At 43.3% G+C, this 72,089-nt stretch overlaps 1 protein-coding gene across 1 annotated transcript; it reads left to right on the top strand.

The window, feature by feature from the left end:
* The first annotated feature begins 38,585 nt into the window (after window positions 1–38,585).
* Window positions 38,586–60,150, top strand: LOC126428151 (uncharacterized). Its single transcript, XM_050090060.1, has 2 exons — window positions 38,586–38,718; window positions 56,990–60,150. The coding sequence occupies exon 2, from the start codon at window positions 57,055–57,057 to the stop codon at window positions 58,831–58,833; it is 1,779 nt and encodes a 592-aa protein (XP_049946017.1). The 5' UTR covers window positions 38,586–38,718; window positions 56,990–57,054; the 3' UTR covers window positions 58,834–60,150.
* The last annotated feature ends 11,939 nt before the right edge of the window (window positions 60,151–72,089 follow it).

Below are 72,089 nucleotides of genomic sequence, written 5' to 3' on the forward strand. Positions count from 1 at the left end.
TAGAGTCAAGTTGCTTTTGAAATGATTGTTGAGGTAGTCCAAGACTAACCGTATTTTACTGGATTTCGATGTGCTTCAGAAAGAAAGCTTCTTATTAATTTCAGTCACTAAATTAACTTTCAGTTTTCTGGTTTTATTAATTCTTCTGCTAAATTAAGTCAGAGTGTAGCGAAATTTATTACTTCTGACAAACTTTCAGTTTTCACACTACACGTGTCAACCTTCAGTTGCCACGCTTCTAGTGCTAATTATATGTGTAATAACCTTACTTTTTCAGTTACTATAGTAATTGTCCTTAGGACTGGCGACCGTGATTTCCTCCAAATCTCAAATATCTAATTACCGCTAGTTAATTGTTAACGTAACGGCCGCACATTTACTTTCTTTATTAACTTTACCCCTTTTCAAAATTAATTTCCACCAGTTTCATTTGCATTTTTCCTTTCATTTAGATGTAACCCTTTCCTCCCTCTTTACCGATAGATTAACTTCGGTGACGATTGCTTTTCCCAAATTTCCATTAGGTACACGCGGTTTAATTTTTCACTGTCATTAAGGTCGGTAAGTGAGGGGGAGGTTACAACTGGCAGAAGTAAAGCTGTGAGGACGGGTCGTGAGTCGTGCTTGGGTAGCTGAGTTGGTAGAGCACTTGCCCGCGAAAGGCAAAGTTCCCGAGTTCGAGTCTCGGTCCGGCACACAGTTATAATCTGCCAGGAAGTGTTATATCAGCGCACACTCCGAAGCAGAGTGAAAATTTCATTCTGGAATATTTCTGGTAGCCCCACAGCCAGAAGTCACACGGAATAAGATCGAGTGATCGGGACGGCCAGGCTGTAGGGAAATGGCGGCTGATAATGCTAGCATTTCCGAAATGGCGCTTCAGCAGCTGCTTAACTGGATTTGCAATGTGCGGAGATGCGCCATTTTGCATAAAAATGATCCCATCCACACATCCACGCTGTTAAAGAGCTGGAATGGCGTGGTTGCGCAAAAGACAGGACCGGAAGTACCTGTCTCTTCGAAACAATATGGTCCTGTGATAATCGAAACCGTAAACCAACACCATACAGTAAAATTTTCAGGATGAAGTGGTACTGGTCGATATGCGTGTGGATTTTCCGTTGTCCATATCCGACAGTCCTGTGTATTGGCATAGCCTGTCAGATGGAAGTGGGCTTCTTCTGTGCACAAAATCTTCCACGGCCAATCATTGTCCACTTCCATGCGAGCGAGAAACTCTAAAGCAGAGGTCTCTCTTGCTGGGACGTCGACAGGATGCAACTCGTCCGCCTGGGTAATTTTGAGTGGATAGCAAACAAGGATGTTTCGTAGGATTTCACGCACCGTGCTCACGGTTATGTCCAACATTCGGGCAATTCTCCGTACACTACACGTTTGCACACCACCACACGTCTCCTCCTGCATTGTAGTGGCCACTGCTTCCACTGACGCCGGATCAATTCCTTTCTGTCCTATACCACGTTGCCCATTAGAAGAACCCGTCTTTTCGAATTTCCAAATCATTTTCTCCATACCCACGGCAGTCATCGGACCAACATCTTTCTTCAAACCCATCAGTGTCCGGAACTTCTGCACAGCTGTGTGTGCACAGTCATCGTTCTTGTAACACAGCTTTACAAACAGTGCGCGATCCTATATTGAGACAGTCATGGCGAACGTTGCAGACACGAAAGGAGGAAAAGCCGTGTACACGGCGTGTTTGTATCAACCTCAACGGATTGTGCACATGACAGGTGTTTTGATTTACGTATTATTACACAAAACAGCGCCATTTATTGATCGATTTTCACGCTATTTTTCTTCTTCTGCTATACGTTTTCCCCCTTCTCCGATAATATTACGTTGCAATCTGACGTCATCCTCAGCAGTGGTGTAATTTTTTAAGCGTTTTGAATGTTTAATTATCATCACCGTGTACTTTAGGTGTGAGGAACATGAGATGGTGTTTTTGATAGATTGATGTCTCCTGATGTTACACAGCCTCTTATCAACAAATTCTGCCTAATCTGATCACAAGGATCATGGACGGATTTAAACTCAAGCCTCCTGTGTTCATCAGATATGCTTCAGAGCATTTCATGCGGTGACTACAACGTGAAGCAATACTGACCTTACGACTTATCTTAGAAGAAAGATTAAGGAAAGGCAAACCTACGTTTCTAGCATTTGTAGACTTAGAGAAAGCTTTTGACAATGTTGACTGGAATACTCTCTTTCAAATTCTGAAGGTGGCAGGGGTAAAATACAGGGAGCGAAAGGCTATTTACAATTTGTACAGAAACCAGATGGCAGTTATAAGAGTCGAGGGGCATGAAAGGGAAGCAGCGGTTGGGAAGGGAGTGAGACAGGGTTGTAGCCTCTCCCAGATGTTATTCAATCTGTATATTGACCAAGCAGAAAAGGAAACAAAAGAAAAATTCGGAGTACGTACTAAAATCCATGGAGAAGAAATAAAAACTTTGAGGTTCGCCGATGACATTGTAATTCTGTCAAGAGACAGCAAAGGACTTGGAAGAGTAGTTGAACGGAATGGATAGTGTCTTGAAAGGAGGATATAAGATGAACATCAACAAAAGCAAAACGATGACAATGGAATGTAGTCGAAGTAAATTGGGTGTGGGAATTAGATTAGGAAATGAGACACTTCAAGTAGTAAAGGATTTTACTATTTAGGGAGCAAAATAACTGATGATGGTCGGAGTAGGGAGGATATAAAATGTAGACTGGCAATGGTAAGGAAAGCGTTTCTGAAGAAGAGAAATTTGTTAACATCGAGTATAGATTTAAGTGTCAGGAAGTCGTTTCTGAAAGTATTTGTATGGAGTGCAGCCATGTATGGAAGTGAAACGTGGACGATAAGTAGTTTAGACAAGAAGAGAATAGAAGCTTTCGAAATGTGGTGCTACAGAAGAATGCTGAAGGTTAGACGGGTAGACCACATAACTAATGAGGAGGTATTGAATAGAATTGGGAAGAAGATGAGTTTGTGGCACAACTTGACCAGAAGAAGGGACCGGTTGGTAGGACATCTTCTGAGGCATCAATTTAGCATTGGAGGGCAGCTTGGAGGGTAAAAATCGTGGAGGGAGACCAAGAGATGAATACACTAAGCAGATTCAGAAGGATGTACGTTGCCGTAAGTACTGGGAGATGAAGAAACTTGCACAGGATAGGGTAGCACGGAGAGCTGCATCAAACCAGTCTCAGGACTGAAGACCACAACAACAACAAGAACTACTACTACTATCTTTGTTGCAAAATTTTTTTTCTTCGACAACTTTTCCACTTCTAGTGGTGTATCCTGTCCGTTGCAGTCCTTTTCCACTCTCTCTTTTCCTAGTACTTATCTCCGGGTTACAGGAACATTTGTACCTCGCTTAAGCCGTTATTACACTATCATAACTGATATGTCAAATGCTTACGGTAAGGACAGTGGTCAGTGTAATAGGGAACTTTGTCAAATCTTATCTTTCGTCAGAGAAATATGAACAAATATACGGCCTCACCGTAGATCTGATCGTGAAAGTCGTTCGTCTTCTGTTCACTGCAATATGAAATGTAACCGCTTGGAGTGCTGGAATCGCTACAGCTACTTGACGTCTCTGTGGCGTGCTTTGTATACATGGTTTCAAAGTTGATACCAGTGATGGATGGGACTCTTTTTTAATAAACTTTCTTCGACTGGGGTGGGGGTTGGGGAGAGGGGTGAGCAAGGGGCACATTGCATGCTATTAATTGCCCACTAATGGGCAGGTGGGATATTCTGAAGGTGACTTCCTATCCACAACCACATCTACCGCCATCCACCTTTGTACCTGGAAACATCCAGGCAGATTTTCAGCCGGCCGGAATAGTGGTCACGCTCTAAAATAAAAAGAAGAATTCTTAGCTCTCCGCCGGCCGGTGTGGCCGTGCGGTTTGTAGCCTCCCCCTCACTTATCGACCTTAATGACAGTGAAAAATGAAACCACGTGCACCTAATGGAAATTTGGGAAAATAAATCGTCACCGAAGTTAATTTGTAGGTAAAGAGGGTTACATCTAAATGATAGGAAAAATGCAAATGAAATTGGTGGAAAATAATTTTGAAAAGGGGTAAAGTTAATAAAGAAAGTAAATGTGCGGTCGTTACGTTAACAGTTAATTGGCGTTAATTAGATATTTGAGATTTGGGGAAAATTACGGTCGCCAGTCCCAAGGACAACTACTATAATAACTGAAAATGAAAGATTAATGCACATATAATTAGCACTAAAATTGTGGCAACTGAAGGTTGACAAGTGTTGTGTGGAAACTGAAAGTTTGTCAGAAGTAATGAATTTCGCTACACTCTGACTTAATTTAGTAAAAGAATTAATAAAACCGGAAAATTGAAAGTTAATTTAGTGACTGAAATTAATAGTGAACTTTGTTTCTGAAGCACTACGAAATTCAATAAAATAAGGTTAGTCTCGTGCTACCTCAACAATCATTTCAAAAGCTACTTGAATCTACGCAATTTAGAAATAAGAGATTTAACTTTGAACTTGAATTAAATGATTCTGAACATTTAACAATAGTAAAATTTAGTACGTACCAAGCTGAGCTGCAGTCACAGGTAAGCTAAAATACGGTAACAAAACTCGCACTCTTAATTTGTGCTTGTGTAATCTAAATATTGTAGCCAGCTATGAACACTTTAACTGAACACTTTGAAGTTAACGCAGTGAAATGGAATGATATTACTTCAATGCTGGCGTTTGAGTTTCAACCACACTCGGGTTCATTCCGGAAAAGGAAGAGACCCTGCTTGGTAATGCAATTGGAACAGTAGGCAACAAAGGTTCACGCTAAGTTGCCGTAATTTTGTGAGGGAGGCAAATGGGACAATTTTAAAAGCTCAGGTCTGCCATACAGTTCTAAAACTTTACGTGCTTCCAGTCTTCCTTGTTGGTAGATTGAAGGTTCGAAGTCGGTCGAGGAGGTGGCGGCAGTCACTCATTGTCTGCCGTCGCTGTTGCAGAAGCTGGATGTTGGCGCGCCTTCTTCTCGACACGGTCACCAGGCGAAACGGGCTCTTGATGTGTGCCAGCCAATGCTTCCCGTCCGCGACACCGTGTCAGAAACTATCAGAGCAAGTCAAGCGCAATTACATGCTGCCAAACCCTGAAAGCCCGGCAGCTCGCGGGAGCGTCACACAACACACCTGCTCCACCGCACTACTCCAGCCAGACTCTCTCTGCCCCCGCTCGAAGCGGCAGAGTTAACACTACCAAAGATCCTAAACACTTTGGTTCTCCACACGACCTATCGATGTAATCTTTCGATAGCATAGTTTCCCCTAGGCCAGACCCAGCGTAAAAATACAAATAATATTTACAAAACAAACCAATTATACATCGATATATATATACGCGATTTATAAAGCAATGGAGGGGGGATATCTGAAGGTAAATAATGGTTTAGTACACTATATGGGCAATAAGAGCTATTATTATTTTTGAATAATTTTTCTAACAGGGTTAATGTCACAACATCTACAAAATTAATAATATATATATATATATATATATATATATATATATATATATATATACAAATAGTAAACCAATTACAATATCTAAAGACACCGAAATGTCATATCTTCAGGTAACAAAATAAGGAAAAAAATTATAGTACAATAGATGGTAATAGGAGGATATGAATTTCCGGCGTTACAAGTTCTAGGCGCTTCAGTCTGGAACCACGTGACCGCTACGGTCGCAGGTTCGAATCCTGCCTTGGGCATGGATGTGTGTGATGTCCCTAGGTTAGTTAGGTGTAAATAGTTCTAAGTTCTAGGGGACTGATGACCACAGATGTTAAGTCCGATAGTGCTCAGAGCCATTTTCTTAGCTCTCCATTTTACTTTGTCTATATATAAACTCTGGATGCCACAAGTTAAAATACGCATCATCTGTGTCGTACTTTTTATTAATTTTGTAGATGTTGTGACATTAACCCTGTTAGAAAAATTATTCAAAAATAATAATAGCTCTTATTGCCCATATAGTGTACTAAACCATTATTTACCTTCAGATATCCCCCCTCCATTGCTTTATAAATCGCGTCAACATTTGCGTAATTACGAGGGTTGGAACTATAATAGTGGAAACTATTTATTTATAGCTCTTACAAAATGGATATTTCAAAGCCTTACTGGCCTTCAAAGTAGTTACCAGCATTGTGTACAACCCGTTGCCAGCGATGTGGAAGTCGTAGATACTCTCAGCAGTGCCAGTTGTGTTGACAGTTCGAGCGGCGCGGTCTATTGGCCGACGAATTTGTAGGAGTTCTGAAGCGAATGCCGTGAAGTGTTTTCTTCTGTTTAGTAATCGGTTGAACTCACGAGGGCTTAAGTCAGGGGAGTGCAGTAGGTGGTATAGCACTTAGCAGCCCCATCAGTCAAACAAAACAAGAACGGCATCTACATCTACATGATTACTCTGCAATTCACATTTCAGTGCTTGGCAGAGGGTTCATCGAACCACAATCATACTATCTCTCTACCATTCCACTCCTGAATAGCGCGCGGGAAAAACGAACACCTAAACCTTTCTGTTCGAGCTCTGATTTCTCTTATTTTATTTTGGTGATCATTCCTACCTACGTAGGTTGGCTCAACAAAATATTTTTGCATTCGGAAGAGAAAGTTGGTGACTGAAATTTCGTAAATAGATCTCGCCGCGACGATAAACTTCTTTGCTTTAATGACTTCCATCCCGACTCGCGTATCATATCTGCCACACTCTCTCCCCTATTATGTGATAACACAAAACGAGCTGCCTTTTTTTTGCACCCTTTCGATGTCCTCCGTCAATCCCACCTGGTAAGGATCCCACACCGCGCAGCAATATTCTAACAGAGGACGAACGAGTGTAGTGTAAGCTGTCTCTTTAGTGGACTTGTTGCCTCTTCTAAGTGTCCTGCTAATGAAACGCAACCTTTGGCTCGCCTTCCCCACAATATAATCTATGTGGTCTTTCCAACTGAAGTTGTTCGTAATTTTTACACCCAGGTACTTAGTTGACTTGACAGCCTTGAGAATTGTACTATTTATCGAGTAATCGATTACCAACGGATTTCTTTTGGAACTCATGTGGATCACGTCACACTTTTCGTTATTTAGCGTCAACTGCCACCTGCCACACCATACAGCAATCTTTTCTAAATCGCTTTGCAACTGATACTGGTCTTCGGATGACCTTACTAGACGGTAAATTACAGCATCATCTGCGAGCAACCTAAGAGAACTGCTCAGATTGTCACCCAGGTCATTTATATAGATCAGGAACAGCAGAGGTCCCAGGACGCTTCCCTGGGGAACACCTGATATCACTTCAGTATGCGCTTGGACATTGTCCTGCAAAATGATGGTCAGACCCTGCAGAAAGTGCAATCACTTGTCTCTCTGAACTGTTCATTTTTGGAACACAACCTACGACCAGCTTAGAGACAGAAGTGGAATTATTTTGGTGAAAGTGCAATGTAATAATCGAGTGCTGTGTTGTAAACTGTCGTAGCTCTCTCCTGTATCAAGAAATCGCATTGTCATGTTGAAAGTGTCTTCGACACGTATAGCATTTCATAAGAGATTATTCTGTTTTGTAATATGAGAAGCCACTTTACTGAGCAAAAATGAAATACACCCTCATCCTTTTCTAAGTAATTTATATACAGGGTGTCCAGAAAAGGACTCCCTGATTTCAAAATTAAATATCTCGAAAACGAAGATCGATAGAGGAATGCAGTAAACGGTATGTTTATTGTGAAAGCTGTAAGAAGTTTATAGAGTAGTTTGAAATAATAGTTACAAAAGCTGCTAACAGATAGAGCTGTAATCGCCATACGTAATGCCTACTATAAATAGTGATTCGAAGCCCAGAGCGATCAGTTCCACTATTGAAACGTGAAAGGAGGTTAGCGTACCGAAGGAAGAGATTAAAACCATGTACTCCTTTGAACAACGCGTTTTTCTGGTGCTAGAGTACCACAGGTTAGAAGAGAGTCCTACGGCAACAAGGCGAAGTTTTCAAGCACGATTTAATGTTCCAAAAGGACGCGATGCGAAAACCATTCGTACGCTTTTGGCAAAATTTCAACGAACAGGCAGCGTAACTGGTGATCTAGTGGGGCATGTTGGCCGCAAGCAAACCGCAGTTACGCCTGAAAATATCGCCACAGTTTCTGGAATTATTCAGCGAAATCCAATGTCATCCGTCCGTAGAATTGCATCTGAGACTGGTTTGAAGCGTTCCAGCACGCAGGAAATACTGAGAAAGAGCCTACACATGTATCCATTCAAAATTCAAACGCACCAGGCCATACCAGTACGAGCTGTGCAACAAAGGGTTGCCTTTGCTAATCAGATGCTCACAATGATTGATAGTGAAGGATTTGATGTTGGCTGCATCTGGTTTACAGATGAAGCACACTTCCACCTGAATGGATACGTGAATAAGCAGAACTGGCGATTTTGGGGTTCCGAAAAGCCATATTGGTGTGAAGCGAAACCCCTGTATTCTCCTAAAGTTACTGTGTGGGCTGCAGTATGCAGCAGAGACATTATAGGCCCTTTTTTCATTCGAGAAACGGTCACTGGTGCACGTCACGTTGCAATTTTGGAACAATTTGTCGCCACACAGCAAGCGTTAGAGGATCGACCAGGTACTGAATGGTTTATGCGAGATGGAGCCCGACCACATCGGACCGAACAAGTGTTTCGCTTTCTTGAGGAATACTTCGGGAATCGAGTCATTGCTTTGGAATATCCCAAATTTACTGGTGCAGGCATGGATTGGCCTCCATATTCGCCGGATTTGACTCCCTGTGACTTTTTTTTGTGCGGCACAGTGAAAGACATGGTCTACTCGAAGCATCCCGCCACGCTGGACGACCTTGAATCGGCGATCTCTGTCGCATGTGAATCCATTTCGGTTGAGACACTACGAAATGTGACGCCGAATTTCATTCTTCGTTTGCGCCACCTCTGTAGTGCCAATGGTGAACATATTGAAAACATTGTGATGTGATTGTTTGCAAAGATTGTTTCATACGATTATTCCACTTATGTATGCTGATATGAGCTGTACAGCGTACAGCGCCATCTGTTAGCAGCTTCTGTAACTATTATTTAAAACTGCTGTATAAACTTCTTACAGCTTTCACAATAAACATACCGTTTACTGCATTCCTCTATCGGTCTTTGTTTTCGAGATATTTAATTTTGAAATCAGGAAGTCCTTTTCTAGACACCCTGTAAGACTTGACTTCCTCCATTTGCAGTTCTCGTAACAAATTTTGCTGAACGCTTTTATTATCTCGACATAATGCTAATGACTCCACCCAAGTATGTTTCCTTATTTTTCGCTACTTTCCTTCCAAATGGAAATCTAAAAAAATATGGAATAAATTTGACATCCCCTGTCGATATTTCCTGATCTGTGCTATGTGCCAATAAATTGTTTTCTTCGAGGTAATTAATACTGTTCGAACACAGCATATGTTCCGAATCCCTACTGCAAATCGACGTTAGTCATATGGGCCTGTAATTCAGCAGATTACTCCTACTTCCCTTTTTTGGTGTGGGTGTGACTCAAACAATTTAGCAGTATTTAGGTACGGATCTTTCTGTGAGCGATCGGTTGTATACTGGGTGGTCCACTGATCGTGACTGGGCCAAATATCTCACGGAATAAGTGTCAAACGGAAAATCTACAAAGAATGAAACTTGTCTAGCTTGAAGGGGGAAACCATGTGGCGCTATGGTTGGCCCGCTAGATGGCGCTGCCATACGTCAAACGGATATCAACTGCATTTTTTGAAATAGGAACGCCCATTTTTTATTACATATTCGTGTAGTACGTAAAGAAATATGAATGTTTTATCTCGACCACTTTTTTCGCTTTGGCGCTGTAATAGTCACAAACATAAGCCTCACAATTTTAAACAAACAGTTGGTAACAGGTACGTTTTTTAATTAAAATACAGAACGTAGGTACGTTTGAACACTTTATTTCGGTTGTTCCAATGATATACATATATCTTTGTGAACTTATCATTTCTGAGATCGCAAGCTGTTACAGCGTGATTACCTATAAATACCACATTAATCCAATAAATGCTCAAAATTATATCCGTCAACCTCAATGCATTTGGCAATACGTGTAACGACATTTCACTAAACAGCGAGTAGTTCGGCTTCCGTAATGTTCGCACATGCATTGACAATGCGCTGACGCATGTTGTCGGCGTTGTTGGTGGATCACGATGGCAAATATCCTTCAACTTTCCCCACAGAAAGAAATCCGGGGACGTCCGATCCGGTGAACGTGCGGGCCACGGTATGGTGCTTCGACGACCAATCCACCTGTCATGAAATATGCTATTCAATACCGCTTCAACCGCACGGCAGATATGTACCGGACATCTATCATGTTGGAAGTACATCGCCATTCTGTCATGGAGTGAAACATATAGTTGTAACATCGGTAGAACATTACTTAGGAAATCAGCATACATTGAACCATTTAGATTGCCATCGATAAAATGGGGGCCAATTATCCTTCCTCCCATAATGCCGCACCATACATTAACCCGCCAAGGTCGCTGATGTTCCACTTGTCGCAGCCATCGTGGATTTTCCGTTGCCCAATAGTGCATATTATGCCGGTTTTCGTTACCGCTGTTGCTAAATAGAACGCGTACAAAAAATCTGTCATCGTCCCGTAATTTCTCTATGTACCCAGTAGCAGAACTGTACACCACAATCAAAGTCGTCGCCATGCAATTCCTGGTGGACAGAAATATGGTACGGGTGCAATCGATGTTGATGTAGCATTTTCAACACTGAAGTTTTTGAGATTCCCGAATCTCGCGCAATTTGTCTGCTACTGATGTGCGGATTAGACGCGACAGCAGCTAAAACACCTGCCTGGGCATCATCCATTGTTGCAGTCGTGGTTGACGTTTCACATGTGGCTGAACACTTCCTGTTTCCATAAATAACGTGACTATCCGGCGAACGGTCCTGAGACTTGGATGATGTCGTCCAGAATACCGAGCAGCATCCACAGCACACGTCCGTTGGGCATTTTGATCACAATAGGCATACGTCAACACGATATCGACCTTTTCCGCAATTGGTAAACGGTCCATTTTTATACGGGTAATGTATCACGAAGCAAATACCTTCCGCACTGGCGGAATGTTACGTGATACCACGTACTTATACGTTTGCGACTATTACAGCGCCATCTATCACAAAGCGAAAAAAGTTGTCCAACTAAAACATTCATATTTCTTTACGTACTACACGAATATGTAATAAAAAATGGGGGTTCCTATTCAGAAAAACGCAGCTGATAGCCGTTTGACCTATGGCAGCGCCATCTAGCGGGCCAACCATAGCGCGATCTGGTTTCCCCCTTCAAGCTAGACGAGTTTCGTTCTATGTAGTTTTTTCGTTTGATGCGTATTTCGTGTGGCATTTTCCCCGGTCACTATCAATGGACCAGTCTGTATAAATGCTGAATATGGCGCTATCGTATGAGCATACTCTGAAAGGAATCTGACTGGTATACAATCTGGACCTGAGCCGGCCGCGGTGGTCTGGCGGTTAAGGCGCTCAGTCCGGAACCGCGCTACTGCTACGGTCGCAGGTTCTAATCCTGCCTCGGGCATGGATGTGTGTGATGTCCTTAGGTTAGTTAGGTTTAAGTAGTTCTAAGTTCTAGGGGACTGATGACCACAGATGTTAAGTCCCATAGTGCTCAGAGCCATCTGGACCTGAGGCCTTGCCTTTGTTAAGTGATTTAAGCTGCATCGCTACCCACACGATATCTACTTCTATGTTTCTCGTCATTTCAGTTGTTCTTGATTGGAATTCAGGAATATTTACCTCGTCTTCTTTGGTGAAGGAGTTTCGGAACAGTATGGGTCGTTCGAAGAGCACCAGGATGAGTTGACCGTACTCCCCTGACCACTAAAGTGCCCGGATTGAATCCCAGTCGAGAATCTGTGTGATCCTTTGATCGGGCTGTTCGCACCATGCATTCGGAATGGAGAATCCTAGCGCAGCTGACGACGGTGATGTTGTAGTCATGGCTACCACGTACGTGTCCGTACCTCTCAGAACCTTACTGACTCTCTTCCTGCACATCTCACACCTTCCACGCTGCAAAAATGTGGTTATTCAGGCTTTTGACAGGTTGTCGCATTAATGGTACTCTACCGTGTAACTTGATAACGTGTCTACATCTACATTTATACTCCGCAAGCCATCCAACGGTGTGTGGCGGAGGGCACTTTACGTGCCACTGTCATTACCTCCCTTTTCTGTTCCATTCGCGTATGGTTCGCGGGAAGAACAACTGCCGGAAAGCCTCCGTGCGCGCTCGAATCTCTCTAATTTTACATTCGTGATCTCCTCTGGAGGTATAACTAGGGGGAAGCAATATATTCGATACCTCATCCAGAAACGCACCCTCTCGAAACCTGGCGAGCAAGCTACACCGCGATGCAGAGCGCCTCTCTTGCAGAGTCTGCCACTTGAGTTTGCTAAGCATCTCCGTAACGCTATCATGGTTACCAAATAACCCTGTGACGAAACGCGCCGCTCTTCTTTGGATCTTCTCTATCTCCTCCGTCAACCCGATCCGGTACGGATCCCACACTGATGAGCAATACTGAAGTATAGGTCGTACGAGTGTTTTGTAAGCTACCTCCTTTGTTGATGGACTACATTTTCTAAGGACTCTCCCAACGAATCTAAACCTGGTTCCCGCCTTACCAAACAATTAATTTTATATGATCATTCCACTTCAAATCGTTCCGCACGCATACTCCCAGATATTTTACAGAAGTAACTGCTACCAGTGTTTGTTCCGCTATCATATAATCATACAATAAAGGATCCTTCTTTCTATGTATTCGCAGGGAGGATATAAAATGAACTTCAACAAAAGCAAAACGAGAATAATGGAATGTAGTCGAACTAAGTCGGGTGATGCTGAGGGAATTAGATTAGGAAATGAGACACTTAAAGTAGTAAAGGAGTTTTGCTATTTATGGAGCAAAATAACTGATGATGGTCGAAGTAGAGAGGATATAAAATGTAGACTGGCAATGGCAAGGAAAGGGTTTCTGAAGAAGATAAATTTGTTAACATCGAGTATAGATTTAAGTGTCAGGAAGTCATTTCTGAAAGTATTTGTATGGAGTGTAGCCATGTATGGAAGTGAAACATGGATGATAAATAGTTTGGACAAGAAGAGAATAGAAGCTTTCGAAATGTGGTGCTACAGAAGAATTTTGAAGATTAGATGGGTAGATCACATAACTAATGATGAAGTATTGAACAGAATTGGGGAGAAGCGGAGTATGTGGCACAACTTGAAGAGAGGAAGAGACCGGTTAGTAGGACATGTTCTGAGGCATCAAGGGATCACAAATTTAGCATTGGAGGGCAGCGTGGAGGGTAAAAATCGTAGAGGGAGACCTAGACATGAATACACTAAGCAGATTCAGAAGGATGTAGGTTGCAGTAAGTACTGGGAGAAGAAGGAGCTTGCACAGGATAGAGTAGCATGGAGAGCTACATCAAACCAGTCTCAGGACCGAAGACCACAACAACAACTTCTTCCTATTTGTCATGTCGTATTATTTGCTAGAATGCGTAATGGTTGTCAGGGAACGGCCTCGCCGTAGTGGTAACGTCGGTTCCCGTCACATCAGCGAAGCTAAGCGCCGTCGGGCTGGGCTAGCACTTGGATGGGTGACCATCCGGTCTGCCGAGCGCTGTTGGCAAGCGGGGTGCACTCAGCCCTTGTGAGGCACACTCAGGAGATACTTGGTTGAGAAGTAGCGGCTCCGGTCTTGGAAACTGACACACGGCCGGGAGAGCGGTGTGCTGGTCACGTTCCCCTCCATATCCGCATCCAGAGACGCCTGTGGGCTCAGGATTACACGGCGGTCGGTCGGTGCCGATGCGTCTTCCAAGGCCTGTTCATACGAAATTTAGTTTAGTTTACTTGAACAGTTTACAAACATCTACATCTACATCCATACTCCGCAAGCCACCTGACGGTGTGTGGCGGAGGATACCTTGAGTACCTCTATCGGTTCTCCCTTCTATTCCAGTCTCGTATTGTTCGTGGAAAGAAGGATTGTCGGTATGCTTCTGTGTGGGCTTTAAGCTTTCTCATTTTATCATCATGGTCTCTTCGCGAGATATACTTAGGAGGGAGCAATATACTTCTTGACTATTCGGTGAAGGTATGTTCTCGAAACTTTAACAAAAGCCCGTACCGAGCTACTGAGCGTCTCTCTTGCAGAGTCTTCCACTGGAGTTTATCTATCATTTCCGTAACGCTTTCGCGATTACTAAATGATACTGTAACCAAGCGCGCTGCTCTCCGTTGGATCTTCTCTAACTCTTCTATCAACCCTATCTGGTACGGATCCCACACTGCTGAGCAGTATTCAAGCAGTGGGCGAACACGCGTGCTGTAACCTACTTCCTTCGTTTTCGGATTGCATTTCCTTAGGATTCTTCCACTGAATCTCAGTCTGGCACCTGCTTTACCAACGATTAACTTTATACGATCATTCCATTTTAAATCACTCCTAATGCATACTCCCAGATAATTTATGGAATTAACCGCTCCCAGTTGCTGACCTGCTATTTTGTAGCTAAATGATAAGGGATCTATCTTTCTATGTATTCGCAGCACATTACACTTGTCTACATTGAGATTCAATTGCCATTCCCTGCATCATGCATCAATTCGCTGCAGATTCTCCTGCATTTCAGTACAATTTTCCATTGTCACAACCTCTCGATATACCACAGCATCATCCGCAAAAAGCCTCAGTGAACTTCCGATGTCATGCACAAGGTCATTTATGTGTATTGTGAATAGCAACGGTCCTACGACACTCCCCTGCGGCACACCTGAAATCACTCTTACTTCGGAAGACTTCTCTCCACTGAGAATGACATGCTGCGTTATGATATCTAGGAACTCATCAATCCAATCACACAATTGGTCTGATAGCCCATATGTTCTTACTTCGTTCATTAAACGACTGTGGGGAACTGTATCGAACGCCTTGCGGAAGTCAAGAAACACGGCATCTACCTGGGAACCCGTGTCTACTTCCCTTTGAGTCTCGTGGACGAATAGCACGAGCCGTATTGGAAACGCTTTCGCCCTTAGCCCCAAAAGCCAATGATATGCTCTTATGGACGTCAGCTAAATCGTTCCGTTTTTCATTAGGACAACGACTGATGTGTTTTCGGCGTCCGCTTGACACGCCCTCCACTGCTAGTGCTGCCACTGTGGGTGGTTATGGCACGCTGATGTACAACGTAGGCAGTGGTCTCGTTAATGAGGCTGAATCGTGTAATATACCCGAGAGTGTGTTAGAAAATAGTTTCCGACAAACGTGTAAGAATGGAGAGTTCACTGTGTGTGATAACTAGACCGCGGATTTTAGGTAAAAGCCTATTTTGTTTCTGAATTCCTATTTGCATAAAAATTTGTACTTATGCGTTTCATGACTATTTACACTTAACAGCGTTAATTCTCGGAAGCTAAATTCTTTTGAAATGTGGTGCTATAGACGCATGCTCAAAATAAAATGTATCGACAAGGTCACAAACTAACAAGGGAACCTCCTCATCGCACCCCCCTCAGATTTAGTTATAAGTTGGCACAGTGGATAGGCCTTGATAAACTGAACACAGATCAATTGAGAAAACAGGAAGAAGTTGTGTGGAACTGTGAAAAAATAAGCAAAATATACAAACTGAGTAGTCCATGGGCGACATAAGCAACAGCATGGTCGAAGTGTGCTTAGAAGCGCCGTGGTCCCGTGGTAGCGTGAGCAGCTGCTGAACGAGAGATCATTGGTACAAGTCTTCCCTCGAGTGAAAATTTTACTTTCTTTATTTTTGCATAGTTATTATCTGTCCGTTCGTTCATTGACATCTCTGTTCACACTAATAAGTTTAGTGTCTGTGTTTTGCGACCGCACTGCAAAACCGTGCGATTAGTAGACGAAAGGACGTGCCTCTCCAATGGGAACAGAAAACATTTGATCGTAAGGTCATAGGTCAACCGATTCCTCCACAGGAAAACATCTGATATATTCTATACGACACTGGTGACGGCATGTGCGTCACATGACAAGAATATGTTGTCGACCCACCTAAGTTGTACACTTGGCGAATGGGTAAAAAGATTCTTCTACCTTGCCCGATTTAGGTTTTCTTGTGGTTGTGATAATCACTCCCAAAAAAGTGATGAAAACATAAGAGTTTGTCACATAAACTGAAAATAAAAAATTAAAATTCACACTTGATGGAAGATTTGAACCAAGGACCTTTTGTTCCGCAGCTGCTCACGTTACCACGAGACCACGGCGCTGCTACGTTACTATTTTCCTTATTGTTGCTTATCTTAACCTTGAACTACTCAGTTTGTATATTTCGCTTATTTTTTCACAGTTCTACACAACTTCTTCCTGTTTTCTCAATTGAACTGTGTTCAGTTTTTCAAGGCTTATCCACTGTTCCAACTTGCAACTAAATCTGAGGGGGGTGCGATGGGGAGGTTCCCTTGTAAGAGGTTTTGGAAAGAGCAGGTAAGAAGAGAAGCTTCTGAAGTTTCATTGTTAAAAGAAGAGTGCAATTTACAGGCCATCTACACTCCTGGAAATTGAAATAAGAACACCGTGAATTCATTGTCCCAGGAAGGGGAAACTTTATTGACACATTCCTGGGGTCAGATACATCACATGATCACACTGACAGAACCACAGGCACATAGACACAGGCAACAGAGCATGCACAATGTCGGCACTAGTACAGTGTATATCCACCTTTCGCAGCAATGCAGGCTGCTATTCTCCCATGGAGACGATCGTAGAGATGCTGGATGTAGTCCTGTGGAACGGCTTGCCATGCCATTTCCACCTGGCACCTCAGTTGGACCAGCGTTCGTGCTCGACGTGCAGACCACGTGAGACGACGCTTCATCCAGTCCCAAACATGCTCAATGGGGGACAGATCCGGAGATCTTGCTGGCCAGGGTAGTTGACTTACACCTTCTAGAGCACGTTGGGTGGCACGGGATACATGCGGACGTGCATTGTCCTGTTGGAACAGCAAGTTCCCTTGCCGGTCTAGGAATGGTAGAACGATGGGTTCGATGACGGTTTGGATGTACCGTGCACTATTCAGTGTCCCCTCGACGATCACCAGTGGTGTACGGCCAGTGTAGGAGATCGCTCCCCACACCATGATGCCGGGTGTTGGCCCTGTGTGCCTCGGTCGTATGCAGTCCTGATTGTGGCGCTCACCTGCACGGCGCCAAACACGCATACGACCATCATTGGCACCAAGGCAGAAGCGACTCTCATCGCTGAAGACGACACGTCTCCATTCGTCCCTCCATTCACGCCTGTCGCGACACCACTGGAGGCGGGCTGCACGATGTTGGGGCGTGAGCGGAAGACGGCCTAACGGTGTGCGGGACCGTAGCCCAGCTTCATGGAGACGGTTGCGAATGGTCCTCGCCGATACCCCAGGAGCAACAGTGTCCCTAATTTGCTGGGAAGTGGCGGTGCGGTCCCCTACGGCACTGCGTAGGATCCTACGGTCTTGGCGTGCATCCGTGCGTCGCTGCGGTCCGGTCCCAGGTCGACGGGCACGTGCACCTTCCGCCGACCACTGGCGACAACATCGATGTACTGTGGAGACCTCACGCCCCACGTGTTGAGCAATTCGGCGGTACGTCCACCCGGCCTCCCGCATGCCCACTATACGCCCTCGCTCAAAGTCCGTCAACTGCACATACGGTTCACGTCCACGCTGTCGCGGCATGCTACCAGTGTTAAAGACTGCGATGGAGCTCCGTATGCCACGGCAAACTGGCTGACACTGACGGCGGCGGTGCACAAATGCTGCGCAGCTAGCGCCATTCGACGGCCAACACCGCGGTTCCTGGTGTGTCCGCTGTGCCGTGCGTGTGATCATTGCTTGTACAGCCCTCTCGCAGTGTCCGGAGCAAGTATGGTGGGTCTGACACACCGGTGTCAATGTGTTCTTTTTTCCATTTCCAGGAGTGTATTAAGACATAAAGGACTCCTGAACACAATCATAGAGGGATATGTCGAGGGAAAAAGACCAAGAGGAAGACTACGACTGAGGTACATGGATCAAATCGTGAAAGATGTGGGATGTAACACCTATAAAGAAATGAAAAGCTTAAAGACGCACAGAATGGAGACAAGCTGCCATTGTAGCTGTTGCAAACCAATCCTTGGATTGACCGCTACAGAAGGAGAAGAAGCGTTATTTCTATAGGACCTAAAAAAGCCTATTTCGACATTAGTGCCTATTTTTGCCCATTTCGGCTTTAATATCCTAAAAAGTGCGTATTTCATCATATAAGACAGTGGCTCCAAGTTTTTCCACACTATGCGACAGATGGAAAAAAATATTTTCTGCTCAGCGTGCAGCAAGGTGGCTAGTTGATATGCGCTCATGCTTCGTATTTGCCTAACACTTCGGTCTTTTTTTATTTTTTATATCACTATTCCTGTTAATACCAAATACAGTTTATAGGTGTTTTATTATTCCTATGTAGAAAATAGATCACGGATCTTTAGGTTAAAACCTATTTTTTTTCCTAAGCTCCAATTTGCATATAAGTTGGTAGTTACGCGTTTCATGACTAACTAAACTGAATACGTTAGTTCTATAGGACCTAAAAATGCGTATTTCGACGTTGACTCCTAATTTTGCCTATTTCGGCATCAAAAATCCTAAAAAGTACCTATTTCGTTAATCTGACATAGAGTTCTTGTGTTTTCAAAGATTAGAAAAAGGAAGTAAACTTAGGGCTTTACGTCTCGTCGAAGGCGAAGGTCGTTAGAGACTGTTTACAATTCCTTTGCTTGCCTTACTACCAACAGCACTCGACACGGTTGAATGGTCATCCATCCAAGCACGCGCCGAGCCCGACAGTGCTTAATTTCGGTGAGCGAATGGGAACCGGTCAAAGATTTGAGTTACACATTAGAACCGAGCGTGGGAGTACTAAATGTTATATTTGAAAATATTTCGTTCGGAGGATTCTGGTCAGCTGCGTATTTTCGCAAAGAAACGGTTTCAAAGGCCTTCGGCTCAGCACGGATTAAAAAATCACGGTGTTAATCGTAGACGCCCTCTATAGCAAAATTACTGCCCTTCGCGCATTTTCTCGCTGCTGTCTAGAGGCAGTCCTATGAAACTAGTCTGTTTCGTGGAAGGTATTATACGTGAATTTTCCGGGTCGAAACATAATTTGCCAGTAGTTAGATGTTTTCATCTGAAGCACCGGTCGATTCCATTCGCTTGTTCAGAAGAGGCGGCCATTAATAAGATGTTCATACTGTCAACACAGTGTATTTTAATTTATTTTCATTTTCTCTGCATCATTTTTATTAGAGCCTGTTTTAGGTTTTATATAGCCTAGATGAACTGAAGGAGCCTATTTTAGCTGCCTAAAACACAGTTTTTTACGGCCTAAAAATCTGTGGTCTAGTGATAACCGTGTCTGGACCGTGTATAAATTGGTTGCGCCATACGGTTCCTCGATTGCAGTGCAATATACAGGGTGAGTCACTAACTATTGCCATCTAGAATAACATCGAAAGTATGATAGGAGCTGAAAAGTTTGTGAGACAAAAGTTGCATGGGACAACGGGGGCCATACTACGAGGGCAGTTCAATAAGTAATGCAACACATTTTTTTTCTCGGCCACTTTTGTTTGAAAAAACCGGAAATTTCTTGTGGAATATTTTCAAACATTCCCGCTTCGTCTCGTATAGTTTCATTGACTTCCGACAGGTGGCAGCGCTGTACGGAGCTGTTAAAATGGCGGGCAGTGATCGAGTTTCTTTTGGCGGAAAACCAGGGCATCTCAGATATTCATAGGCGCTTGCAGAATGTCTACGGTGATCTGGCAGTGGACAAAAGCACGGTGAGTCGTTGGGCAAAGCGTGTGTCATCATCGCCGCGAGGTCAAGCAAGACTGTCTGATCTCCCGCGTGCGGGCCGGCCGTGCACAGCTGTGACTCCTGCAATGGCGGAGCGTGCGAACACACTCGTTCGAGATGATCGACGGATCACCATCAAACAACTCAGTGCTCAACTTGACATCTCTGTTGGTAGTGCTGTCACAATTGTTCACCAGTTGGGATATTCTAAGGTTTTTTCCCGCCGGGTCCCTCGTTGTCTAACCGAACACCATAAAGAGCAAAGGAGAACCATCTGTGCGGAATTGCTTGCTCGTCATGTGGCTGAGGGTGACAATTTCTTGTCAAAGATTGTTACAGGCGATGAAACATGGGTTCATCACTTCGAACCTGAAACAAAACGGCAATCAATGGAGTGGCGCCACACCCACTCCCCTACCGAGTAAAAGTTTAAAGCCATACCCTCAACCGGTAAAGTCATGGTTACAGTCTTCTGGGATGCTGAAGGGGTTATTCTGTTCGATGTCCTTCCCCACGGTCAAACGATCAACTCTAAAGTGTATTGTGCTACTCTTCAGAAATTGAAGAAACGACTTCAGCGTGTTCGTAGGCACAAAAATCTGAACGAACTTCTCCTTCTTCATGACAACGCAAGACCTCACACAAGTCTTTGCACCCGAGAGGAGCTCACAAAACTTCAGTGGACTGTTCTTCCTCATGCATCCTACAGCCCCGATCTCGCACCGTCGGATTTCCATATGTTTGGCCCAATGAAGGACGCAATCCGTGGGAGGCACTACGCGGATGATGAAGAAGTTATTGATGCAGTACGACGTTGGCTCCGACATCGACCAGTGGAATGGTACCGTGCAGGCATACAGGCCCTCATTTCAAGGTAGCGTAAGGCCGTAGCATTGAATGGAGATTACGTTGAAAAATAGTGTTGTGTAGCTAAAAGATTGGGGAATAACCTGGTGTATTTCAATGCTGAATAAAACAACCCCTGTTTCAGAAAAAAAAATGTGTTGCATTACTTATTGAACTGTCCTCGTATAACTTTAGTTTCTTTTTGCTAGGTGAGGTCGCTTCAGAGATATGAAGGTAGTTCTTAAATGGGATGCTATAGTTTGCTACTTATTTTCTGATAGCGGCTATCGAGACTAATCCTATGATGTGTAACAGTAAGGTCTTTGAAGTTCAACGATGGTCACAAAGGTTGCATGAACGTCCATTTACAGAAACATTTCGAATTGATGGCCATTGGTATCGCTGCAGTGCTGTAATCTCATTATCATGGATTGAGTGGTATTCCTTATCACATCAGCACTTATCGCACCACATGCTCTGACAATTCTCTCTCGCATATCTTCAACTGTAGTCGGAACGTCTCCAAAACAGTGTCTTTTACGAACCGCCACAAGAAAAAATCCAGAGGTGACAAGTCTGGCGAACATCTCCTCCGCGTCCAATCCAACGATTTTGGAATTGTCTCTGCAACTCATCTCTAGCCATCAGCGAAAAATGTGCCGGACACCCATCGTGTTGATACCACATTCTGTTCCTTGTTCCTAAAGGTATTTCTTCCAATAACGGACATAATGTTTCTTGCAGGATTGTGGTGTACTTCCTAACATTATGATTTTCTTCGATGAAATAGAGGCGTATAATTTTGTCCTCCAGAATTCCACACTATACATTCACCGACCACGGTTTTTGGTGTGCAACTTGCCGCAGTTGCCCAATAATGCATGTCACGCAAATTAACGTTTCCATAGTTCGTGAATGTAGCATCGTCAGTAAATAAAATCACCTCAATAAACGTGTCATCGCTCTGAATCTCAAGTTGAGCCCATCAGCAGAATGCAATGCGACGATTAAAATCCGTACCAGTTAATACTTGGCGGAGATGAAACAGTAAGGCGATGCAGAACACGAATAACACTACTCTGGCTCATGCCAGATTCCCTTGCGATATGACGTGAGCTAACACAAGGATCTCTAACCATAGTGGCAACTGTACCAACTTCAGTTTCCTCGTTAGTAAATTTCCTTTGCCGGATATGTTTCCGATGCGTTGTTCTCAATTTATCATACACATATTTAATTGTACGACGTGTAAGGCGAGTACGTTGAGGATATATTTCAACGTATAAGTCTCTAGCTCTCACTGAATTTTGTTGGCATTCTCCGTAAATGACAAGCGTATCGGGTTGCTCTTCGAAGGAATACATCATTCACATTCGCTTGATTCCACGATACTAGTCTTACCGTTCCTATTAGTGTTGTATTGGGAAACCGTCGAAACACGTTTACATGTCAATAACACGTTAGATGGATACGCTGTATTCTACGAATATTTACTATTTGCACGATATACGAGGGAGAACCGTCAGGGCATGTGCTCCGTTAAGCGCCGAAGAGATACGGAATACCACTCAATCCATGACAAGAATATTGCAGCACTGCATTGATACCAATGGTCATCACTTCCAACACCTTCTGTAAATGGACGTTCATGCCACCTTTTTGACCTTCATTGACCTTCAGAGACCTCCCTGTCACACATCATTAGATTCGTCTCGATAGCTGCTATCAGAAAATAAGTACCATACTATAGCATTCCATTGGAACTACTGACGGCCTTGGGAGAGCCAGTCCTGACAAAACTCTACCATCTGGTGAGCAAGATGTATGAAACAGGCGAAATACCCTCAGACTTCAAGAAGAATATAATAATTCCAATACCAAAGAAAGCAGGTGTGGACAGATGCGAAAATTACCGAACTATCAGTTTAATAAGTCACGGCTGTCAAATACTAACGCGAATTCTTTACAGACAACTGCAACAACTGGTAGAAGCCGACCTCGTGAAAGATCAGTTTGGATTCCGTAGAAATATTGGAACACGTGAGGCAATACTGATCCTACGGCTTATCGTTGAAGCTAGATTAAGGAAAGGCAAACCTACGTTTCTAGAATTTGTAGACTTAGAGAAAGCTTTTCACAATGTGGGCTGGAATACCGTCTTTTGAATTCTGAAGGTAGCAGGGGTAAAATACAGGGAGCGAAAGGCTATTTACAACATCGAGTATAGATTTAAGTGTCAGGATGTCGTTTCTGAAAGTATTTGTATGGAGTGTAGCCATGTATGGAAGTGAAACATGGACGATAAGTAGTTTGGACAAGAAGAGAATAGAAGCTTTCGAAATGTGGTGCTACAGAAGAATGCTGAAGATTAGATCGGTAGATCACATAACTAATGAGGAAGTATTGAATAGGATTGGGGAGAAGAGAAGTTTGTGGCACAACTTGACCAGAAGAAGGGATCGGTTGGTGGGACATGTTCTGAGGCATCAAGGGATCACCAATTTAGTATTGGAGGGCAGCGTGGAGGGTAAAAATCGTAGAGGGAGACCAAGAGATGAATACACTAAGCGGATTCAGAAGGATGGAAAAACTAGTAGAAGCCGACCTCGGGGAAGATCAGTTTGGATTCCGTAGAAATACTGGAACACGTGAGGCAATACTGACCTTACGACTTATCTCAGAAGAAAGATTAAGGAAAGGCAAACCTACGTTTCTAGCATTTGTAGAGTTAGAAAAAGCTTTTGACAATATTGATTGGAATACACTCTTTCAAATTCTAAAGGTGACAGGGGTAAAATACAGGGAGCGAAAGGCTATTTACAATTTGTACAGAAACCAGATGGCAGTTATAAGAGTCGAGGGACATGAAAGGGAAGCAGTGGTTGGGAAGGGAGTAAGACAGGGTTGTAGCCCCTCCCCAATGTTATTCAATCTGTATGTTGAGCAAGCAGTAAAGGAAACAAAAGAAAAATTCGGAGTAGGTATTAAAATCCATGGAAAAGAAAAGAAAAAAAAGCTTTGAGGTTGGCCGATGACATTGTAATTCTGTCAGAGACAGCAAAGAACTTGGAAGAGCAGTTGAACGGAATGGATGGTGTGTTGAAGGGAGGATATAAGATGAACATCAACAAAAGCAAAACGAGGATAATGGAATGTAGTCGAATTAAGTCGGGTGATGTTGGGGGTATTAGATTAGGAAATGAGACACTTAAAGTAGTAAAGGAGTTTTGCTATTTGGGGAGCAAAATAACTGATGATGATCGAAGTAGAGAGGATATAAAATGTAGACTGGCAATGGCAAGGAAAGCGTTTCTGAAGAAGAGAAATTTGCTAACATCGAGTATAGATTTAAGTGTCAGGAAGTCGTTTCTGAAAGTATTTGTATGGAGTGTAGCCATGTATGGAAGTGAAACATGGACGGAAAATAGTTTGGACAAGAAGAGAATAGAAGCTTTCGAAATCTGGTGCTACAGAAGAATGCTGAAGATGAGATGGGTAGATCACATAACTAATGAGGAAGTATTGAACAGAATTGGGGAGAAGAGGAGTATGTGGCACAACTTGAAGAGAGGAAGGGACCGATTAGTAGGACATGTTCTGAGGCATCAAGGGATCACCAAATCGTAGGGGGAGAGCAAGAGATGAATACACTAAGCAGATTCAGAAGGATGTAGGTTGCAGTAGGTACTGGGAGATGAAGAAGCTTGCACAGGATAGAGTAGCACGGAAAGCTGCATCAAACCAGTCTCAGGACTGAAGACCACAACAACAACAACAACTATAGCATTCCATTTTGCCCTTCACATCTTTGACGCGACCCTACCTAGCTACAAAAAGGAACGTCATATTATGGCCCCCGTTGTCCCATTCAACATTTGTCCCACAAACTTTTCAGCTACTGTCATACTTTCGGAGTTATTCTAGGTGGCACTAGTGTAAGCTTATTTATTATATTTTCTTAAAATGGGCAAATTCAAAATACTGACTTTCCTTAGCATTAATTCAGAAGACCCGTTTAAAAACCGTATTTTCTGCAAAAGCTCCCTTTTAGCCTCTACTGTTTCTGGGGAAGTCCCATTTCGCCCGTGTTAGCCTTTAAGTACGATTTAGCCTTATTTAGACAACCTTTAAAATCGGACGTTTCTAATGATCGAGACAGAATTTTTCTCGAAGAAAGTAGAAGTAACACGTGTTTCTAGACTGACGTCGCATAATTCTCTCAAACTTCTTTTAATACCGAAAATATTTTCGTTTGGGAAGCAATTCTTCCTAAATCGATTTTCTTCTTCTTCCACGCATTCCCCTACTATTGCTCTCAAGAGATTATTGAACATTCTAGAGTAAATTTTACGAACTGCAACTAAAACCAACCTTCGTAATTCTCATACCCATTTCTTAACCCTTTTTTTTTTTTTTTTTTTTTTTTTTTTTTAAACAGGAGTCTTACCGGATTGTCTCAACCTACGTCAAAAGCTTCGAAATCGCACCGACATCTGTGGCGGAGCGGTTCTAGGCGCTACAGTGTGGAACCGCGCGATCGCTACGGTCGCAGGTTCGAATCCTGCCTCGGGCATGGATGTGTGTGATGTCCTTAGGTTAGTTAGGTTTAAGTAGTTCTAAGTTCTAGGGGACTGATGACCTCAGAAGTTAAGTCCCATAGTGCTCAGAGCCATTTGACCATTTTTTAGCTTCGAAATCCTGCATCTCCATTGGCAAGACTTTCCTCTTAGTTCTTTCAGTATTTCACATGTTTCTGTTTCACATGTTGCTAAACTTGCTACGACAGTGTCTGTTAACCTTATCTTCGTTGATGATCTAATACGTATTTTCCATAAAACTGCACTTAGCACTTATATCACGTGTCTGTCGTGGACAACATGGTTCTAAATTTCCCTTCTACTGGAACCATCTTTGTTAATGACGGATTCAACTGCAGACGACGCTACAAACGAAAATGGACTATGAAATTTGGAACTTGGACTGCAAAGACAACCTTGGGCGTATTCACCACTGCAGCACAAGTGATTTACATCAGCATTTAACTGCGAAAAAGATCTGTTCACGATGGTTAGCACAGGATCTGGCCAAAACTCAGCTGTAGGCTGGTACGAACTGTCGTCTGGAGGCACTCAAAACATTCGACCGAGTAAATGCAAAGTCTGAATACAACGAGCCAACAAGAGACGTATCTTTGATACATTCGTGACACCTAGAAACTTACGAGCAATCATCTGCGCTGATGATTCAATGTCAACCTAGACACACAAAAACTATTCGTCCGCGAAGCGTTTGAAAGATGATAGGCTGTTCCTTCCCTCATATGTTACGTCAGTCGACGATTGACTTGGAGTATCAAAGACCAGTTAGTGCTGAGTGGTATAAAACAATTTCTATATCGCAAGTCATTGATGAAATGAGGAAAAAACAGTGCAAAATGACAACATCGCATCACTTTTCATCACGACGATGTGTCACGCCGAATCAGGTAATTAATTTTTTGACACAGAAAACGTGCAGTTATTGTCTCACTGGTCGGTTTCACACGATTTGTAGCGAACTGAAACAAGTACAGAGACAGCGATTTTATTCACTTCTTTACGTGCGTTCCAATTATCAGAGGGAAAAAGATTTTCCTAGTTCGTCGGAAAGCACACAAAAATGGGTACATTTTAAAATCGAATATTACGAGTACATGGAGTCTTGTAACGTGACATCCTCCTCCAGCATTACTTTTCTTCAACAGCAGTTGTCGATGCCAGTACTGTTTTTCTAATTTTGTACGGGTCAATATTATCTCAGCTGCTTCTCTGAAACTTTCATATTATTTTATACGCAATATGTTATTTTCCAAGCTGAAATTTTTGAATAGGAATTACTCTGTTTCCGATGTTACGATCGATAAGTACTTGCTCTGAAAGTACAGTTCAATTTTTTAAACATTTAAAATTACGAATTATTTGGCACACTTAAAACTTCTATTATTAATTACGCGATCTAGTACTGTTTATTAAGTTTTTTCCTGGATTCATATATGAAATAATAATTGAAAATAAAAGAAATCCATTTGTCAAGAAAAACTGTAAAATCTTTGGAGCATGGTTATTACTACATTACTGGCCATTAAAATTGCTACACCAGGAACGTGACGTGCTACAGACGCGAAATTTAACCGACAGGAAGAACATGCTGTGATATGCAAATGATTAGCTTTTCAGAGCATTCACACAAGGTTGGCACCGGTGGCAACAGCTACAACGTGCTGACATGAGGAAAGTTTCTAACCGATTTCTCATACGCAAACAGCAGTTGAAGCGCGTTGCCTGGTGAAACGTTGTTGTGATGCCTCGTGTAAGGAGGACAAATGCGTACCATTACGTTTCCGACTTTGATAAAGGTCGGATTGTAGCCTATCGCGATTGCGGTTTGTCGTATCGCGGCATTGATGCTCGCGTTGGTCGCGATCCAATGACTGTTAGCAGAATATGGAATCGGTGGGTTCAGGAGGGTAATAGAGAACGCCGTGCTGGATCAAAATGGTTCAAATGGCTCTGAGCACCATGGGACTTAACATCTATGGTCATCAGTCCCATAGAACTTAGAACTACTTAAACCAAACCAACCTAAGGACAGCACACAACACCCAGTCATCACGAGCGTGCTGGATCCCAACGGCCTCGTATCACTAGCAGTCGAGATGACAGGTATCTTATCCGCATGGCTCTAACGGATCGTGCAGCCACGTCTCGATCCTTGAGTCTACAGATGGGGACGTTTGCAAGACAACAACCCTCTGCACGAACGACGACGTTTGCAGCAGCATCGACTATCAGCTCGGAGATCACGGCTGCGGTTAACCTTGACGCTGCATCACAGACAGGAGCGCATGCGATGGTGTACTCAACGACGAACCTGGGTGCACGAATGGCAGAACGTCACTTTTTCGGATGAATCCAGATTCTGTTTACAGCATCATGATGGTCGCATCCGTGTTTGGCGACATCACGGTGAACGCACATTCGAAGCGTGTATTCGTCATCGCCATACTGGCGTATCACCCAGCGTGATGGTATGGGGTGCCATTGGTTACACGTCTCAGTCACCTCTTGTTCGCATTGACGGAACTTTGAACAGTGAACGTTACATTTCAGATGTGTTACGACCCGTGGCTCCACCCTTCATTCGATCCCTGCGAAACCCTACATTTCAGCAGGATAATGCACGACCGTGCATTGTTGCAGGTCCAGTACGGGCCTTTCTGGATAGAGAAAATGTTCGACTCCTGCCCTGGTCAGCACATTCTCCAGATCTCTCACCAACAGAAAACGTCTGGTCAATGGTGGCCGTGCAACTGGCTCGTCACAATAAGTCACTACTGTTGATGAACTGTGGTATCGTGTTGAAGCTGCATGGGCAACTGTACCCGTACACGCCATCCAAGCTCTGACACAATGCCCAGGCGCATCAAGGCCATAAGGCCAGAGGTGGTTGTTCTTGGTACTGATTTCTCAGGATCTATGCACTCAAATTGCGTGAAAATCTAATCACATGTCAGTTCTATTATAATATATATGTCCAATGAATCCTCGTTTATCATCTGCATTTCTACTTGGTGTAGCAACTTTAATAGCCAGTAGTGTAGCTATACACAAATTTGTATCCTGGTCTCCAGTTGACATATACAGGTAAATCTCATCAATGTTACATATGTTGTTCTTTTCGAATAGTCAACTGAAGGACGGGATACATATTTTAATTGTATCGACCGTTTCGCCTTCAATATTGCTAGTACAGATTCGAAAAAATCGTTCTCATACTAGTGCTGGGAAACGAAAGAATAACGACGGCTGCGAAATTACTGTTACTGGTACGTACTGGAGTATACGAAAACACACGTAATGGTGTGAGACAACAATGAAATATGTCAAAATATTCAAATACAGTAAAAGAAAAAAATGGAAACTGAACTTAGCACATGAGAACTTTTCAAAAGAACCGAAGCTCGTCTAGAAAGACATCAACAAAAATCACATACCCACATACGCAACAAACAAAACATTACGAAAACTCTCACAGACCACAGACACACACACACAAACACACACAAACACACACACAAACACACACACATACACGCACAGACACACACATTGACCCCCACCCCCAAGCCCTTATTCTAATGTGAAATTACCTAACATATTTCGGACGGTACATTTGCCCAATGCGTTTAACAAGACATGTAAACGGGCAATATGTTTGGGGAATACTACGGCTCTATGAATATTCGTCTAAGTGACTGTGAAATGTGTAAATCCGTCGTTTCCCCATCCCTACAAGAGATTTCACAGCTGACCAATAACCCTGTATGCTCTTCGTGCAAGCCCCTGTGGATAACGATCAGAACTCAGTATTGTGATTAACTACGAGATGCTGATAACCCGTTTCCCGTAAATCCCTATATGAAGAAAAACCATCTGAAATTACAATGGAACCCTCTCCAACTTGATCTTCAATTAAGCTGACCAAAACTTTCTTCCTTCGATTGGGTACTACTTTAAACACTACATCGTCACAATCTTGAGCTGAAACTACAGCCCTCCCAAACCCATAATCCCACCAGAGATCCCCCCCCCCCCCTCCCACTGTTGTACTTCCTTTTGCCACCACACCAACAGTACGTGATTTTCATAATATCTCTCAAGACGAGCTTACATTTTTCGAACCACGTCGCTCGTCTCATGGACCGCCACAACCCATCCCTGCTGCACCGCCATATGAGTAAGTCGCGAGTACGCCGATGAGATACATTTGTGAAGCGCATATGTTCGCCGCACTCACGAGATCGAACATACTCTGCAACATTTGTAAAAAAAAAAAAAAAAAAAAAAAAAAAAAAAAAAAAAATCGTGGCCAACATATCTACGCCTATAGCCTCTCATATCATCCAGATTTATCAGAACAGATAAATCCATACCTACAAACTGAAATGAGATACTAAAAATTGTCCTAAAACAAGAAATTAATCGTCCAAATTACCTCAACATCATTAAGAATGAAATCAAGTACCGAATGAACTGCAAACAATCATTTATTTAAATAAATGCACACGAATTATATTTTGAGCAATATGTAGCGATCTCTTTTAAAATAACATTCAATTATTTTAATGTACAATGATAGCCCTTATTCACTGCAAGTTTAAACGCAGCCAAAACCTCTCGGACAAACAGAAGCTAAACGATGTCAAAGTAAGCGTAAGGAGGGCTATGCGTGAAGTGTTCAGTAAATTCGAAACTAAAATTCTATGTACCGACTTGACAGAAAATCCTACGAAGTTCTGGTCTTACGTTAAATCAGTAAGTGGATCGAAACAGCGTATCCAGACACTCCGGGATGATAATAGCATTGAAACAGACGATGACACGCGTAAAGCTGAAATACTAAACACCTTTTTCCAAAGCTGTTTCACAGAGGAAGACCGCACTGCACTTCCTTCTCTAAATCCTCGCACGAACGAAAAAATGGCTGACATCGAAATAAGTGTCCAAGGAATAGAAAAGGTATTGAAATCACTCAACATAGTAAAGTCCACTGGACCTGACGGGATACCAATTCGATTCTACACAGAGTACGTGAAAAAACTTCCCCCCTTGTAACAGCCGTGTACCGCAAGTCTCTAGAGGCACGGAAGGTTCCAAATGATTGGAAAAGAGCACAGGTAGTCCCAGTTTTCAAGAAGGGTCGTCGAGCAGATGCGCAAAACTATAGGCCTATTTCTCTGACATAGATCGGTTGTAGAATTTTAGAACATGTTTTTTGCTCGCGTATCATATCATTTCTGGAAACTCAGAATCTACTCTGTAGGAATCAACATGGATTCCATAAACAGCGATCGTGTGAGACCCAACTCGCTTTATTTGTTCATGAGACCCAGAAAATACTAGATACAGGCACCCAGGTAGATGTCATTTTCCTTGACTTCCGGAAGGCGTTCAATACAGTTCCGTACTCTCGCCTGATAAACAAAGTAAGAGCCTACGGAATATCAGACCAGCTGTGTGGCTCGATTGAAGAGATTTTAGCAAACAGAACACAGCATGTTGTTCTCAATGGAGAGACGTCTACAGACGTTAAAGTAACCTCTGGCGTACCACAGGGGAGTGTTATGCTCAAAGATCCACCGTAGAAGTTTCAACGCCAACATTGACAATCTTTACATCAATCCAATCGTTTACGCAACAATTTCGAGTGTCATTGAAAAATGTATACCGTTGCATTTGAAAACATCTCGTGAATGTCTCACTTGATAAAAACCTAAAATTATTACCCCCATAACAGATATACGTGCCTCTCTGGTTGCTATCATTTGCTGAAAACCTCGTTTCGGTATGTCACACCTCTCCGCGAAATACAAAAAAATGGCTCTGAGCACTATGGGACTTAACTTCTGAGGTCATCAGTCCCCTAGAACTTAGAACTACTTAAACCTAACTAACCTAAGGACATCACACACATCCATGTCCGAGGCAGGATTCGAACCTGTGACCGTAGCGGTCGCGCGGTTCCAGACTGTAGCGCCTAGAACCGCTCGGCCACTCTGGCTGGCAGCGAAATAAAAGATTCTGAATGATCAGTCCATATTTCTTGTGATCTGGAGCGGAATGATCCCACTGTGACGTTGGTTGGCGAGCGTATTCAGTTGAGTGAAATATTTTTCTTGCTGATTATGGTCACACCTAGCACATTTGTTTTGGAAACACGCCATTTCAGGTTCTTGGGCAGTGGTCGAAAGAACTTCGCTCATCATTCATTTCTAATCGATATTCGTATCGGAGTTCATAGAAGTCGAGGAAAACGGAGTTCGCGCACCATCTGTATATCGACTGTTATTTTTCCTTTTTCCCGCGCATTCTGTGAGTGTATAATATTATTGCTCAGTGTTGTTTTCTGCTGGGACTTGGGTTTGTTTGTTGTCGTTGTGCATAAAAATAAGTGAAGTCGATTATTATACAACGTTCCCAGAATGAGATTTTCACTCTGCAGCGGAGTGCGCATTGATTTGAAACTTCCTGGCAGGTCAAAACTGTGTGCCGGACCGAGACTGAACTCGGGACCTTTGCCTTTCGCGGGCAAGTGCTCTACCAACTGAGCTACCAAAGCACAACTCACCGCCCGTCCTCATAGCTTTACTTCTGTCAGGACCTCGTGTCCTACCTTCCAAACTTTACCGAAGCTCTCCTGCGAACCTTGCAGAACTAGCTCTCTTGAAAGAAAGGATATTGCGGAGACATGGCCTAGCCACAGCCTGGGGGATGTTTCCAGAATGAGATTTTCACTCTGCAGCGGAGTGTGCGCTGATATGAAACTTCGTGGCAGATCAAAACTGTGTGCCGGACCGAGACTCGAACTCGGGACCTTTGCCTTTCGCGGGCAAGTGCTCTTGGTCCGGCAGACAGCTTTGATATGCCAGGAAGTTTCATTATACAGTGTTTCCATAATCTTATAAATCTTTAGAGTGGAAATGTTACCTGAATCTCTGAGAGGCTTTATTTTTGTGTATTTCATTTCTGTCTTATTCGTCATATTCATAGTATTTTGATTCGCTTCTCATCATGGGAAAAAAAAAATCTAACTGTCGAATCGGGAAGAAATGCGTCCTTTGTGTTCTGCGTGCCTTGCTGACGTTTTTGTGTCACATGGTGGAAAAACAAACGGTTTCGAAACATGTGGAAACAAAAAAAAATCCACCAAGAGAAGGGGTATGGAATCAAAATCTTGTGTGACAATAACTGAAATTCCAGGAGGGAAAAGTGCGGACTGGGGAATGGCAAATGGCATAAAGAAACATATAGAGACCAGCCAACGCAAGTCAAATGGTTCAAATGTCTCTGAGCACTATCGGACTTAAATTCTGAGGTCATCAGTCCCCTAGAACTTTGAACTAATTAAACCTAACCAACCAAAGGACGTCACACACATCCATGCCCGAGACAGGATTCGAACCTGCGACCGTAGCTGTCGCGCGGGTCCAGACTGAAGCGCCTAGACCCGCCGGTCACTCAGGCCGGCGACGAGGATGACCAAGAACGGATTGTTTACTTATTTTAGCCAGAGGTGGTTGTTCTGGGTACTGATTCCTCAGGATCTATGCACTCAAATTGCGTGAGAATGTAATCACATGTCAGTTCTAGTATAATATATTAGTCCAATGAATACCCATATCTGCATTTCTTCTTGGTTTCGCAATTTTAATCGCCAGTATTGTAGATTCATAGCTGTCAGTCATGAGCTACGACCCAAAATATAACAAAATTATTCTAGGCAAATACTTGTGCTGAGTTCACCTCTAGAACACACTCAGCTGAGGTACGAATCATAGCAAGCTCTCGGCGGAGCAATGGGTAACTCCCAACTGGAGATATAGATGTGACACGTTCGAATTCTGGAATTTTTACACATTTTTAAAATTTTTACATGTTGTTGTGTTGTTGTGGTTTTCCGTCCTGAGACTGGTTTGATGCAGCTCTCCATGCTACTCTACCCTATGCAAGCTTCTTCATCTCCCAGTACCTACTGCAACCTACATCCTTCTGAATCCGCTTAGTGTATTCATCTCTTGGTCTCCCTCTACGATTTTTACCCTCCACGCTGCCCTCCAATACTAAATTGGTGATCCCTTGATGCCTCAGAACATGTCCCACCAACCGATCCCTTCTTCTGGTCAAGTTGTGCCACAAACTTCTCTTCTCCCCAATCCTATTCAATACTTCCTCATTAGTTATGTGATCTACCGATCTAATCTTCAGCATTCTTCTGTAGCACCACATTTCGAAAGCTTCTATTCTCTTCTTGTCCAAACTACTTATCGTCCATGTTTCACTTCCATACATGGCTACACTCCATACAAATACTTTCAGAAACGACATCCTGACACTTAAATCTATACTCGATGTTGTAAATAGCCTTTCGCTCCCTGTATTTTACCCCTGCTACCTTCAGAATTCAAAAGACGGTATTCCAGCCCACATTGTGAAAAGCTTTCTCTAAGTCTACAAATTCTAGAAACGTAGGTTTGCCTTTCCTTAATCTAGCTTCAACGATAAGCCGTAGGATCAGTATTGCCTCACGTGTTCCAATATTTCTACGGAATCCAAACTGATCTTTCACGAGGTCGGCTTCTACCAGTTGTTGCAGTTGTCTGTAAAGAATTCGCGTTAGTATTTGACAGCCGTGACTTATTAAACTGATAGTTCGGTAATTTTCACATCTGTTCACACCTGCTTTCTTTGGTATTGGAATTATTATATTCATCTTGAAGTCTGAGGGCATTTCGCCTGTCTCATACATTTTGCTCACTAGATGGTAGAGTTTTGTCAGGATTGGCTGTCCCAAGGCTGTCAGTAGTTCTAATGGAATGTTGTCTACTCCGGGGGCCTTGTTTCGACTTAGGTCTTTCAGTGCTCTGTCAAACTCTTCACGCAGTATCCTATCTCCCATTTCATCTTCATCTACATCCTCTTCCATTTCCATTATATTGCCCTCAATCATTGACTGGAAATGTTTATGTTCGGCAACGTGGAGATAATTATTGCCATTCATGGACTTCATGTTCCCAGACGGCAATGGGATTTTCACGGATGACAATGCGCCATGACACCGGGCTACAATTCTTCGCGATTGGTTCCTGACAATTCGAGTAAACAATCTGGCCCCCCACATCGCCCATCATGAATCCCACCGAACACACACGGCACGTAATCGAGAGCTTAGTTCTTGCACAAAATCCTGCACGGGAAACACTTTCAAATTTATCAACGGCTATAGAGGGATCATGGCTCAATATTTCTGCACGGAGCTTCCAACGTGTTGCTCCATACGCCAGGCACATTTCCATGACTTCTGTCACATCATCGTATTGTTTTTCCGCTGCTAAAAGGAATGTTTGCCAATTAAGTACGCGAAAGAACTTGCCCCCTTCTAACACCCGTGTACCACAAGTCTCTAGAGGAACGGAAGGTTGCAATTGATTGGAAAAGAGCACAGGTGGTTCCAGTTTTCAAGAAGGGTCGTCGAGATGATGCGGAAAACTATAGGCCTGTATCTCTGACATCGATCTGTTGTAGAATTTTAGAACATGTTTTTTGCTCGTGTAACATGTCATTTCTGGAAACCCAGTATCTGCTCTGTAGGAATCAACATGGATTCCGGAAACAGCGATCGTGTGAGACCCAACTCGCTTTATTTGTTCACGAGACCCAGAAAATATTAGATACAGGCTCGAGTCAGCTTCCTTGACTTGCGGAAGGCGTTAGATACAGTTCCGCACTGTCGCCTGATAAAAAAAGTAAGAGCCTACGGAATATCGGACCATCTGTGTGGCTCGATTGAAGAGTTTTTAGCAAACAGAACACAGCATGTTGTCCTCAATGAAGAGACGTCTATAGACGTTAAAGTAACCTCTGACGTGCCACAGGGGAGTGTTATGGGACCATTGTTTTTCACAATATATATAAATGACCTAGTAGATAGTGTCGGCCGGCCGGAGTGGCCGTGCGGTTCTAGGCGCTACAGTCTGGAACCGAGCGACCGCTACGGTCGCCGGTTCGAATCCTGCCTCGGGCATGGATGTGTGTGATGTCCTTAGGTTAGTTAGGTTTAATTAGTTCTAAGTTCTAGGCGACTTATGACCTCAGAAGTTAAGTCGCATAGTGCTCAGAGCCATTTGAACCAAGATAATGTCGTAAGTTCCATGCGGCTTTTCGCGGATGATGCTGTAGTATACAGAGAAGTTGCAGCATTAGAAAATTGCAGCGAAAAGCAGGAAGATCTGCAGCGGATAGGCACTTGGTGCAGGGAGTGGCAACTGACCCCTAACATACACAAATTTAATGTATTGCGAATAGATAGAAAGAAGGATCCCTTATTGTATGATTATATGATAGCGGAACAAACACTGGTAGCAGTTACTTCTGTAAAATATTTGAAGTGGAATAATCATACAAAATTAATTGTTGGTAAGGCGGGTGCCAGGTTGAGATTCATTGGGAGAGTGCTTAGAAAATGTAGTCCATCAACAATACTTGAGTATTGCTCATCAGTGTGGGATCCGTACCAGGTCGCGTTGACAGAGGAGATGGAGAAGATCCAAAGAAGAGCGGCGTGTTTCGTCACAGGGTTATTTGGTAAGCGTGATAGCGTTACGGATATGTCTAACAAACTCAAATGGCAGACTCTGCATCACGGTGTAGCTTGCTGTCCAGGTTTCTCGAGTGAGCGTTTCTGGATGAGGTATCGAATATATTGCTTCCCCCTACTCATACCCCCCGAGGAGATCACGAGTGTAGAATTAGAGAGATTCGAGCACGCACGGAGGCTTTCCGGCACTTGTTCTTCCCGCGAACCATACGTGACTGTAACAGGAAAGGGAGGTAATGACAGTGGCACGTAAAGTGCCCTCCGCCACACACCGTTGGGTGGCTTGCAGAGTATAAATGTAGATGTAGATGTAGAAGTAACAGAACATTCAGCCAAGTGCTTCAGTACTGCCAAACCTACGGGTTACCGAAGGAGTTACTTAAATTGCTTACAGCATCTCAGTATTCGCAGAAGAGCACAAGAAACATGTGCAAATGATAACGAGACTTTCGGATTGCTATGCGGGTAGCATTTCTCCTATCCACGCAGAAATCTACCGACAACATATTTAGTACAATTTTGGTAAACATTTTTGGAATACAGTGATCAGTAGATTATTATATTTTGACTAAAGTTCAGTCTTGATCACACCATTAACTTCGTAGCAGCTGAGGAGAGCTCCACCTACCATCCTAAGGGAGCCATGGGTCTGATGCTGGTTATGTAAAAATAACCGAAACCGGTTACCTATATCATTGAAACATAAATGTTGTGATCAAGACTGAACTTTAGTCAAAATATAACATATTTAGTGTCGCATTTGGACCGTGCTGTACAAGTTCCGTGCGATACCAACAAGTTTCGCTGGTGAAGAATGTGCCAGCGCTTGTCAGCACTGGAGCCGCTAGCAGCTGTTTCTGCCAAGCCACAGCTGACGCACCAAGTGCAACCGCTTCCAAGGTCTCCGAGCTATTTCTGCTTGTGCGTGCTGCGCCAGCGAAACGCGTCACATCGCGTTGGTGGGGTCTAGGGAGACAGATTAGTCATACGCTTCAGTCAGCCACAGGATGAACTTACACGGTATCTCGGTGCGGCAGAGTGCAGTGTGCCATTACGAACCAATAAAAGCTACGGCTGTTGTCTATAGACCGCAGTAATGCCGGAGTGCCGACCATTAAAGCAACGGCGTTTTTCTGTGTGGCGAGATTGTTCAGCGACGTGCTAAACACCAGCTTTCTCCTCCGGATCCCGAAATACTTCCAGAATGAAATTTTCACTCTGCAGTGGAGTGTGCGCTGATATGAGACTTCCTGGCAGACTAAAATTGTGTGCCGGGCCGAGACTCGAACTCGGGACCTTCGCCTTTCGCAGCAAAGTGCTCTACCATGTGAGCGACCCAAGCACGACTCACGCCCCGTCCTCACAGCTTTACTTCTGCCAGTACCTCGTCTCCGATCTTCCAAACTTCACAGAAGCTCTCCTGCGAACTTTGCAGAACTAGCACTGCTGGAAGAAAGGATATTGCTTAGCCACAGGTAGGAGAGGAGGTGCTGGCGGAATTAAAGCTATGAAGACAGGTCGTGAATCGTGCTTGTGTAGGTAGGATGGTAGGGCACTTGCCCATGAAAGGCAAAGGTCCCGAGTTCGAATCTCGGTCCGGCATTACAGTTTCAATCTGCTAGGAAGTGCCAAAATACTTTGTTGACATCCACGTACATAGGGAAAAACGACCATCGTAATTATGTACGAGAAATGCGAGATTTCAGGGAAAGATTTAAGTGTTCATTTTTCCCACATGATATTCCAACTTGCAATTGTCTGGAATTTCTTTTCCCAGTCCAGGAATTATTTATCGCCATAAGAATTGACTCACTGTATTCCTAGCATATGCACAGCCTAGCGTGAACTAATGCAATAAAAGAGAAAACAACTGCGAATATACGCAATCTAAAATATTTGGAGGAAAGTAGTGTTATAATCTCTGGAATGCCTCGAAGCAAACGGTCTGTTGTGTCATAACCTGCACGGATATGGAAAATATCGTAATTGAGGAATACCACTGGCTTCTCATTCACAAGGTTTCTATATCTATATCTACATGGATACTCTGCAAATCACACCTAAGTGCCTGGCAGAGGGTTCATCGTACCAGCTTCACAATAGTTCTGTATTATTCCATTCCTGCCGGGTTCGATTCCCGGCGGGGTCAGGGATTTTCTCTGCCTCGTGATGACTGGGTGTTGTGTGATGTCCTTAGGTTAGTTAGGTTTAAGTAGTTCTAAGTTCTAGGGGACTGATGACCTCAGATGTTAAGTCCCATAGTGCTCAGAGCCATTATTCCATTCCTGAACATCGCGCGGAAAAAAAACGCACATCTATATCTTTCCGTGCGAGTTCTGATTTCTCTTATTTTATTATGATTATCATTTCTCCCTATGTAGGTCGGCGTCAACAGAATATTATCGCATTCGGCGGAGAAAGTCGGTGATTGAACTTCGTGAAAAGATTCCGCCGCAGCGATAAACGCCTTTTTTTTAAATATGTGCACCTCAACTTGTGTTTTATGTCCGAGACTCTCTCTCCACTATTTCGGGATAATACGAAACGTGCTGCTCTTCTACGAACTTTCTCGGTGTACTCCGTTAATCCTGTCTGGTAAGGATCCCAGACTGCGCAGCAAACGTTTTGTGTATGTGTATACCAGAACGCTGCTATTTTTTGAGGCTTGATTCAAGAGTTGTGCTTTTACGCAATAAGCATTTTTCGGCTGCAAGGCCGATTTCCTGTGATTTGCAGTTATACAGTGCTATTAACTTATACAATTTTTACGTTATACATCTTACTGGTTTGTAACAATGTGTCGAATACTTACTTCCCTACCTGATCTTTGGCGTTGTAGTTGTCAAACATTCTGAGTATTGCATTTGTAGCACAGACTGAGTTTTATATATTCTCAATAGTAGATGTTGTTACTTAATTTTTGTTTAACTTCTCGTTTTCTATCAATCTGACAGCTTTACTTGACATAAGTCAGGGACGTTGTATCGTCACATATTTATCGTTTTCAGGTATGGAATTGTGCTTTGGCTACAGATTCTTCATATAGATCTGTGTGAGTAGTCTTTGCTTGTCATGTTATCTATAACTGTGTTCTAAAATTTCGAAAATTTTGCAATAAAATTTATGCCTAAGTTCTGTTTGTTCGTTTAGGATTTGGCTTGGTATGTTCGTGTGTGCGTATGTATGTGGTTTTGTGTGTGTGTGTGTGTGCGTGTGTGTGTCTATTTTTCATTTCTTCTAAAAGGATCATTATTGCACGTTTAGGTATTATATATACGAATTTAAATGCGTGGACGAACTGGTTCACGTTATTGTTTTCTCTTTCCACGTGGCAGAAAATTGTAGAGCGATTTGTCTTGCGCTTTGTGATATTTTCTGGATATCCGATCAGGACATATCGTTCTGTTTGGCCTATACATAATGTTTCACAGTCATTACAATTGATTTTATAAATGCGTTCGTGTACATTGTTGATTTTGTTTTAGTGGAATGGATTTGTATTTTTATATTGTGTACGGTACGGTATGTAAATCTTACTGCAGTACTTTTTTAATAATGAATTTAGCTCCTCTGATATATTTGTATGTATGTTCGTGGTACAAAGGGGATCTTCCGATTTGTTGGTGTTTCTCGAGTTAATTTTATGACAGCATGAATTCGGGTACGTGTAGGATTTTTATATTTCCACATCTCTGCCTACACATAAATAAATGTAAATGTCGGTAGACTATGGCCTCGCGTCGGGTGGACCGTTCGCCGGGTGCAAGTCTTTCGATTTGACGCCACTTCGGCGACTTGCGCGTCGATGGGGATGAAATAATGATGATTAGGACAACCCAACACCCAGTCCCTGGACGGAGAAAATCTCCGGTACAGCTGGGAATCGAACCCGGGCCCATAAGATTGACGTTCTGTCGCGCTGACCAATAAGCTACCGGTGGCGGACATACCTACATGCCTCAAAAATACTGTGACTAACAGAAATTATGGGGGCTGAACTATCAAAGGTCGAAACAACAGCAGATTTTGCTCAACAACTTTTACTGTACTGACTATATTGGGATTAAAATTGTTCTGTTGAGCTATGTGGTTGAGGCTTTCAAGTTTTTTTCTGTATAGCTGGTTGTTGTAATGGTAGGTTTTGCAATCGGTTAATCATTGTGTGACAATAAGCGTGCTTGTGTGTTTTTGGATAACAGTGTTTGCTTTAACAATGTTACCTGAGGTCGTAGGATTTCTGTAAATTTAAAAGTAATGTCTACTGTTAATGTTTATTTTGCATTGTTAGGTCTAGGAAGTTGATCGATTAATCGTGTTCATGTTCTATTACGAATTTCAAATTGGGATGAAGTATGGTTCCGGTTGCACGTACCTGTCGTATGTCGCCGTTAGGAGCGCCTAGTAGTAGCATAGTGTCATCTACACATCATGCTCTCGACACAGGATGTTAAATTAAGTTGACTCTACAGGGTGTTACAAAAGGGTACGGCCAAACTTTCAGGAAACATTCCTCACACACAAAGAAAGAAAATATGTTATGTGGACATGTGTCCGGAAACGCTTACTTTCCATGTTAGAGCTCATTTTATTACTTCTCTTCAAATCACATTAATCATGGAATGGAAACACACAGCAACAGAACGTACTAGCGTGATTGCAAATACTTTGTAACAGGAAATGTTCAAAATGTCCTCCGTTTGCGAGGATACATGCATCCACCCTCCGTCGCATGGAATCCCTGATGCGCTGATGCAGCCCTGGAGAATGGAGTATTGTATCACAGCCGTCCACAATACGAGCACGAAGAGTCTCTGCATTTGGTACCGGGGTTGCGTAGACAAGAGCTTTCAAATGCCGCCACAAATGAAAGTCAAGAGGGTTGAGGTCAGGAGAGCGTGGAGGCCATGGAATTGGTCCGCCTCTACCAATCCATCGGTGACCGAATCTGTTGAGAAGCGTACGAACACTTGGACTGAAATGTGCAGGAGCTCCATCGTGCATGAACCACATGTTGTGTCTTACTTGTAAAGGCACATGTTCTAGTAGCACAGGTAAAGTATCCAGTATGTAATTATGGCGGTGAATCAAGGAAGTACAGTACATACTGACGAAACTAAAATGAGCTCTAACATGGAAATTAAGCGTTTCAGGACCCATGTACACATAACATCTTTTCTTTATTTTTGTGTGAGGAATGTTTCCTGAAAGTTTGGCCGTACCTTTTTGTTCAAATGGTTCAAATGGCTCTGAGCACTATGGGACTCAACTGCTGAGGTCATTAGTCCCCTAGAACTTAGAGCTAGTTAAACCTAACTAACCTAAGGACATCACAAACATACATGCCCGAGGCAGGATTCGAACCTGCGACCGTAGCGGTCTTGCGGTTCCAGACTGTAGCGCCTTTAACCGCACGGCCACTTCGGCCGGCTACCTTTTTGTAACACCCTGTTACACCCCGTATATTTCTAGATTACCAAAAGGCTTTTAACAACCCTGCTCATAAGCGGTTTCTAATCAAAGTCCGCGTATTATTGTCTCAGTTGTGCGACTGAATTCCTGATTTCCTGTCATAAACATCACACATTCTATAGTAAGTGACGCAGATTCATCGAATGATGTGTTCCTGATCTACATAAACGATTTGGCAAACAATCCGTGGGGCGTTCTTGCATTGTTTCCGAATGATGTAGTCACGTGTCTAGTAACGCCATCGGAAGATCTAAATGAATTACGAAATTACTTGCATAGGATATCTGCGTCGTGTGAAAATTGGCAGTTAATGCTAAGCATTAAAAATTGCATGAATAGTACAAAAAAGTCAGCTAAATTTTTTTGTTACATGATGACTCACAGTAATTTAAAGGTTGTCATTTGAACTAAATACCGTACTTTGGGATTATGATTGCGAACAACGTTAATTGAAATTATGACAAAGAAAATGATATGCGAGGGGCAAACCAAACGCTGCGTTTTGTTGGCGCAGTCCTCAGAAGAGGCGGCAGATCCACTGAAGAGACTAGGCATGTTCGTTCTCTCCTGCAGTATTGCTGTGCGGTGTGGGATCTACATCAGATAGGACTGACGCAGCATGTCGAAAAAACTTGGAAGGCTAGCTCGTGTTTTACTATAGCGAAATAGCGGAGAGAGGGGGGCGCAGATATGATAGACGAGTTTGGGTGGCAATCATTAAGACGCAGTCGTTGTTCAATACGACCATATTTTTTCATGAAATGTTGATCATGAAGTTTCTCCTACGAATGCTAATATCTTTTCTTGACTCCCATTTAAAAGGGGGGAGATGACCACCGTAATGAGAGAAATCAGAGATCGCACGGAATATTCTTTTTTCTCCACCTACATCTACGTGATTACCCCCCAAACCACAATTAAGTGCCTGGCAAAGTGGTAATCAAACCACATTCAACGTCAGTCCCCGGTAGCTGAGTGGTTTACCGGTACGGTAGCTCAGCGTGTTCGGTCAGAGGGTTAGCTGCCCTCTGTAAAAAAAAAAAAAAAAAGACTGAGTAAATGGATCAATAACGAACTTCAATGGGCGTCAGGGGACGTCCGCCACGAACAATTGCAACGAACCATAACGAACAAAATGAGATAAAAAAAGTGGTCAACGCGACAGAATGTAAATCCTAAGGGCCCGGGTTCGATTCCCGGCTGCGCCGGAGATTTTTCTCCGCTCAGGGACTGGGTGTTGTGTTGTCCTAATCATCTTCATTTCATCCCCATCGACGCGCAAATCGCCAAAGTGGCGTCAAATCGAAAGACTTGCACCTGGCGAACGGTTTATCGGACGGGAGGACCTAGTCACACGACATTTACGTTCAATTACCACCTTCAATCAATTTCTCTATCTTAAAGGAAAAACAAACTGTTGTGTCTAGACAAGACAGCCTAGACACAATGAGAGGAAGCCGAAAGGTACGCGCTTAAACTCACGCAGGCTGGCGTGAGGTCTGAAACAGGATACGTAATGAATGCTATAAAGAAAAGTACGTAGCTTCTGGAATACTTAACTTTAATCCACATTTGTAGAACATCGCTCTTGATGATACATTAATAGAATCTCAATATCAATTGAATACGGCGCCTTGCTAGGTCGTAGCAAATGTAGCTGAAGGCTATGCTGACTATAGTCTCGGCAATTGAGAGCGTAATTGTCAGTGATCCCCTTCTGGAAAAGTCGTCTGTACAACTGGGGCGAGTGCTAGTACGTCTCTCTAGACCTGCCGTGGGGTTGCGCTCGGTCTGCTATAACTGACAGTGGCGACACGCTGGACCGGCTTATATTACCAGACCGCGACCGATTTAAAAGCTACCACCTAGCAAGTGTGGTGTCTGGCGGTGACACCACACAAACTCTTACAGCTTTGCGTACGAGCTGTCATGTCTCTTATTTTATCATGACCATTCCCCCTATGCAGACAGACGCCAATAGGATATTTTATCATTCGAAGGAGCAAGTCGGTGATTGAAATTTCTTGAGGATATACTGCCGCAACGAAAAAGTGCATTGTTTTAATGACTGCCACCTCATTTGCGCGGTAACCTCTCAGGTAGGAAATCACGAATCTAGTCACATAACCGAGACGATACCCGGCAGGCACGCAATTTCATTAGAAGTCCATAGTGAGGAACGATGTAAAAAGCCTTGTGGAAATCTAAGAAACTGGATTCAAACACAGAACCCATGTTAATAGAAGTCATTACTTAAGTATCGGCATCTACATGGATACTCAGCAAATCAAATTTAAGTGCCTGGCGAAGGATTCATCGAACTACCTTCACAAAAATTCTCTATTAAAGCAATCTCGTACGGAACGCGGAGAAAACGGATACCTATATCTTTCCGTGGGAGCTCTGATTTCATTACTTTATTATGGTGGTCATTTCTCCCTCCGTAGTTCGGCGTCAACCAAATATTTTCGCATTTGGAGGAGAGAGTTGGTGATTGAAATTCCGTGAAAAGATTACGCCGTTACGATATACGCCTTTGTTTCAGTGATGTCTACGCTAAATCCTGCATCATGTCAGTAACACTCTCTCCCCTACTTCGGAATAATACAAAACGTGCTGCCCTTCTTTGTACTTCATCGATGTATTCCGTCAGTCCTACCTGGTAAGGATCCCACACCGCGCAGCAGTACTCTAAAAGACGACGGATAAGTACAGCATAAGCAGTCTCTTTAGTAGATGCGAATTAAACGCAGGATTTCCTTAGCCTTCCCCCAACATTTTCTATGTGTTCCTTACAGTTTAAGTTGTTTGTCATTGTAATTCCCAGATATTTAGTTGTATTTAAGGCATTTAGGTTTGGCTAATTTATCGTGTAATCGAAGTTTAGGAATTCCTTTTAGCAGTCACACACCATCAGATTATTTGACTTGTCGCTCTAACGAAGTAGGCGAGTGTCAGCAATATGTCTCGTGGTCTTATCGTGGCGTGTTTATCTTCTGCCGTTAGGTCAGACGATAGAAATGCCACTTGCACGCTTAGAGTAGCAGATTGACGGTGACCAACTTTAAACAGAACTCGATTAATTTTCACACACATTTATTAAAATAATAACAGGAATAAACATTACTTGATTCTGGAGGCTATTCACAATTGGCAATCTGAAGTTCCTTTGGTCTTGGTACGTTAATCTTATTCTCACATATCTCTGATACTTGACAAAGTATCTATACATTTCTCTTCATGGCTATGTACAGGAATATGGTAATCTTATTAGGCGCAGACTGAAACTTGACTATAGACTGGTACAGACTAATGCAGACTCGTACAGACTGGTGCAGACAAATGCAGACTGACTAATCGGAGGTCTGTACACTCGTTATAACACCTCGCGCATTCAGGTATCACTGCGCGAGTGTGATCCGCGAGGAGAAAACGTTCTACGTTAGCAGCAATCTCATTGGCTGCGTTACATATTAATCCGCGGATCGGCGGAAGCAGAATTTGGTCCGTCTCTAAGGCAGCGCCATCTCGTAGTGCGGAGACGGACGAGCGCTGCGCCTGCGCTGTTGTGCTTAGCGGGGCGCGCTCTAGTGGGAAAGTTGTGTACGCGCTGACTACGCGGAACTATGTACACAACAACATATATATGATTTAAGGCTGACAATGTGTAGAAACATGAAATGGAAATAATTTCAAGACAACATCATGTTATTCAAATGCACAACTTCACAAAGATACCAGGTTGTGCACTTTCGTTGCATAGGTCCGCGATGTAGCTATCAATTGTGTAAGCTTGACATCCAGAAAATTACTATGACCTACTATCTTGACTACTTTACAGTTACTACATCTTTTGGGATCACTGATATTTCAAATGAGGTAGTGACTGCTGGTCTCCATGTGGTCACACACCTTCTACTTCTACATACATACTCCGCAATCCACCATACGGCGCGTGGCGGAGGGTACCTCGTACCACAACTAGCATCTTCTCTCCCTGTTCCACTCCCAAATAGAGCGAGGGAAAAATGACTGCCCATATACCTCTGTACGAGCCCTAATCTCTCTTATCTTATCTTTGTGGTCTTTCCGCGAAATGTAAGTTGGCGGCAGTAAAATTGTACTGCAGTCAGCCTCAGATGCTGGTTCTGTAAATTTCCTCAGTAGCGATTCACGAAAACAACGCCTCCTTTCCTCTAGAGACTCCCACCCGAGTTCCTGAAGCATTTCCGTAACACTCGCGTTATGATCAAACCTACCAGTAACAATTCTAGCAGCCCGCCACTGAATTGCTTCTATGTCCTCCCTCAATATGACCTGATAGGGATCCCAAACGCTCGAGCGGTACTCAAGAATATGTCGTATTAGTGTTTTATAAGCGGTCTCCTTTGCAGATGAACCACATTTTCCCAAAATTCTGCCAATGAACCGAAGACGACTATCCGCCATCCCCACAACTGCCAATACATACTTGCCCCACTTCATATCGCTCTGCAATGTTACGCCCAAATATTTAATCGACTTGACTGTGTCAAGTGCTACACTACTAATGGAGTATTCAAACATTACGGGATTCTTTTTCCTATTCATGTGCATTAATTTACATTTATCTATATTTAGAATTAGCTGCCGTTCTTTACGCCAATCACAAATCCTGTCCAAGTCATCTTGTATCCTCCTACAGTCACTCAGCGACGACACCTTCCCGTACACCACAGCATCATCAGCAAACAGCCGCACATTGCTATCCACCCTATCCGAAAGATCATTTATGTTGATAGAAAACAGCAGCGGACCTACCACACTTCCCTGGGGCACTCCAGATTATACCCACACTTCCGATAAACGCTCACCATCGAGGACAACGTACTGGGTTCTATTACGTAAGCCCAGGTTCCCCCGGGTTCGATTCCCAGCGGGGTCAGGGATTTTCTCTGCCTCGTGATGACTGGGTGTTGTGTGCTGTCCTTAGGTTAGTTAGGTTTAAGTAGTTCTAAGTTCTAGGGGACTGATGACCATAGATGTTAAGTCCCAAAGTGCTCAGAGCCAACCATTTTTTCTATTACTTAAGAAGTCTTCGAGCCACTCACATACTTGGGAACCAATCCCATATGCTCGTACTTTAGTTAGCAGTCAGCAGTGGGGCACCGAGTCAAACGCTTTCCCCACCTTGCCGGCTGCTCTTACTTCAGCAACACTAGCAAACAAGTACACTCGCTGGATCGCAAATGGTTAAGCGAAACGGAGGCACCAAAACCACTCACACCTTCGATGGAGAGAGTTGTTGGAGATGGTCTCGAGGGATGGGCCTCTCCGAGAAAATAGGCACCGAAACAGTGCGACGAGTGACGCCCGGAGTTGGCTTCAGGCAGGTCCTCCACAAACTCGCGACCGTCAGTGTAAGGCAGACCGGCCGCGCCGCTGCTGTCCGAGCCCGCGTGTTTTCCTCATTCGTCCCCACAACCACGTCCTTCCGCCTCGTAGCGAGTCCGGCCACAACTCTCCGTCCTCCGAAACAACTGCCACATCACAACAGGGGTAGCATTCATCTCACGCTGGGTGAGGAGAACCCTACGTCATAATGACGTAACGCTACGTCATCGTGACGTAAATAACCTAAATCAACTAAATGAGTACGTATATCGATCTTTGCAGTGGTACCGATAACGTCAAGGGTTTCGAAAAAGACGGTCGCGTGAAACCCAGCTCGCGCTATTCGTCCACGAGACTCACGAGGGAACCTCCCCATCGCACCCCCCTCAGATTTAGTTATAAGTTGGCACAGGGATAGGCCTTGAAAATCTGAACACAGATCAATCGAGAAAACAGGAAGAAGTTGTATGGAACTATGAAAAAAATAACCAAAATATACAAACTGAGTAGTCCATGCGCAAGGTAGGCAACATCAAGGAGCGTGTTAGCTTACGAGCGCCGTGGTCCCGTGGTTAGCGTGAGCAGCTGCGGAGCGATAGGTCCTTGGTTCAAATCTTCTCTCTAGTGAAAAGTTTAATTTTTTATTTTCAGATAATTATCAAAGTTCAGGCACTCACACATAATCAACTTCGCTCTCCAAAACTCCAGGACATGTTCAGATTGGCTTGGACATATACAGAATTTGTCGGTCTACGCACGGAAACATTTGGAAACGTACAATACATATGTTTGACAGAGCACAGGGAAAACTGTGCGACTGTGAAACTGTTGCATTCATTTGATGCAGTTTATGTGACAAACTCTTATGTTTTCATCACTTATTTGGGAGTGATTATCACATCCACAAGAAAACCTAAATAGGGCAAGGTAGAAGAATCTTTTTACCCATTCGCCAAGTGTGCAAGTTAGGTGGGTCGACAACATATTCCTGTCATGTGACGCACATGCCGTCACCAGTGTCGTAAAGAATGTATCAGACGTGTTTTCCTGTGGAGGAATCGGTTGACCTATGACCTTGCAATCAAATGTTTTCGGTTCCTATTGGAGAGGCGCGTTCTTTCGTCTACTAATCTCACGGTTTTGCGGTGCGGTCGCAAAACACAGACACTAAACTTATTACAGTGAACATAGACGTCAATGAATGAACGGACAGATCGTAACTTTGCGAAAATAAAGAAAGTAAAATTTTCACTCGAGGGAGGACTCGTACCAAGGTCCTTTCATTCCGCAGTAGCTCACTCTAACCACGAGACCACGGCGCTCATCAGCTGACATTGTCCTTTATGTTGCATATCTTGGACTTGGACTACTCAGTTTGTATATTTTGCTTGTTTTTTCATAGTTCCACACAACTTCTTCCAGTTTTCTCGATTGATCTGTGTTCAGTTTTTCAAGGCCTATCCACTGTGTCAATTTATAACTAAATCTGAGGGGGGTGCGATGGGGAGGTTCCCTTGTCAGAGGGCCATAGACACGGGTTCACAGGTAGCTTCCGTGTTTCTTGACTCACGCAAGGCGTTCGATACAGTTCCCCACAGTCGTTTAATGAACAAAGTAAGAGCATATGGACTATCAGACCAATTGTGTGATCGGATTGAAGAGTTCCTAGATAACAGAACGCACCATGTCATTCTCAATGGAGAGAAGTCTTCCGAAGTAAGAGTGATTTCAGGTGTGCCGCAGGGGAGTGTCATAGGACCGTTGCTATTCACAATATACACAAATGACCTTGTGGATGACATCGGAAGTTCACTGAGGCTTTTTGCAGATGATGCTGTGGTGTATCGAGAGGTTGTAACAATGGAAAATTGTACTGAAATGCAGGAGGATCTGCAGCGAATTGACGCATGGTGCAGGGAATGGCAATTGAATCTCATTGTAGACAAGTGTAATGTGCTGCGAATACATAGAAAGAAAGATCTCTTATCATTTAGCTACAATATAGCAGGTCAGCAACTGGAAGCAGTTAATTCCATAAATTATCTGGGAGTACGCATTAGGAGTGATTTAAAATGGAATGATATAAAGTTGATCGTCGGTAAAGCAGATGCCAGACTGAGATTCATTTGAAGAATCCTAAGAAAATGCAATCCGAAAAGAAAGGAAGTAGGTTACAGTACGCTTGTTCGTCCACTGGTTGAATACTGCTCAGCAGTGTGGGATCCGTGCCAGATAGGGTTGATAGAAGAGTTAGAGAAGATCCAACGGAGAGCAGCGCGCTTGGTTACAGTATCATTTAGTAATCGCGAAAGCGTTACGGAGATGATAGATAAACTCCAGTGGAAGACTCTGCAGGAGAGACGCTCAGTAGCTCGGTACGGGCTTTTGTTAAAGTTTCGAGAATATACCTTCACCGAGGAGTCAAGCAATATATTGCTCCCTCCTACGTATATCTCGCGAAGAGACCATGAGGATAAAATCAGAGAGATTAGAGCCCACACAGAGGCATAGCGACAATCCTTGTTTCCACGAACAATACGAGACTGGTATAGAAGGGAGAACCAATAGAGGTACTCAAGGTACCCTCCGCCACACACCGTCAGGTGGTTTCTGGAGTATGGATGCAGATGTAGATTTAGAAATGTAAATACATATGTACAAACGAAGTGGCAGGAGTTGTGTGATAAGCTCATCCCAGCTGAATGAATTGTTAAATGTAATTCCAACAATTTGCGATGTAATTATGTATTTCATGAACATAATTAATGTCTGAGCGAAGGAGCCATAACAAAATAAAAAAAAGCTTCTCATTCTTTTTAAATCCGATGAATCGTGCGTAATTTCTGTGGACACAAAATTGAAGTAATTAATTATTAAGCTGCAATCCAAAGAATGTGGGATGTTATTGTGTGTTTCGTGAACGTAACGAATATCTAAATGAAGGAATCATAACCATAATGAAAGTTAAAAAAGTGTGTAGTCGTGTTTTCAATCCGTTTAATATTGAATCAATCATGTGGATAAAAACGTGAAATAGGAAGAAATTAAATTGTTTCGTGTTTTTATAAAATCCAATGAATTGTACATAATTCATGTGGGGAGAAACCGAAGTGGTTCTGAACATAATTCCGAATGTTGCTAGAAACATAAAACCATCTAGTTCCATTTAATTTTGCCTTCGTGTTCTAAATCAACTAAGAAAGATAGTGAAATCTTTCAGACTATCTTCATGGATCTGCTCGAAAGTTCTCTCATCTCCGTTAGAACGCATGTTTAGAACGAAGTACAAGCTAGCAACACCGGACAAGACGACAATGAAAGCTGCTAGCAAGGGCACTCGCGTCGGTCTATAGCTGCCAAAGCACATCAGCAACAGATTTCGCTGCACTGTCCGAACGGATACGTTCATCATACTGATTTCTGCGATTCTTTCATGCAGTGTTGCTTGTCTGTTAACACGGACAACTATACACGTACACTGCATTTCTCAGTCGTTAAGGGGGGCGGACGCGGTGGCCGAGAGGTTCTAGGCGCTTCAGTCTGGAACCGAGCGACAGCTACAGTCGCAGGTTCGAATCGTGCCTCAGGCATGGATGCATGTGTGGTGTGCGTATTGAAAGACTTTCGGTACACACACCATCAGATTATTCGACTTGTCGCTCTAACGAAGTAGGCGAGCGTCAGCAATATGCCTTGTGGTCTTATCGTGGCGTGTTTATCTTCTGCCGTTAGGTCAGACGATAGAAATGCCACTTGCACGCTCAGATTAGCAGATTGACGGTGACCAACTTTAAGCAGACCTTGATTAATTTTCACACACATTTATTAAAATAATAACAAGCATAAACCTTAAGTATCTTGATTCTGGATGCTATTTACAATTGACAGTCTGAAGTTCCTTTGGTATTGGTACGTTAATTTTATTCTCACATATCTCTGATACTTGACAAAGTGTCTACACACTTCTCTTCATGGCTATGTACAGGAATATGATAATCTTATTAGGCGCAGACTGAAACTTGACTATAGACTGGTACAGACAAATGCAGACTGGTACGGACTGGTGCAGACAAATGCAGACTGACTAATCGGAGGTCTGTACACTCATTATAATACCTCGCGCGTTCATGTATCACTGCGCGAGTTTGATCCGCGAGGAGAAAAGGTTCTACGTTACCAGAAATCTCGTTCGCTGCGTTACATATTAATACGCGGATCGGCGGAAGCAGAATTTGGTCTGTCTCTAAGGCAGCGCCATCTCGTAGTGTGGAGACAGACGAACGCTGCGCCTGCGCTGTTGTGCTTAGCGGGGCGCGCTCTAATGGGAAAGTTGTGTATGCGCTGACTCTGCAGAACTATGTACACAACAGTGTGTGATGTCCTTAGGTTAGTTTGGTGTAAGTAGTTCTAAGTTCTAGTGGACTGATGACCTCAGATGTCACGTCTCTTAGTGCTCTGAGCCATCTGAACCATTTTAATCGTTAAGTGCGGATGTAACGCAAATTGTAAACATTTACTTAAAAAATCATTACAGCAATATAGATTAATGTACAAATGTAAGATTTTGCATGTGTAAAGCAAAAGAGCTGTGTTTTAACGGGAAAATAAAATACACAGGATTCATATTTTGCCAGATATTTTTATTTTTTATTGCCATTTTTATAAAAAGCCGTAACTCAAATTCTAATCACGCAGTTAATCTGGAAATGTTATCGTAATGTCCTGAGAAGGTTATAAGACTACTGAATTACAATTGTTAATTCATGGTACAAATTGTGTCATTAGCAGAGTTTTTAATTTTCTACATCCACAATCAACTTTTTTTCTGCATACAATCATCTAAAAATCAGAATTTAACTTCAGGATCTCGTATTTTTCAGTTCCAGGGAAACAGCAGCACGTTGCCAGCAGTTCCCGATAATTTCATAGCTTTAGCGCATATACCTTTTCAGAAAATGCTTCTAATAACGTACAAAATGTAAAACAGAAAATGAGGTTGAAAGATTTTCTCCTCACACGTCTACATGTAATAAGCTCACCTCAGTTTTAAAATCCTCCATACTGATACTGCTCATCCTCCAGGTTTCTCTTCTCTCCTCTTCGAATCTGCCTGGCCTGTATTTGCAGTTCTGTTAGCTTTCTTGACACTGCTTCTGTCGACGGTGGTAAATGCTTTTGTTGTGAACAATCAAGATCTATACCAACTCTCTTCAGCACTTCAATCTTGCCATTATTTCTGTTATTGTAACATAAAACTTCATCACACATACCTACACTCCTGGAAATGGAAAAAAGAACACATTGACACCGGTGTGTCAGACCCACCATACTTGCTCCGGACACTGCGAGAGGGCTGTACAAGCGATGATCACACGCACGGCACAGCGGACACACCAGGAACCGCGGTGTTGGCCGTCGAATGGCGCTAGCTGCGCAGCATTTGTGCACCGCCGCCGTCAGTGTCAGCCAGTTTGCCGTGGCATACGGAGCTCCATCGCAGTCTTTAACACTAGTAGCATGCCGCGACAGCTTGGACGTGAACCGTATGTGCAGTTGACGGACTTTGAGCGAGGGCGTGTAGTGGGCATGCGGGAGGCCGGGTGGACGTACCGCCGAATTGCTCAACACGTGGGGCGTGAGGTCTCCACAGTACATCGATGTTGTCGCCAGTGGTCGGCGGAAGGTGCACGTACCCGTCGACCTGGGACCGGACCGCAGCGACGCACGGATGCACGCCAAGACCGTAGGATCCTACGCAGTGCCGTAGGCGACCGCACCGCCACTTCCCAGCAAATTAGGGACACTGTTGCTCCAGGGGTATCGGCGAGGACCATTCGCAACCGTCTCCATGAAGCTGGGCTATGGTCCCGCACACCGTTAGGCCATCTTCCGCTCACGCCCCAACATCGTGCAGCCCGCCTCCAGTGGTGTCGCGACAGGCGTGAATGGAGGGACGAATGGAGACGTGTCGTCTTCAGCGATGAGAGTCGCTTCTGCCTTGGTGCCAATGGTGGTCGTATGCGTGTTTGGCGCCGTGCAGGTGAGCGCCACAATCAGGACTGCATACGACCGAGGCACACAGGGCCAACACCCGGCATCATGGTGTGGGAAGCGATCTCCTACACTGGCCGTACACCACTGGTGATCGTCGAGGGGACACTGAATAGTGCACGGTACATCCAAACCGTCTTCGAACCCATCGTTCTACCATTCCTAGATCGGCAAGGGAACTTGCTGTTCCAACAGGACAATGCACGTCCGCATGTATCCCGTGCCACCCAACGTGCTCTAGAAGGTGTAAGTCTCCGGATCTGTCCCCCATTGAGCATGTTTGGGACTGGATGAAGCGTCGTCTCACGCGGTCTGCACGTCCAGCACGAACGCTGGTCCAACTGAGGCGCCAGGTGGAAATGGCATGGCAAGCCGTTCCACAGGACTACATCCAGCATCTCTACGATCGTCTCCATGGGAGAATAGCAGCCTGCATTGCTGCGAAAGGTGGATATACACTGTACTAGTGCCGACATTGTGCATGCTCTGTTGCCTGTGTCTATGTGCCTGTGGTTCTGTCAGTGTGATCATGTGATGTATCTGACCCCAGGAATGTGTCAATAAAGTTTCCCCTTCCTGGGACAATGAATTCACGGTGTTCTTATTTCAATTTCCAGGAGTGTATTTTGGTGGAGGAAAATGAAAATGCATCAGAGCCACACGAATAAAGAAATTAATTTAGAGTCACAAACTATTCTCACTCTTCTTTCTTCAAAAATAATAATGCATTCCATAGTTTTACAGATAACATATGAACACGAAAACTTTATAGCCTGGCAGAGAAGCTGTAAATCAATAAGTCTGAATCTAGTGAGATATCAACATCATTCACGCACCTGTACAGTTCTCCTGTGCCAAGTTTCAATGCTGAAGCTGAGAGCTTATGTTCTTCATTTCGAGCTGCTTCCTCTTTTTTGTGGGCAAACCGATTTCCATGAAACCTCTGTCTCCTAACTACAGTTTTTCCACGACCTATAATGCATAAATCGTGACATCCACTTAAAGGTTTGCGAATTCAACCTTCCATCTACTAATACGTGTTAGTATTTTCAAACCGTAAATAAACCGCATGGAAAAAAGTTTTCGGGAAGCATTCATCTCACGCTAGGTGAGGAGAGCCCTACGTCTTAGTGACGTAGGCACGCATCATAATGGGTTTCACGAGTTGTCCTATCGACTATTGATTCCATTCTGGATATATCGACTGTTGTGTGCGTCTTGAATATGCATTGTTATTTGTTTGTGTGCTTTCATTGTCCTATTGTCTGGTGTTGCTAGCGTGTACGTCGTTCTGAACATAGGCTTTCACGGAGATGAGAAAGCTTTCGATATGATCCATAAAGATAAGTCTGAAAGATTTCGCTATTTTCCTTAGTTGATTTACAATATGAAGGCAGAATCAACTGGAACTATATGGTTTAATATTTCCAGCAACATTCGGAATTATCTTCGGAACCACTTCAATTTCTCAGTTTAACGTTCCTACCCACATGAATTATGTATAATTCGGTGGCTTTTATGAAAATACGAAACACTTCGTTTACTTCCTATTTCACGTTTTTATTCACAGGAGATTAATCGGAATTTAAAAAATGGCTAGACACTTATTTAAACTTTCGTTATGGGTATGTTTCCTTCATTCAGATATTCATTATGTTCATGAAGCACACAATAACATCGCTAGTTGTTGGGATTACATGTAATAATTTATTCCACTGGGATGAGCATATCACACAATTCCTGTCACTTTCTTTGTACACATGTATTTGCATTTAGCTTTGACGTTATCGGTACAACAGCACAGATCGATATACGTACTCATGTAGTCGATTTAGGTTATTTGCTACGTTATAACGTAGCTTTACGTCACTATGACGTAGAGTTCTCCTCACCTAGGGCGAGATGAATGCTAACCAAAGTTTTCAGATGTCAGCCAGAGATACAGATGTCAGCCAAAGATACCGAAAAGAAAATAGGCTTCACACTGACAAAAATTCCGCTGAAGTAAGCAGTTTCCCAAACGTCGGAGAAGGTGTGAATGGCTGCCAGTGCAGAGTTAATCTGTTTGACAATTTAAAGGCATTACCAAAGCTGCTATCACGATAATATTCATGCACAATATAGGTTAAACAGTGTAGACCAAGAAAATAATATATTTGAAAAATCGATTTTTTGAAGAAAAATCCCCTTAAGTGATGGGCATCGGCCACCGCCTTGTCTGTGGTGATAGATAATGAAGTAAAAATGGTATTTTCGGCACACTCTTCACCATGTGAATCTCATAATTCCCTAACGGCTTCCATCACCTAAGTGCAGAAGACAGCTCTGCCAATGTATTGTCCTTTTAAATCGTGTATATGCGATACTATTGGGAGAGCCAGCCCTGACGAAATTTTGCCATCTGGTCAGCAAGATGTATGAGACAGGCGAAATACCCACAGACTTCAAGAAGAACATAATAATTCCAATCCCAAGGAAAGCAGCTGTTGACAGATGTGAAAATTACCGAACTACATAAACTAAGTCACCGCTGCAAATACTAACGCGAATTCTTTACTGGCGAATGGAAAAACTGGTAGAGGCTGACCTCTGGGAAGATCGGTTTGGATTCCGATGAAATGTTGGAACAGGTGAGGCAAAACTGACCCTACGACGTATCTTAGAAGATAGATTAAGGAAAGGCAAACCAACGTTTCTAGCAATTGTAGACTTAGAGAATGCTTTTGACAATGTTGACTGGAATAGTCTCTTTCAAATTTTGTGGGTGGCAGGGGTAAAATACAGGGAGCGAAAGGCTATTTACAATTTGTACAGAAACCAGATGGCAGTTATAAGAGTCGAGGGGCATGATAGGGAAGCAGTGGTTGCGAAGGGAGTGAGACAGAGTTGTCGCCTCTCCCCGATGTTATTCAATCTGTATATTCAGCAAGCAGTAAAGGAAACAAAAGAAAAATTCGGAGTAGGAATTAAAATCCATGGAGAAGAAATAAAAACTTTGAGGTTCGCCGATGACATTGTAATTCTGTCAGAGACAGCAAAGGACCTGTAAGAGCAGTTGAACGGAATGGAAAGTGTCTTGAAAGGAGGATGTAAGATGAACATCAACAAAGCAAAACGAGTATAATGGAATGTAATCGAATTAAGTCGGGTGATGCTGAGGGAATTAGATTAGGAAATGAGACACTTCAAGTAGTAAAGGAGTTTTGCTATTTGGGGAGCAAAATAACTGATGATGGTCGAAGTAGAGAGGATACAAAATGTAGACCGGCAATGGCAAGGAAAGCGTTTCTGAAGAAGAGAAATTTGTTAATATCGAGTATAGATTTAAGTGTCAGGAAGTAGTGTCTGAAAGTATTTGTATGGAGTGTAACGACGTATGGAGATGAAACATGGACGATAAACAGTTAGGACAAGAAGAGATTAGAAGCTTTAGAAATGTGGCGCTACAGAATAATGCTGAAGTTGAGATGGGTAGATCACATGACTAATGAGGAGGTGTTGAATGGAATTGGGGAGAAGAGGAGTTTGTGGCGCAACTTGACTAGAAGAAGGGAGCGGTTGGTAGGACATGTTCTGAGGCAAGGGTTCAATTTAGTACTGGAGGGCAGTGTGGTGGTTAAAATTGTAGAGGGAGACAAAGAGATGAATGCACTAAGGAGATTCAGAAGGATGTAGGTTGCAGTAGGTGCTGGGAGATGAAGAAGCTTGCACAGGATAGAGTAGCATGGAGAGCTGCATCAAACCAGTGTCTGGACTGAAGACCACAACAACAACATGCGATACTACTGTCATCTGTATATGTGCATGTCGCTGTCCCATAAATTTTGTCATCACAGTCTAGATCCTACATCCTTGTACTAATAAACCAGCACAGCGTTGTGCTACATTTGTTTGTTAATGCTATTTTATGGTAATTTTATTACTGGTTTGAGAGTTTCACACTTAATCATTCGTGTAAAATTGTTGTCAACAGGAACTGGCCGACCGCCACTTTTCTCCTCTCCACTCCTGCCACCTGCGAGAACCTGAGTCTCCAGCATGGGCGTCGACGGTCTGTCAAAGTACGCCAAAGACCATCGCCTCTACCAGCAGGTGGACATCCAAGCAGTTGCCAACGACTTCAGGAGCAGTAACGTCGGGCAGCCTGTGATTGCCGTCGACGGATCGCAGTGTGCTTGGTACTTGTATGCAAACATGGACTCTCTTCATGGTGGACAGTATAAGGAGTTTCGGGAAAGCTGTGAGCAGTTCGTTGAGCGGTTCCACGGCATGGGCATTAAGCTGTCTTTCTTCTTCGATGGCCTTCCAGTCGAGGAGAAAATTTTGACGTGGGTGAAGAGGAGAGCAGATAAGGCAAAGGAAATCAGCAAGATATTTGCTCAAGTGCGGGCAATGCAATCCCGCGACTATGGCCATGTCGATTGTAGGTTCTTACCAGAAGCTGTGGTACCTTTAGCAACAGTCACCTTCAAGCACCTTGGCACCTCCAAGCATCTTGACTGCGAGGTACGTTTGTCCACAAATGACTGCGACACTGAACTGGCGAAGTTTGCAGCCAGCAATAGGTGCTGCATTGGTGTACTATCCAACGATTCAGACTTCCTGATATATCCCAATGTACCGTGCCTGTTCACTTTTTCCAACCTGCGACTAGAGCAGAGAGTGACGGGATGGCGTTTCCGGTCCACTGATCTCGCCAGGCACCTCCGTATAGAGGTGGACGACCTCCCAGTGTTAGCGTCCTTTATGGGCAACGACATCGTCAGAAGGGAGGCTTTACAAGAGGCACATCGAAAACTGAGGCAGACCTACAGGCACAGACAAGTAGCTGACCTCGTAGCAGAGCTGTTGAGGAGACAGCCTCGGGGTGATCTGAGGAGAATGTGTGAGCTCGCTTTCGGTGGCAATTGGAGAAAAGGCCTCGAACTGGTCGAAAAAAGTGTTGACAGCTACAAGTATGAAGAGATCAGGCCAGCGACAACTCGAAATGTCTCCCGATGGGATGAAGTGCTCCAAGAAATTGAGGCCAAACACGTGTCGTGCGAGATTCCTGGCTACGTGTATACAGTGATGAAGTGCCGCCTCATGAGAGCTGGCGACGTCCTCGAGGATCTGTCTGTAAGTTGCTCAACCTCCCCTCCAACTGGTCTGGTGATGCGGGAGATGCTACAGAGAATGTACACGGTGCTCCTATGGGAAAGCGGCAGCGGGCCATTCCGAGTGACCGAGTACATACCGACAGGGTTAGGAGAGGTGCACCATGAGACCGTTGAGGTACAGAAACGACTGCCAGAGGGCATTCACCACCCAGGGCTCGTAGAACTGTGGTCAGGTCCAGAGGATACCCGTTGGCGTATCTTCAGTTGGGTGATATCTCCAACGAAAGACCTGTCTGCTCTCTGTTCACTGTCTCCCCAGTGCCTAGTGGTTCCTGCAGCGGCACTCTGCTTCTTGTACCATGAGGCTAAAGTCCTAACAAGGGACGAGGTCAAGACCTTCATGACTGTCGCTTTGTCTGTCAAAAGTTACTCTGCCCACGATCTGTCGAGACTTGACGTGAGAATCCCGACCGAACGCGCTATCTACTTAGCCACTCTGTTTGTGCGCACTGTACTCCACGTGTTGGACGTTGCTGGAGCGTGTGGTTTGTCCTTCCCACGACCAGCTGACTGCCACCTGGACGCCTACTTCGATGGCAGATTATTTCATCACATCTACAGGAAGTCGCAAAACGCTTCTGATCCAAGGGATGTCGTTGCATGGAACAGTTCAAGTACACAGACATTCAATTATATTATGAGGAAGATCATAGATTAACACAAAGTGGTACATTCAGCTAATATGAACTGTCTCATATTTCCAAAATGGCCAAAAGAGACTTAAGCCCATTAATATCTTTCGAATATCATTGACTCTACTGCTTCAACCTATTCACTTATTAGGTTGCACATTAACATCATATTAGATATCCTTAGGTGTTTCCTCTCCTCATTCTCCAGAGCACTAGGAACATAAAATTGTTGTGGTAGGTTATTTGTGCTTACTCTTGCAAGGAGTTGTTGTACAAAGCTGTGTTGGCATTCTTGAGCATTGGGAACATAAATTTGCAGGCCATAAATGTAACTCATTTAAAAAATGACACATGAATATAGCCTTAACAAAAGACAGTTCCTAAAATCAACTGTTGGTATCATCACAATAGTACATGACTGATTATAATGTTGTACTTAAGCTCAATGTTGTCATCAGTACGAAATGACAGCTTGGGTACAAGGTCTAGTTAAGGAATTCTGGCAATTCCGAATACCACACTGTTTTCTCAAAATTTTTGTATCACAGTTCGTCTCTTGGGACTGCTGTATTCTAGCTGAGGGTCATAGACTTTCTTCACTTGTTTTATTTATTGGATTATATTGAATGCTATGCTGGAGTTTTGTGTAGCAATGAAACTAAATTGGAATTGGAGGAACAGCTTTCGTGAATCAGGAAAGCTAAGCAACATAGCCAAGAAATTGCAGTGTACAAACATGAAAATCAAAATACACTCCACTCCGCAAAATCCAAATTAGCATGGTTAAGTCACCAGTGCATCTCGAGATTCACCTGTCGCTGTATATATTATCTTGATCCCTGGCTAAACATAAAAATATTAAAAAGTGCAACTGTCAAGTCAGTTAGGATTTACATTATCATTCTAGTGTCTTAAGGGCAATTAGCGTCCTATGGTGATGAAACTAATCATAGCTGTAGTCAGGAGGTCTGGTGAATCATGACTATGAGGTGAGCATATAAAAATATTAATATTTTTATGTACATTTACATCGAATTCTACCATTATAATCGCCATAGCTGTCTTTTTTAAGCGAATCTAAAAAATTATTTTAAAATATTGACTGTGGTGTCAACAAACATCTGTGCAAAAAGATTTCACTGAAAAGTTTGTACTTTTGAAATATTTTTGTACCAGAATGATTGCATTAATATTTTTGGAATACTTTGGTGCAGTATGTAAGATGTTTTTCCCTAGTGTCCCTTAAGTTCTCTTTTGTCTGTGAAGTTGAATTTTCTTTCGTGGCTTTTACAATGGCATTTTCATAACTTTTTTGTATCTTAGTGAATAAAGGCATGAAAACAGTTAAATATTTTAACTGAACTTCAGCAGAAAATTGTAATTCAGTCTTTTATGCAGGTTACGTTTTTTTTTTTTTTTTTTTTTTTTTTTGGCTTCAGAATCCCATACTCAACTTGTTAAAACGATGAAAACATTGCATGAGAAAAGAATTTAAAATAATTTAGGGATAAGGAAATCTTTATGAAATACATACTTATGGGTACAATAAGAGAGCGAACATCACAAAGGCGTAACAGTTGTTAGAAAAAATTAAAACAATGGAAAAGCAATAATGGCAGAGAAACAATCAACCACAATTTATGCAGAATGAGATACGACCACCTAGTCTTAACCTAAGTGAAAGTTTGGGGTTTTTGTTGCATCATGTACCTAACATATGTCAGCTAGTAAAGTACAGCCATTTGGTGATGTTAACGTCCACATATTTACACAGTGCGTATTACGAGCCTCAAACACCAGTTTCTTATCTGTCCAAAATATTTTTGTAGATTTTAGTTGAATTGTTAACATTTTATGAGAGTAATGGTATTGCATTTGACTGGTCTGGATCAAGCTTAACAAACAAGAAGAAAAGGTGGTATTAAGTAATGCATACAAGATAGGAAGAATAGGCAAAATCAATAAGTAGCGAGAACTACAAACAGGAGTTCAGTAAGTTTTGGTTTTGCTTCCATTCCTACTAATTGCTTATGTGAATGAGGTTCCACTTAACATACACAAAGCAGAATAGAACACCAACAGAAAAATTTTTCAGTACGTTTATCGAACATTTATTAAATGGTTCTCTATAAATACACTGTCTCTCATGCTTGAGAAACACAGTATTATATATTCAGAAGAACGAACATAACAACAGTTAAAGAAAATATGAATAGAGAGAGAACTTAAGTATTTCAGTCAGAAGATATAGATTATTGAGTTTCTCAACAAGGTAAGTTCAGCAACTATCATTAATGGTGTGTCATAAAAATGTTATAATTCACGAAATTTTTAAAATATTATTCAAGTTATGGGGCGCAAACAACAAACAAGAAGAAAACTTGGTATTCAATAATCCATACGAGGTAGGAATGGGAGGTGAATTAAATAACTAGTGAAAATTCCGGAAAGGAGTTCACTGATGTATCACTTTGCCTTCATTCCTACTTGTTCCTCGGGTGAATGAGCTTCCACTCAAGATGCATCAAGCAGAGTAAGACACCAGCAGAGGTATCAGCCTGTGGCTGTTTTCAAAGCACCGTTCGGCAGACACTCCCTGGTAATTCAAGGAAAACAGTATTATGTCTCCTGCCGAAAATGAGGTACTAATAATCAGCACATTAAGATGAGCTAAAAATTAGTGCAAAATGTAGCTATTATGGAATAGTTCAGTTGGAAGGAACAAATTATTGTCTTTCTAAAGTAGTTAAGTTTAGAAATTTCTGTTCTCTTGTTTATTAGTCTAAGACTGAAACAAATGAATACATCAGTACATTTGCCGTATTTACACTCATTAACCTCTTGCGGCCATAGTACTTTTTGGTCACTCTGTTTCAGAACAATGAAAGACATTACTGTGCAGTGTTCACACAAGGTCATCTTGTAGACTTATTTCAAAGGAATAAGGCATTCGAACTGAATATTCTCATTATTCTGCTTTAATTAATGAAATATGTTACAGATTACAACTAAAACACACCAGTAGCATTATCAAAGTACTTACCAGCACTTAAGTAGCCAGGTATTTTGGATGGAGAGGGAGAGGCTGGCTTCGGTTGTGACCGAGAACGTTTAGAGAACGATTAGACTAGTTTATTTACAAGAAAAACCTCGCAAAGGGAGTGCAGCGATGCAGAGATTTAGAAACTGGCTTCATAAAAACTGATAAATCAAACTTGAACTCTTCTGGAATAGAGCACTAATAACAATCGCCAAATTTTAAAATCAGCAAGAATTGGCAAAGTGATCTAATTGACTGGCGCCTTCAACGAAACTGGCACGCAAAAGTCTTGTGCCTAAATAGTTAAGTCTGAATCGTGATGATATATACTTTAGTAATTCTAGACTCAGAAGATCTGGTTTTGTTGCCGACGTTAGAGAAAAGATCACGTTTGAATTTTGTGAACAAACAACAAAAGAATATTAATTTCATAAATGATGCAATATGAAGAGATGCCATAGTTTAGGCATTTCATCAACAACGACATTTAAATAAGTAAAATTTGCTAAGTGAATCGTAAACGCAGGTATGTTGAAGCACGTCCCCCAAAAGATACAAGGGAGGTTCGGAAAGTACAGCACAACAACTTCTTTGTCACCTGGTGTTGCAGCTGGAATGTTCAAATTTCATGACGATAGAGTTTGAATTGTGTGCAACAGGGGGTACTTTAGTTTTGTTTGCAGCTCTAGTGAGAGAAGCCTGAACTACGAAACAAACATGGCGCGCATGTTATTGTCGTCAACTTGTGAAGGGCAGCCTAATGTAGTTCGGTATTTGTGGGCCAAAGGGCACAGGCCGAGTAAAATTCAGAGGCACGTGCCTCAAGTGTATCGGGACTACTGTATGGACCGTAGCACTGTCCCTGGGCTTTGTGCATTCTTCTGGTCTGCCGGTAACAGCTGCTGCCCTTCACAATGGTTGGTTCAAATGTCTCTTGAGCACTATGGGACTTATCATCTGAGGTCATCAGTCCCCCTGGACTTAGAACTGCTTAAACCTAACTAACCTAAGGGCATCACACACACATCCATGCCTGAGGCAGGATTCGAACCTGCGACCGTAGCAGTCACGCGGTTCCGGACTGAGGCGCCTAGGACCTTCACAATGTCGAAGTCATTGAGGCAGCAAGTTTGAACGACCGGCGTGTGCAACTGCCAACTTTATCGCAGCGGTTCGACCTTTCCTATGACGTAATGTGCGACATTATTCATGAAACGCTGAAATTTTGGAAAATAAGTGCTCCTCGTGTGCCGAAGAAGTTGATAGAGAACCACTAGAGCTAGTGAATGTTTACAAGCTTGGATCACATATCGCGTTACTCCGCAGAAGCATACGACTTTTTGTACCACCACACGCCTGAAACCAGGCATGCTCCTATGGTCTGAAAACGTGCTGGATCCACAGTACAAAACAAATTCAAAGTGACTCAGTCTTCTAGGAAGGTGCTTGTAAAAGCGTTGTGTGATACATGTGGTGTGTTATTGGTGGACTATGATAGACATAGGTCCACTGTGAATGCTGCAGCTTACATTAAAACTTTGGTTGCGTCACGACGAACGTCAAAGCATTAATGCGGACTTCTACGAACAGTGCACATTGAAACTGGTACCGCGATGGGAGAAATGTGTTGAGAACATCGGTGACTATGCAGAAAAGTAGGTAAAACATGTAAATTCCTTTGTGGTTGTCATGTCGGTACCATTACTGCTACGAAAGGGACTCAGTAGACACCCATCAGTGTCCAGAAGGGTCTGAAAGAGCAGGATTGCATTCACAACAGCAGAGCGAAGCATGTCTGTAGGTATGCTGCGCTTGAGATCAGCATATGTGTGACTGTTCCCCTGGTAAACCCTGTCCTTCAGGTAGCCCCACAACCAGGTGATCGGGCAGGCCAAGTATTTGGAAACGGTCGGCTGATAATCCGATCGTCTCCAAATGTGTTTCGGAGAAACAGGCGAACTTGACGAGCGATGTGTGGTGGGGTCCCTTCTTACATGAAAACTGCATATCGCAGTAATGTGGGCCAGCGACACAGCACGTGTTTGGTCCTTGAGCATCAACCTGTTCAACAAAAAAAAGGGCCAATGACCAACGTAGCCACGAAGGCACACCATACAGTGACAGGTTCACCATACAGAGGACCTCCACACTTCTGTGTGTTCACCTCACCCGCCTGACAAAAATGACTTTCGTCTGTCCATAGGACGGTCCAGTGCGAGCCCTCATCAACTTCAATCCGTGCGAGAAGGTGGAGAGCTAAATCGACCCGTTGTTGAGCATCCTGTGGTGCAAGCTGCTGTCCGATATGGATCTTGTATCGATACCATTTGAGAACAGTTCGAAGCACCTTCCGTACAGTGGACCATGGGATGTTCAACTGTCATGACACAGCACGCGCACTGCCTGAAGATCAGGAATTGCGTGCAACGTTGTCTGCCACAGCAACAGCGATTTCATCAACCGCCAATGGTGCAACCTGTCATCGGCCTCTTCCCGGAGCGACGACCAGTTCTGTTTTTTTTTTTTTCCTCTATTGGAATTTGACGTCCCCGAAGGGGGTGGGCTGGCAGCAGCTTAGTACGCCGCTCTTCAGCCTGCAGAATTCTTAAAACAGAAGAAGATAAGAAACAATAAAAACAGGCGATAAAACAGTGACATAAAATGTAAAATGGCGGAAAATTATGGAAAGTTAAAACATAAAACTATAGGTGGGCGATTATAATAAAATATACAGGAAGCAGACAGAGAAAAAGTAGACAGACAATTAAAAAATAACGGCAACAGTCTGGATTCTGTTCGCAAGAGGTGTAAAAGATTGCACCCTGTGACGGCATGATGTCCATTTGCAACACTTTGGAAAAGACGCACAACACTCAACAATCACTGGGAACACTGCACTAAAAGGTCGGTACGAAGATGACACTCCACATTCAAGGGCAGATGGGAGGGGGATTCTGGACACATGAGGGGGAAGAAAAAGGGGGGAGGAGAAGAAAAACGAAAGGCGGGGTTGGGGGACGATGAAGGGGGGAGCAAGGCTGACCTGAAAGGCAATGGGGAAAGGCTGAGGAAGGAAAATGCAAAAGGTCTCGGTGGAGAGAAGGGAGGCAGAGAGAGGGTAGGCGAAAAAAAACAGGATGGAGAGAGAGGAGGGGAAGAGGCAGCCCGGGAAAAGGACAAAAAAAAAGGAGGGGGTGAGGATCAGAGTGCATAGTAGGGTTAAATGGAGGGAGAGAGGGCATCACTCGGGAGGGGGAGTTGACAGAAGCCACCTTGGGAAAGGAGATGAAGGGTGTATAGATGGAGGGTGAGGGGGGGGGGGACACAACAGTGAAGGCGCAGCAGAGGGTGGGGGTTGGAGAGGAGGGGAGCAACCAGGGGGTGAGGGGGATCAAGGCAGTGGGACCCAGTTCTGCAGTTGATTCAAACTTCATCGTGCTGCGCACAACAGGGGGAGGAAGAGGACCCTTCCATAATCCTTTCAGCTGGCGATATTGTCGAAGTGCAGCTGCAGTATTGCTGTTGTTTTGATAACAGTGCTTCACCGATAACGCCCTGCTCCTTTTGTCCAAGGTCATGTTGACACATCAACAACTGCCCTGTAACTCGTCAAGTGTGTGAGACTATGAACCACGATGACTGATGATGGCACCAGGTGGCCATAGTTGAAACTGGACCGTGGCGCTGTGATGCATGGAAATCATGCGCCCCATATTCTGGATATTAATGCTACCAATTTTGGTACTCCTGCGGTAATTATATTCTGTGTTATAATGTGTTAAATAGGGAAAGTTTAATTATAACCGTTAGATTTAGATCGGTAAGGCGCGCAACTGTGTAGTCGGCAGTGAATGACATCATCTCTCAATTTTTCCATTGGCCACAATGACCTATAAGTGAGCAGTGGTGTATTAATGTGGTTCATTTACAATTTTTTGCAATGTGAGGTGCAGAACCGTAGTGAGCAGAGTGAAAATATGATCGTTACTCCTTAGTTTTTTTGTACTTCATAAACGAAAAGAAAAAGATGAGTCATATTCAAATATTTCTTAATAATTATGGAATATTCCGTCTGTTCTTGGAGGAACGTAGGCATATCAATAACTTGAATTCAAATTATCAAAGTTCCACAATAATATTTATTTAAAGTTCGATATGAACTGACTTTCAGCTTCTTAGGACATCGTCAGGTAAGATAATACTAAACACATAGTATACATAGCTCAGCGAGGATTCACAGCTGTACAGCGATTGATGTACAAATATAAGTGACATTTTACGAGTACATCGATACAAAAAACAACCACAATGTAAGGCCTAAAGAAAATCTGAACAAATAAATTTTATTTTACAGAATATTTAAATACTGAAACTATACGTGAATGTATAAACCGAAAACGTTCTACAGGTCAGTAATTCCACTGGCTACTAAGTCATATAGACAAACTGGTGAATGTTGTAATGGCTGCTTTGGAGTTCTATTTAATGTTGTTGTGGTGTGTAAGTGTTATTATAAAACAAATGAAAATGTAGCAGCAAGAATAACAGTAGTATTTGAAAGAAATAAGTAAACTCTGATAATTCTTATTTATGTGCTGCTGAGCCCGACTATAAAGAGTTCGAATAATTCCATGCTTGATATTAAAATATATCACACCATCACCTCTACCAGTAACAACACAGGTGTCGTAAATATTTCTATAAGTCACTGAAGAATTAGTTTTGGAAAAATTAATCTTACGCACCAGCCATAAAATTATTTCACACGTAAAGTTTAAGATTGTTTTACTGAATGTTACCTTCACTTTTACAATAGCAAAATAATAAATTCCTGCGGGTTCTTGTCCTCAGAGTTCAAATATTGTAATATCGATTGAAAGAATTGGTGTCTGATTATTTCTGCAGTTTAAAATATTCGCTCCAGACGCTCACGTAATGGTGGCAAACAAATCACAGTCTGGACTGCTGCAGACACAAAACTTAAAACATTCATAGTTGGTTATTTAGTTACAATTGAAAGTCCGTACGCTAGAATTCCATTTTGTAAATTTTACGTTATACACTCCTGGAAATTGAAATAAGAACACCGTGAATTCATTGTCCCAGGAAGGGGAAACTTTATTGACACATTCCTGGGGTCAGATACATCACATGATCACACTGACAGAACCACAGGCACATAGACACAGGCAACAGAGCATGCACAATGTCGGCACTAGTACAGTGTATATCCACCTTTCGCAGCAATGCAGGCTGCTATTCTCCCATGGAGACGATCGTAGAGATGCTGGATGTAGTCCTATGGAACGGCTTGCCATGCCATTTCCACCTGGCGCCTCAGTTGGACCAGCGTTCGTACTGGACGTGCAGACCGCGTGAGACGACGCTTCATCCAGTCCCAAACATGCTCAATGAGAGACAGATCCGGAGATCTTGCTGGCCAGGGTAGTTGACTTACACCTTCTAGAGCACGTTGGGTGGCACGGGATACATGCGGACGTGCATTGTCCTGTTGGAACAGCAAGTTCCCTTGCCGGTCTAGGAATGGTAGAACGATGGGTTCGATGACGGTTTGGATGTACCGTGCACTATTCAGTGTCCCCTCGACGATCACCAGTGGTGTACGGCCAGTGTAGGAGATCGCTCCCCACACCATGATGCCGGGTGTTGGCCCTGTGTGCCTCGGTCGTATGCAGTCCTGATTGTGGCGCTCACCTGCACGGCGCCAAACACGCATACGACCATCATTGGCACCAAGGCAGAAGCGACTCTCATCGCTGAAGACGACACGTTTGCATTCGTCCCTCCATTCACGCCTGTCGCGACACCACTGGAGGCGGGCTGCACGATGTTGGGGCGTGAGCGGAAGACGGCCTAAGGGTGTGCGGGACCGTAGCCCAGCTTCATGGAGACGGTTGCGAATGGTCCTCGCCGATACCCCAGGAGCAACAGTGTCCCTAATTTGCTGGGAAGTGGCGGTGCGGTCCCCTACGGCACTGCGTAGGATCCTACGGTCTTGGCGTGCATCCGTGCGTCGCTGCGGTCCGGTCCCAGGTCGACGGGCACGTGCACCTTCCGCCGACCACTGGCGACAACATCGATGTACTGTGGAGACCTCACGCCCCACGTGTTGAGCAATTCGGCGGTATGTCCACCCGGCCTCCCGCATGCCCACTATACGCCCTCGCTCAAAGTCTGTCAACTGCACATACGGTTCACGTCCACGCTGTCGCGGCATGCTACCAGTGTTAAAGACTGCGATGGAGGTCCGTATGCCACGGCAAACTGGCTGACACTGACGGCGGCGGTGCACAAATGCTGCGCAGCTAGCGCCATTCGACGGCCAACACCGCGGTTCCTGGTGTGTCCGCTGTGCCGTGCGTGTGATCATTGCTTGTACAGCCCTCTCGCAGTGTCCGGAGCAAGTATGGTGGGTCTGACACACCGGTGTCAATGTGTTCTTTTTTCCATTTCCAGGAGTGTATTTTCCATTGACCACTATTGACTACATTTTACAATATTCAAAAGAACAGACCTCTGCTTATCTTCGATGTCATCCGCTTCATTCAACGCGGAGAAGAAGAACATAAGAAGGAAGAATTCCACAGACAATACAAAGCCAATACACTCTTTTAGTGGTATTACCTTTTGTTATGTGGTTATTCTTTGTAGGAAACTCGTTATAAAATAATAAAACATATTGTTGTTATTTCACTATATATTCATAATTCACAATATAATAATAAATGTTTGACCATTTCTGGAAAATTATTCGTGGATTCATAAGCATCGTGCACTGTCCCAATCACTGGCGACACAACATATTCACGTTGACATTAACAATGTGACGAAAAGGTACAGTATTAGAATATACTGTAATATAAGATTTATTTCTTCAGATTTCCTTTTAAGTCCTTCTGTATCGATATAGTACCTCTTGTTTAGGGGTAGTGCATTTGATTAGTGATCAAAACATCCTCGGTCGCAGGTTCGAAACCCGCCACCGCTTAAATCGTTATTGGAGGCGGAAGACTTACGGCACAGGAAGTCACCTTCATTCTGCCAACGGCCTTGTCAAAGAAGGCGAAGGAGAGGACAGCGGGCTCTGTCCTCCTTGGGGTGGGAAACTGCCCCTAACGGCGGAAGAATCGGCAATGATCAACGGCATGAGGATGCAGAAGGCAGTGGAAACTACTGCGTTAAAGAGACATAATGTGTATCTGCAGGGCGTGTGGCCCGTAATTGAGAAAATGTCACGATGATCTCTCCATTGGCAAAAGATTCCCATGTAGATCCCCATCCGGATGTCCGGGAGGGAACTGCCAAGGGGTAGGTGACTATGGGAAAGAGACTGAATAACCGACGAGAGGATGACCTTGAATGAGACGGGGCGTGGATTGATAGAAGCTTGAACGTGCTAGGGAAGTTACAAAAACTGAAAATGGAAATTTAAAGGCTCAGTCTACATATAGTATGCGTCAGTCCATTGAAATGGAAAGAAGACACGGATTTATGGTCAGATGGGTATAGGGTAATATCATCAGCAGCGGGAAATGGTATAACTGGAGTAGGATTCGTTATGAATAGGAAGGCAGGGCAGAGCGTGTGTTATTGAGAACAGTTCAGTGATATAAAAGACATCATGTTTACGCCAGTGACTGTAACACTTTCTTTATTTCACGACTGCAGTTTCGGCCTTGGACCATTATCAAGTGAAGATGTTATGGCTATGAGGCCATGTCAACCTAAAGTGAGCTGACACATTGATATGTCTTTGTCATTACTATTAAATACACTGGGGGCCCGCACCTCGTGGTCGTGCGGTAGCGTTCTCGCTTTCCACGCCCGGGTTCCCGGGTTCGATTCCCGGCGGGGTCAGGGATTTTCTCTGCCTCGTGATGGCTGGGTGTTGTGTGCTGTCCTTAGGTTAGTTAGGTTTAAGTAGTTCTTAGTTCTAGGGGACTGACGACCATAGATGTTAAGTCCCATAGTGCTCAGAGCCAAATACACTGGGGATGCTCTTACATAGTGTCACCAATGTATTTAATAGTAATGGCAACGACATATAAATGTGTCAGCTCACTTTAGGTTGACATGGCTTAATAGCCATAACATCTTCACTTGATAATGGCCTAAGGCCGAAACTGCAATCGTGAAATAAAGAAAATGTTACAGTCACTGGTGTAAAAGTGATGTCTTTTATGAAGTTCTACATGGCTGTGAATCCCAGGTATAAAAAGTTAATTAGTTCAGTGATAGGGATGGTGTCACCGGCTCGATAGCAACACTGACAACGATAGTTGAGGTATACAGGCCAACGTCGCGAGCTGAAGATGAAGAGATAGAGAAAGTACATGAGGATACTGAAAGGGTAATACGGTGTGTAAAGGGAGATGAAAATCTAATAGTTATGGGAGACTGGAATGCAGTTGTAGGGAAAGGACTGGAAGAAATATGGGCTTGGGAAATGAAATGAGGGGGAGAAAGACTAATTGAGTTCAGTAATAAACTTCAGCTAGTAATAGCGAATGCTTCGTTCAAGAATCACAAGAGCAGGAGGTGTACTTGGAAAAGGCCGGGAAATGCGGGAATATTTCAGTTAGGTTACATCATGGTCAAACACGTATTGCGACATCAGATACTGGTTTGTAAGGCGTACCCAGGAGCAGCACAATTAGTAGCAGTAAGGAGTAGGCTGAAGTTTAAGAGATTTGTCAGCGAGTATCAATACGCAAAGATGTGGGATACGGAAGTACTAAGGAACGGCGAGATACGCTTGAAATTCTCCAAGGGTAGAGATACAGCAATAGGGAACAGCTCAGTAGGCAGAACAGCTGAAGAGGAATGGACGTCTCTAAAAAGAGTAATCACGTAAGCTGGAATGAAAAACATAAGTGCAAAGAAAGTAACTGCAAAGAAACTATAGGTAACATTTGAAATACTTCAGTTGATCGATGAAAGAAGGAAAAACAAAAATCTTCAGGTAAGTGCGGGAATATAGAAATACAAGTAGTTGCTGAATGAGATAAGCAGGAAGTGCAGGGAAGCTAACACGAGATGGCTACATGAAAAATTTGAAGAAATCGATAAAGAAATGATTGTCGGAAGGACTGGCTCCGCATATAGGGAACTCAAAACAATCTGCGGTGAAATTAAAAGCGAGGGTGTTAACGTTCAGAGTGCAACGTGAATCCCACTGTTAAATACAAAGGAGAGAGCGGATAGGTGGAACGAGTACATTGAAGGCCCCTATTAGTAAAGATCTGTCGTGGTAGAAGAAGAAACAGGAGTCGATTCAGAAGAGGTAGGCGATCCACTGTCAAAATCAGAATTGAGGAGAGCTTTACAGGACTTGAGACCAAATAAGGCAGAAGCGATACATAACATTCGATTAGAATTTCTAAAATCATTGGGGGAAATGGCAGCAAAACGAAAATTCACTTCAGTGTGTAGAGTGTATGAGTCTGGCACATACCGTCGGAGTTTCGGAAAAATATCATTCATACAATTTCGGAGATTTCAAGAGCTGACAAGTCGAGAATTATCGCACAATCAGCTTAACAGCTCAAGCATCAAACTCACCTACAAGAAGAATATACAGAAGGATGGAAAGAAAATTAAGGATGAGTTAGATGACGATCGGTTTTGCTCTAGGGCGTGTTACGGCAACAGAGAGCGAATTCTGAAGTTACGGTTGGTAATGGAAGCAAGACGAAAGAAAAATCAAAACGGTTTCGTAGGACTTGCCGGCCTGGAAAAAGCGTTCGACAATATCAGATGGTGCAATATATTTGAAATTCTGAGAAAAACGTGGGTAAGCTGCAGGGAGAGACGGGTAATATGTAATATGTACAAGAGCCAGTAGGGAATAATAAGGGTAGAACTCAAAGAACGATGCGCTCGAATTAAAAAATGTGTTAGACCAGGATGTATTCTTCCGCACCTACTGCTGAATCTTTACATTGAAGAAGCAGTGATGTAAATAAAAGAAAGGCTCAGGAGTTGAATTAAAATGCAAGGTGAAAGGATTTCAGTGATAAGATTCGCTGATGACATTCCAATCCTGAGTGAAAGTGAAGAAGAATTACATGATCTGCTGAATGGAATGAACAGTCTAATGAATAAAGAATATGGAGTAAATCGAAGAGAGACGAAAGTAATTAGAAGCAGCAGAAACGAGGAAAGCAGGAAACTTAACATCAGGATTGATTGTAACGAAGTAGATGAAGTTATTTTACTACC

Source organism: Schistocerca serialis, chromosome 12 (assembly GCF_023864345.2).
Source record: "Schistocerca serialis cubense isolate TAMUIC-IGC-003099 chromosome 12, iqSchSeri2.2, whole genome shotgun sequence".
Taxonomy (NCBI): Eukaryota; Metazoa; Arthropoda; class Insecta; order Orthoptera; family Acrididae; genus Schistocerca; species Schistocerca serialis.

What these genes read in the sequence shown, in the direction of transcription:
- LOC126428151 (XM_050090060.1), top strand. Translation starts at nt 57,055, where the DNA reads ATGGGCGTCGACGGTCTGTCAAAGTACGCCAAAGACCATCGCCTCTAC.